Source organism: Oryza glaberrima, chromosome 10 (genome assembly GCF_000147395.1).
Source record: "Oryza glaberrima chromosome 10, OglaRS2, whole genome shotgun sequence".
Lineage (NCBI taxonomy): Eukaryota > Viridiplantae > Streptophyta > Magnoliopsida > Poales > Poaceae > Oryza > Oryza glaberrima.
Window position 1 is genome coordinate 4,049,650 of NC_068335.1, and position 65,116 is coordinate 4,114,765.

Genomic DNA, 65,116 nt, shown 5'->3' on the forward strand with positions numbered 1-65,116 from the left:
GCCAACAGTGTTCCTTTGTTTTTTTTTTCCTTTTTAGAAATTCATTTGCTTTGTTACCAATGGCTATCGATGTCATGATAAAAAAATGGCTATAGAGTGCTGTGTGACTAAAGAATTAATTAGGAAAGGAAAAAGTGCATTTTGTACCTCGAACTTAACTTTTATGTTTGTTTGAAATACACCCCTGAACTATAAATCCGGGTTTAATACATCCTAACTTTTGATACTGGACATTTTATCCCCTGTAACCTGTTTTACTGTGGTTTTTTTACATGTCGGATGCCATGTCAACCCTTTGCCACTTTTGATGAAAGAGTACTATAGCACGAGCCAGGCTTCTTCTCTCTACCACACATTTCCCCATCCTCATCGAGTTCTTAGAGCCCAACTTATATATTTCAAATTCAGAATCCATAAGCCACCACACATATGAAAGCCGCAAACTCGCTTCCACGAGACTGGACAGTTTCTTCCATAGGCCTTTACCTGAACCGACCAAAGAGAACTAGTGAATTTTTGACGATTTGACCCTTCTAAAAAACCTTGATTACCCACTTGGTAAATCAAGCGTGATCATAGAATATTTAGGAATGGCGGATAAGAAGGCTTGCATTGATATTAGAGCACCGGTTTTTATTGGGTTCTTGCGGCTAATAATTCGAATATGAGATGAAGGCTTTATTGCAAAGTTAGTTCTTTGACATCTCAAAGCTTAATTTTGGACAACATTAACAGCTCGACGATCACACGTTAAATGATAAAATGTGCTACATGATTAGATTGATCACGAGTTATACATCATGACTACTCTGCAGGCCACGAGATGATCCATATTCGTTGGATTATGCCAGTACAATCACTATGCGGAAAAATAATATCTTGGTATTAATTTCTAAACTAGTGTATCCTATAATTTAGATGATAGTATCTAATTAGAATATTTAGAGAGTCCAGTCCGGGATATTTTGCCGTTATTTAATATGGCCCAGGTTGCGGCTCCTAATAATATATGACTACTTTGCACGATTTTGGAGCGCCTAATGACGATGTGGATGGGCAGACCTCACGATCTAAATTCTAGAATAAACAAAAAAAAAACATTTCACTGAGCTCTTTAATTATATATTTAGAGTATGGAAGGTATGTCAGTTACGATTAATTCATGCATACTGATGTATTTATTTTTCAATAACTCCAGTGAGAAATAAATTATTCAAGCGCTTTTATCATATTTTCAAGCTAGGCTGTGCAAATATTCAGTCTTATGTTTTATTTTTTTCCCTACATGATCTAAGGAGTAGTAACTACTACCTAATAGAGATGTGTGTTTGTCCTTTTCCATATCAGGTCAAAAATCTGGTATAGAGAGCATCCACCTTAATGAGCAGCTCATCTATACCCACCCACAGATCATCGATAAATATCTTCCCTCCCTTGAAGCTCATGTCACCTATGTCACCTATGACGGGCCATAGTTCATTTGTAACATACTACAACTATGATCCGTGACAGGACCTCCCCAGTAGCCATATCTTAAATGAGATATTTTTTGGCCTATCAGAGATGACCCATCACATATAGTCGAATATGTAGTAGCTAGTATCGGTGGAGTTCGCCGCACGGAAGGCTATTGCCGAGTGGGGCCATTCGGCCACTGACATCACCCACCTAATCTTTAGCACCTACTTTGGTTGCCGAGCCCTGAGCATGGACCTCCAGCTGGTGACGCTCCTCGGCCTCCACCCTTCCGACTCCCGCATCATCCTCAGCACCCACGGCTGCTCCGGCAGCAGTAGGGCACTCCAGCTCGCCAAGGAGATCACCGAGAACATATATACATATCGTCAACCTTCCATAAAAGCTTTGCTAGATTTTTCTTGAACATCTCAAGAGTGAAGAATCCACCAACAAAGAAACTGAAAAAGCAAAAAGTTATATTGTTGATGAGATGAGTACTGGTTGAGCAAAAAAATTTTCAGATGAGTTGCCTCTTCCCTCCACCTCTCTACGAGATGATTGAGCATAAGAAAGGAAAAGGAACTACAAAGGATCATAGAAAGAAACTATACACTTTTTGTTAATTATTTCTATTCATCCCAATACAATTTGTTTTTTATTATCAAGTATGAAGTCTTAGACATTCCGGCTGCATTGTCTAAAAATGACATACTTCCTAATAGATCAAACATAGGTATCATAAATGCATGCTCCCTTATAGCATGATATCTGGTACCTAACCGATCACATAGTATTCATTCTTCTCATTTGGGTAGATCTCCATTACTTACGGAGGACCCCTTACCGGCATGACTTGTAAACCTAACTGTAACCAGCTGGACAAATGCTCATTTTTCACACATGTTTATCTCCGTCAATATCATTGATATATGTCATGAACATGTTGTTGATGTTGCTGGTTATATGAACAGCCGCTTGCTGTTGCTAGTGGTGCCATGCCGCCAACACGAGGACGGTACAGAATGCTGCAGTTGATTTGCAGCAACTCGTGCGCGATAGCATGTGTGTCCATCGTGCCATGGCCACTAGGTGCACACATTGACCAGCTAGTCAACCTGTCGAAAAGTTGGCCCTAGTTTACCCGCAAGAACACCGTGAGGAAGTAGCGACCAAGGAGTCATTGACGACAATATTCAGCACCGAGTTCTCACTATCCATATCTCATTGCGTGAAGCCATGTACCACTATGAACAGAGACCCAACAGCCTTTTACTTGCTCCTAAACCAATAGGCTAAGTTGAAAGAATATGGGTTTAGCACAAACTACACCAAGAGGGAAACACCAAGAGGGAAAAGTTTGTGTGAGCTAACAGGTGAAGTGGCTGGCCGTGGTGGGCCTACAGATGATGGCGCCTCTTTTATGAACCTTAGAGTCGCAGAAGAAGCCCATGGTGCCAAGCAGCTGCATAATGTGCTGTAGGTCAGCGATTATGACGGTGTCAGCCATTATAGCGATGCGGAGGGCAACGCCTTAACAGCGGCATTGGCGATGCCGAAATCGATGGCACACCTTATGGCCTGTGACTTGATGTAGCCCCTAAGATGCATGATCTTCACTACCTCATAAGAAAAAGTTTCTATAGTTTAGTTGTGAGGGCACAACGATCATGTGTCGATATCCTATTCCTACATTTAATCTTCAAAGATCCTAAACATCTGCAGGCTTAACATTGTAATTGGCATGAGTTAATCAATATTATTTTTATATTGGGCCCTTGATTCTTGTGGCCAATAATTCGATTATCAGATGCAGGGTTTATTGCACTGTCAAGTGTCAATTATTTCTCATCTCAATCTTGATTTTGGACTACATTAACTGCTCCACGACCACAAGCTAAATATGAAAATGTGTTATAAGATTAGATTGATCTCGAGTTATACATTACGATTTGTAATCTCCAGAGCACGACTTGATCCATATATATATTTATTTTGGGCCTACTTCTCCTGTGACTAATTTGATACGGAAGATTAAGTTTAATGCTGGGGCAAGTACGATGATGATGCACAAAAAATAATTTAACTATCCCAAGGCTATGTTCGGACTGCATTGACAGCATGATGATCACAAGCTGCTTATAAAAATCGACTTAAGGGGGAACTATCCAGGTAGTATCAAATTCTGTACTAGACTCTACTAGTGTGTCCTAGAAATAGCTGATAGTATTCAATTAGATACTCCAGTCTAAACACTATGGGTGCAAATCTGATGTTGTTCAACTGTACAGGATATTTTGCCATTATCTAAAAATAATAAATAATTACTTACGTACAACGTGCAGATTCAATGGAAATTAAAGATCATGCCAGGTTGCAGCTCCTAATAATATATTTAGATTTTCGAAGGCATGTTCGTCACAATCAATTAATGCATACTGATAGTGATATAGTAGAACCAATAATGTTTTTCTTTTCCTAAACATGATACCTCGGAATCCATACTGTCAATACTAATTTGGAATTTTCCATCAATGACGTTACACAAACTCTGTCATTCCAACTGGAAAGGGATCGAGGACAGTTTTGAATTATAAAATTAGTTACTGAACTGAAATAAATATTTATGCAAAAACAAATTAGGAGATATAGAAGTTACATAAATTTTATCCGGTGTGAAATTAACTTATATTAATATTTCTCTTGTGTGATCTCATTCAGATTTTAGTATTATATTTTGCTCCTGTAGGTTATATTATATATGTTGTCTATAGAAAAACATTATTGGTTTTAAATACTCGATGTAACATGTGAGGGTACTCTAGAGCGAAATTGTAGATATCTTTTGCTAATTCAGAAATATTTAGTGGCTAGCTAGACCAGGTTGTCGATGAACTTGTATAAAACCACACGGCCAGCAGGTAGAGTTTCCACTCATAGACGCATCACATAGCCATCTCTCTCTCTCTCTCTCTCTCTGAAGGAAACGCATTGCATCCGCACACGTTCTTCCTTTACCATCGGCCACGCCTGGAGCAGCTACCGCCGCTGTTGTTGACAGCCGCCGGTGCACACGGCATGCGGAAGGCCCTGCCACGGTCCTCGCTATTGGCACTGCAAACCCGGCAAACATATGTCCTCAGGATGAGTTTACCGACTATTACTTCGGTCTGACCAAGAGCGAGCACCTTACTGAGCTTAAGGACAAGATGAAGAGAATATGTAAGCACATCAATTATTCCACTTGTCATCATCATTATATGTTAATTTTCATTAACTCCAGTGAGAAAAATTGTCCAAACGGTTAATGTCAAAATTTTAAGATAGGACGTGTTTTCATATTTTAAGATAGGGTGTGTTTTCATATTGTGAGGAGGATATATGTTATATTTTTTTCTACCTAAGCTCTGGAGTAGTATGTACTAACTAATACAGATATGTGTTATTCCTTTTGCATATCAGGTCAAAAATCCGGCATAGAGAAGCGCTACATCCACCTTGATGAGGAGCTCATACGTGCCCACCTAGAGATCATCGACAAAAACCTGCCCTCCCTTGAAGCTCGTGTAGACATTGCCTCTATCGAGGTCCCAAAGCTCGCTGAGTCCGCTGCACGGAAGGCCATTACCGAGTGGGGCCATCCGGCCACTGACATCACCCACCTCATCTCAGCACCTACTCCGGCTGGCGCGCCCCTAGCGCCGACCTTCAGCTAGCGACGCTCCTCGGCCTCCGCCCTATCGTCTCCCGTACCATCCTCAGCCTCCACGGCTGCTCTGGCGGCAGTCGGGCACTCCAGCTCGCCAAGGAGATCACCGAGAACAACCACGGCGCACGAGTCCTCGTAGCCCTCTCTGAGCTGACACTGGTATGCTTCTCAACCCCTGACGAAAGCAAAATCGTAGGCCATGGACTGTTCGGAGATGGCGCTGGTGCGATCATTGTTGGCGCTGACCCCTTGACCGATGGCGAGCGCCCGCTGTTTGAGATGGTGGCCGCTTCACAGACCATGATACCAGGAACCAAGCACGCACTGGGCTTGCAGGCCACCGACAAAGGCATAGATTTCCATCTCTCCATCCAAGTGCCAACAGTGATAAAGGACAACATCCATCAGTGCTTGCTCGATGCGTTCCAGTCAGTCGGAAACACGGATCCTAACTGGAATGACCTCTTCTGGGCGGTGCACCCTAGTGGCCGTGCGATCCTTGACAATATAGAGGGCAAGCTCCAGCTAGAGCCAGGGAAGCTTGCGGCGAGCCGCCACGTGCTGAGCGAGTACGGGAATATGAGTGGTGCGATGATCGCGTTCGTTCTTGATGAGCTGCGCCGCCGTCGGGAGAAGGAAGAAGGCGTGCAACAACAGCCTGAGTGGGGAGTGATGCTGGCCTTTGGACCCAGAATCACAGTAGAAGCAATGGTGCTATGTAACCCATTCTTAACTGGTATAAATTAAATACAAAAGTAATCATCTACGCTATGGAATCAATAGTTCATGCTTAAGTGGGTTTATGATCACCGTTATCCATGTCTGTATTGTCAACTCTAGTATGAGCTATAAAGAAAGATCCATGTGTTATAAATTATATTTCTGCATATGTAACAACAAATTGGAATGTCATGTCACGGCATATGTGTGTGTATATGTATATATATATATATATATGTGTGTGTGTGTGTATATATATATATATATATGTAAATGAAACACTATATTCACTATGATTTGCTTCAATTTGAGTTTTTGTAGATGGAGATGGATTTAGAAAAAAATGACAAGATGAAATTAGCATTGTAATCGAGTGGTATTTTCTTTGTGAAAAAATGATCAAAAACAAAAGAGAAAAAGGGACTCTTAGTATCAGATTAGCATAAATAGATTATTCATGATTTTAGTCAAAATTAGAAAGTTCAATTGGTCAAATTGGAGTAGCCAAGATATGACAATTTGATGATAATTGGTTTTGATATTTGGTGATTTTTGATGAAATGGTGGTGTTGCTGATTGTTTAGTGCTGTTAGACCAGATGGGCATGGCCGATCATACCGGCGTGTGTTGCGCGGTTAGACCGGCTAGCCCGATGGTTTGACCGGCTAATTCTAAGTCAGTTTCGGGTTGTTTATTTGGATACTTGTGATTACATGTTTATGACTTCTAGATGATTTCTATACGTATGTAATACAGTTGTCTACTAATGTTGAGTCAAGCTGGGAAAGAACTTGTACTCGGATATGGTTTCCTATTTGGTTCATGTTTAGCTGTGTCTTGATGCCTCGGGAGTATTGCCGGTGATACATCGAGAGTCATCTTGGGAGAAGATGTTGTCCGGATGATCAAGATAATCATGCAAGATGCTTAGGCTAAAGAAAAATGCACGTGGTTGTTGAAGATTCCATGCGGCACACGGTCGGGAGAATGTGTGCGTATAGAATGAGGAGTCGAATTTGGTACTATTGGAGTTTGTAAAGAGGTTATACTCGCCAAGAGGTCAACACGAGTAACACAAGCTAGTCAAATTATCACCCAAGGTTTGATAAATAATAGATATAAAGTAAACGAGGCTCAAGTGAGCAAATAGTAAACCCTATTCCCATGTATCTAGCAAAACATACAATTTATTTGCAAACAGTAAACCATTTCATAAATTGGGTTCAACATGCTCAAGGGGAATGTGTGACTTGCGTTGCTTCTTCAAAAGATCTTCCGAAAACTTTTCCTCGTGAACTCGATCTTCCGAGGCGACGGAATCTATGTGCTGGCACACAGATAAGGAAAAACTCTATAAAAACCAGATAAACAAAACTTGAAAAGTACACAGACATGTAGAGCTCAATTCTAAGTGAATTCTGCAGGTTGAATGGCTTAATTTGGCGTTTGTATGAATTTTATAAATTCTAAAAGAATTTCTAGAATTAAACCGAATTATTGTGCAATTATTATATGTTTTCTTGAGGGAAAACAAGAGTTATTGCGTCAGCGTGGGGCGGATGCCGACCAAGTCCACCAAAGGCGGGCCACACGCGTCTACAAGAGGAGAGGCGTCGGCTCAGCGTGGACCGAGACCATGGATGTGGTCCACGGGAGCGGGTGGACCAGATTGGCCTGCGAGCCGATCGAATAGCTGGGAGCAACCGGGTGACGCGGCTAGGCGGGTGCGCACGGCAGTGGCTGGACGGCTGGCGGCGGCGGCAACGCCTGGGGCTGGGATGAAGAGGGAATGGCCGATGGAGGAGAAGGAGGCTTTGGGCCGGAAGCAGCCCAAAGTGAACGGAGTGTTTTTAATTTGTTTATAAATTTATTTAATTGATTAAATATACTTTGTATTATTATAATTACTTCTTGAGCTCCGAAGATTCACCGGAAATTTCGGAGAGTATTTTAGGGCGTGGAGAATATTACTAAAGTATTTCTGGTCATGATGTTTAAGGAAATTTTATTTCCCACATTTCATTTCACTTGGGAACTTGCTTTAACTTTTATTATAATTTTTAGAAATGCATTGTTTAGTGATTTTTAATACGGAAAGAAAATCTGCGCGTGACAATACGCGTACACAAAAGTTTTGGAGCTACTGATATAAGAATGTTTATCACCACAAAAGTTTTGCATGATTTTGCAAAATCACTATAACAATGTTATTTTTTTATATACAGACAGTAAAAAACACATTACTGCTCATAGCAACAACCAAACAAATAAAATCCTGAAAATATTTTTTTTTTCAGAATGCTATACAAATCTGCAATTTCTGAATATATATATATATATATATATATATATATATATATATATATATATATATATATATATATATATATATATATATATATATAAAACAAGCAATAAAATACATAAAATGGAACGCATCAACAAATCACAAAAGTCAAATAGCTAAGAGAATGAAGCATCTTACCGCATGTACGCATAAAGGGAGATAGATAAACATGATGTTCCTAGGATCTTGCGCAGTAGTACAAAAAGGTTGTTGATAAATCATCTAATTGAACACCTTCTCTGTCACGAAGAAGAGCACCATCCCTTGCAGCAAATCAGAGCAAGAAAAAATCCTAGGATTTATTGGGCTGCTCTCTCGGCACGGTGGGCTGGCCTGGCACGGCACAGCACGATCAAAGAAAAAGAATTAAGGGACCATAGATAGACTTACCTCAGCCATTTGAGGCACGGCCCAAAGAGCACTGGGATGTAAAATAGACTTATTCTGGCCATATAAGATATAGGAATAAGTTCATCCGAGGTCCCTTAACTTGTCAAGGAATCCGATTTTCGTCCTTAAACCCCAAAACCAGATACAACGGGTCCCTCAACTATCAAAACCGGTGCAAATAAGGTCTCTCGGCGGTCTAGAGAGCGGTTTTGGCCGGCATTGCGCCGGCGGGGCCATGCTCGGCGGAGGGCGACGGCGCCGCGCGCGGCGGCGGGCAGCGGCGGGCAGCGGGGCCGCGCCCGGCGGTCGTGGTGACCGGCGGCAGCAGCGGCATTCTTTTTTTTTAATTTGTGATGATTCACTGAGATGTATTTGACTGAGAAGTTATAAATTTGTGATTCATTGTTTGGATCTGTGATGTATTTGAGTAATTTCTTAGGATATTGTGATGTATTTGATTTGTGTGTATAAGTAACTTTATGATTTGTGATGTGGATTTGGTGATGTGAATTTGGGATGTTAGTTTGATTTGGGGATTTGCCTAGTTGATTCGGGAGAAAATAAAAAGGAAAAAAGAAAAAGAAAAAGGGACCATCTGGTACTGCCACTCCTCTCTTTAGTCCCGGTTGGTATCATCAACCGGGACTAAAGTTCCCCTCTTTTTAGTCCCGGTTGGTGATACTAACCGGGACTAAGATGTATCTTTAGTCCCGGATCCTTACTCCTGGTTGAAAAACCGAGACTAAGGGGGGTTTCTAATCAGGAGTAAAGATGGTTTCTTCACCTGTGTAAGACGTGTCAACAACAATCAGCATATTCCATTACGACGACGTAGAAATTTTGTATTCTAATGCCTAATTAACAATCGTAGTTATGAATCATGATAAATAAAGACTTGATCACATGTATATTAGCAAGCTGTTGGCATATAATGCTTCCATGATTCTTACTCCCTAAACAATAGGATACCTAAATAACTCCAGTGTGCAGTCTGGGAAAACAACATCTGTATATAATAGCATGTGAGCATGCGTGTACTCCATCCAATCTAATTAGCTAGGACCCCCTGTTTCTATCTTGTAAGCTACCTGCAGAAGCAGAGCAGGTATAGAAAAAATACGGAGAAACACACTACGCAAGCAATAATTGAGTTTTGTTTGTAAGTTTCAAACTATGAGTTTGCATACAACCAAATCAACACATCGAAAGGTTAGAAAAAAATTTCATTGTACTCCCCGAACTATTTTGCTGGAACACATGATTGCTTAAACATTGTACACCTCCTCCAATTATTAAAAACGGTTCACCATACTGCCAGCATATTTCTCTTGATTTATTCTCTCTAAATAGTATTTTGCACCAAAATTTGGTAGGATAGATAGATGCATTACAACATACCTCTTAATGTTTATTAGAATTTTTCAATCACTATTTACATAAGTCGGAAAGCACTATGACTAATTTAAATACTGACGTTTATAATTTCTAGCAAATAGTCATAAAAAATTTTAAAAATATCTTATAAAATTGATAATGGTTTCAGTAATATTATTAAAAAATCAAGTTAAATACAAGCATATATAAAGAGAAACAAAGAATAAATGACTAAAATGAACTATTTTAATAGTTTACAGGTTAAAATGAGCTAGAGAATAGTTTAAAGGATTAAGCGATCCAATAAAATAGTTTGGGTGTGGAAAATAGACTTTTGTCCAACAGTTTCTAGAGACTTCTAAAATGTATTTGCATGGGCACTTTGGGTGACTGGATCTAACAAAAGGAAGATGTATTTCTATGGATGGGAATGTGCCGCCTGTCGAAACATAATTCGATTGCTCGTGGAAATCGTTAGCACATGCGACTGACTTGACTTAACACAAGAACCTTCCAAAATATATTTTCTAGGCAGTTGACTTATGCTTCTCAGCTTCCAAAATATTTTTGGATGCAGTCACCCGAGATGATGAAAGTAGGGCTATTTTCACATGCAAACGGTGACACGGCACCTGGCGTACTGCATATGTGGGTTCCTCATAAACCGTGTATAGTTTTAATAGAGTGTCTGAGAGAAGGGAAAACAAGAAGATTGATCAGAAGCTACGCAAAACGAGTTGAGACATTAGCTCATGATTAGTTGAGTATTAATTATTTCAAATGTAAAAGGTGGATAATATATATGATTTTTAAAACATATTCCATATAGAAAATTTTTACAAACAACGTATCGTTTAGTAGTTCGGGAAGCTTGTACGCTAAAAACGAGATAAATCTACTCCCAATCAACTGCGATCGAAAATCATTTTTTGTGGTGAATTTTCCACTCTATTTGCGATACCCTGAGGACATGGCGCATGCATGAACTTTAGTAATGGATGAGTCCTATGAAAACCATCATAATGCTTGTTTTGTACAAATGGGTCACATGGTAGAAAAACAGGAAGTTTATCCTGTCCATGTACACATTAACAGGCTACCCATAAAATTTGCGGCAAACATGAAGGACTTCACCTAAGTAGTCCAAATTAACTAATGGACTCCCACTTGGTTTAGGTTTGCCTCTCTTGCAGTCAATTAAACTGCAGTTTTGTGAATGTTTGCTGCAAGTCAAATCAAATATTTTAATAAAAACACATTATAGGAGCTGCAGTCGTCCATGGTTGCTGCAAGTCAAGTATTATAAACAAAAACGCATTTCCATTCCTTTATCACTTCTCATTGAGGGGCTTCAAGAATACCATCTGGGTACTCTAATTGCAGTCTAAAGTCATGCTATGAACATCACAAATGACTGGGAGAAAGATCTGAAAAATACTCCACAAGGTGTGTCGGCTGTTGCAAAGTGCAATCTTCAAACAAAGAGATCTTGTCCTTATCCTAACACACTGACCATTTTAATTAAGAATGTTTCTCCGAGTCGAATATACTCCTTGTGGAGGCTATAAGGAAATCTTGTCCTTATCTTTTGACCTGTTATAGATGGGCTTTATAATAATCATATGTGTGTATTTTAATTAAATGCATTGTAATTTTTTCACTTCACTTTAATCTCCATAAAAAAAACTAAAGATGCTTATATTTTGGACGGATGGGAACTGGTGCAGATATTAGTTTGCAGATGTATATTCTGCTAAAGAAAACCACAACATCAAAGCCTCAAACAATGAGGATACTGACAAAATAATAAATCATTAAAATTACAACCATTGAATTATTCACCATGGAAATAATCAGCAAGAAAGTTGTGCATATAGAGAAGCATGCAACAAGAGATCTTCCTTCTTCCGGACAGTAACTCCAAAGTTTTCTGTCATGTCCAATTCACTGGGTAGAACTCCGTCGGGAAGACTCCAGTCAAAATAAAATAAAAGGTTTGCAAGAGCCAGCTCAATATTGGCGAGCCCAAACAACATACCAGGGCACATCCTTCTCCCAGCACCAAATGGAATGAATTCAAAGTCATTTCCTTTGAAATCTCTTGCATCATTCTCAAATCTCTCAGGTTTGAATGTTTCTGGATCATCCCAATATTTCGGATCTCTTGAGATCGACCACAGATTTAGTAGAAATTTTGTACCCTTTGGCACGTCATAGCCCATCACTTGACATTGCTCCTGGCACTCCCTCATGAAAAGTGGCCCCGGGGTATGTAACCGTACAGTCTCCTTAATAACAAACTGCAGGTAAGTGAGTTTATTTATATCATCATTACTTACCATCTTTTTCCACTTGAAAACCTCCCTAACTTCGTCTTGCGCCTTGGACATCACTGTTGGATTCCTCATTAGTTCTGTCATAGCCCACTGTAATACTGTTGTCACTGTCTCACTTCCCCCAGCCAAAATATCCTAAAATTGAATTTGGAAAAAAAACATTAGGTTAGAAAAATGAGGAGAAAACTCATGTAGTTTTGCTGTAGCTAATGGCAAAAATCTTACAAAAATTAAGAACTTGATTGTTTCCATGCTAACTGGGGACTCAAGAGAGCCTTCCTGCTGGATCCTTAGGAGTACATCTATCAAGTCTTCCTTATGATACATATCTTGTGCTCTCCTCTCCTGGTGTTCATCAATAATCCCACCTATGAATGCAAACATCCCCTCCCGATATATCTCTGCTTTGCGAGCAGTTCGGCTCAGAGTGTTTCCAAGCTGGAGAGATGGGCATAGGTTGGCTGTGCAGAAGCTTGCCGCAAGATGAACACCCTCATCTTGGTAGTACTGGAATTTGTCGCGAACCTCTTGATTCTCAAACCTAGTACCAGTGATGATGCGAATAGCTGCATCGGTAGCATAGTCGGCAAGCTTCTTACTGAGGTTCACTAGATGTGCTTGATCACTTGATATGGACTTCACAAGGCATGCAGCCTCCTCTTCCCGGATGGCGCAGAAGGACTGGACACGCTTGGCACACAAGAGCTCACGGATGCAGATCTTACGGAGCTGCCTCCATTGATCATCATAGGGCGCGAACACAAGCCCCTGTCCTCTCTTTGTAATGATCTTCATTATCTCGCTTTGCGGTCTCGTCGCAAATATGCTGTCATGAGTCTTCATGATATCCTTGGCAGCCTCCGGGGAAGAAACAATAATGAATGGTACCTGTCCAAACTTGAGTAACATGACAGGCCCATACCGTCGTGATAGATCACGTAAGGAGCGGTGTGGGAGATCACCGATCAAATGGTGTATACTACCCATGATAGGGAGCTGCCATGGGCACGGTGGAAGCCGTCCGGCTTGCTTGCGGGAGCTGAACATAGCTTTGTAGAAATTAATCAGGAGTAGGAAAGGAAGAATGATGAGCAATGAGTAGTATATGAGATTTGCCATGAGCAAGGAAGGGATCGGAAATGCTGCATATATATGAAATCAGTAGTGAGTTCCGCACTTATTAATTGGGACTCCAACAAGTTGCTTCAAGTTGTTTATTTAATTATGTGTGCACATTAGTGACGTAGTGCAGAGAACAGAAAATTATGTTAAGTCGTTTCTGGGTTCTCATTGTCTGTTATAGTTTGGTGGTTGTAAAAAATGAGAACATCAATGGCAAGTACTTTTCATATTGACAGGTCTTAAAGAATGTTTTTTGTCCAGAAGACGGTGGTCGAGGGAAGGTAGAGGCCATTGCATTGGCGGAGCCTGTGGACGACAGCGAGGAGGGAAACATGGATGTACTCCGGCGGCAGGGACGGGAGGGGCCGACCTCGGCGGCGGCGGCGGATGGGGCCGAGGTCAGATCCGGCCACGACGGTAGGGAAGAAGCCGGATCTGGCGGCGGCAGCAGAAGATGTCGGCGTGGGCAGCGGCTCCGGCGAGGATGCGGCGGCAGTACGCGCGGGGAGGAGCTCCGGCGACGGCGAGGATGCGGCGGCGCTACATGCAGGGAGGAGGAGGAGCGAGCAAGGAGGAGAAGCGAAGTCCACGCGTGGAGGAGGAGGAGCGAAGTCTTCGCGTGTGGAGAAGGAGGAGCGAAGTTTGCGTGTGGAATCGTGCGGTGGTGAATTCGTGCGCACGGATGGACGGTAGGGATTAATCCGAGTGATTTGGCTAGTAGGATTGGAGGGGTACAACTCCTCCTTTTTATATTAGTATATGCGGTGGTGAATTCGTGTACGCGGATGGACGGTAGGGATTAATCCGAGTGATTTGGCTAGTAGGATTGGAGGGGTACAACTTCTTTTTTTTATATTAGTATAGATGTTCAAATCTCCTAACAGGTTTTGCAAAAGTTGTGCATGAGCTTCCACTAGCAGAGGGTATCGGAAAAACTGTGTTAAGTCAGCTGAAATGGCTGCTTATCTCTGAGTTATTCCTATTTTATGTCTGGTTATTGCTATTGGTTCTGACACGAGAATTTTGTAGAGATACGAGTCTTTTGTTTGATATATCTAGTGCTGACCTTTGGTGAAATCTATATTGTACAGATTGGGCTGATGTATGGAAGATATATTAAGCAAAAAATACCCGTATTTCTTACAAAATAAAATCTTCCACGTCAGTAGATTAGATGCTCATCATTGTACCTCTATATCAAAAAAAAAAAATTAAATGTCGAAACAAATAGGTGATGACGAGGTAGCAAGATATCTGAGCTTATTGTTCATGAGAGGATAAATGCATTTGACTAAACAATACAAGAAAAAAGTCAGATATGTTATCCCTTCATAATATTATTTCGTGTGCAATGTATCTGTTGGGGATATGTTAGCAGTCCATAGCTAGGAACATTTGAGATTCCTTCTCCAATATCTTTGTCTTGTGTGAGTGCGTCCTTTTCTAACGTAGACCAGCTAATATGTAGTGGCGGGCCCAGCTTTTTAAACTTGTGTATTCAAAATGGGAAGAGGTAAAAAAAATGTTCATATGCCTAAAAGCCTAAAAAATAGCTTGTGTAGTATAACACACTAATAATTATAATATATAGCGTATATAACATAAAATTGATCATAAGTTATGAAAATTAAACAAATATGGTAATATGGTATAAACTATGAACTATTGTGCAGTGTCCACTAGACCACTACTCAGATACTTAACTAGGCAACTACAATTCTACAAACTAAGCAAGCAAGCAAGTATACTAAATCAATGAATTGTACTCCCTCCGTTGCACAATGTAAGGCATTCTAGCATTTTCCACATTCATATTGATGTTAATGAATCTAGTCTAGATTCATTAACATCAATATGAATGTGGAAAATGCTAGAATGACTTACATTGTGGAACGGAGGAAGTAGTTCCCAATCCTAAAATCTTCATTGCAAGTATGGAAGATAAGAATGCAATTCACAGGTGACCGTGACAGTGATGCCAAGAGGTCTAAACCGAAGATTTATTATTTTAGCCAGTGTCAATCGGCCACTAATTTCCCCCTGACAATTTGTTTTCCTTCCCAGTCATAGATCCATTTCACCGAACAACAAGTTTCCTCTGTTTAGCTCTACCGAGAGATCCTTATGTCCAATTGGCAATTGGCAAGAGAGAAAGGAAGAGAGGAGGTGGGAAAGCTGGGGAAGGAGGACGAACCGGAGCTCCTCGCGGTCATTGATGCTGAAGGAGTGGTCGGTGGACTAGCGCGCCCACCGGTCCTGCTCCTACCTCTGGTCGTGATCGGGGTCAGTGTCTGATCTCGGCGGCAGGTCGGCAACTGCACGCCGCAGCCGCCGACGCGCCGCCTCCAGCCGCCGACGCGCACGCCGCAGCTGCCGCCGATGTGCCGCCTCCTGCCGCATTGACGCCAAGCCACGCCCGCGCCGACGAGCCGCGCCGCAGTCGCCACCGCCACACGCCGTGTGAAAGCCACGAATCGCCGGCCACCGCCGCCCGTCTCCACGCTCCAACCCCTCTCCCCCTCATTCCTCTAGGGTGTGTTTGGATAATGGGAAATGAGGGGCGGGATTGGGATTGGGAAATGAATGAAGGGTTAGGATTAAATGGATGAGGGAGAATGAATGGTTAAGATTTAAAGAGGGGTGGGAAATCATTTATCTTAGACATTTGCCAAACACTGCCCTAGGTCTAGGGTTGGCCGGTTTGGGGATTTGGGTTAGCCAGGGAGGAAAAATGGGCTGAGTTGCGGCCCAAACTGAGTACGGGCTGAGATGAAAGGGGGAGGGGAGTGGGAAATTTGGACCTAATAGAGAATAAAGGAATAAGTTCACCGGAGGTCCCTCAACTTAACAGCGAGATTTTTTAAGGTCCCTTAACCACAAAACCAGAAATATTTACCCCTAAACTCACTCAAACCGTTCAACGGAGGTCTCTCGGCAGTATTTTTGCCCGGTTTTGCTGACGTGGCATCCTAGTCAGCAAAAAAAAATTAAAAAAATACGTGGGACTCACATGTCAGCTGCACATCTTTTTTTCTTCTCTTTTCTTCTCCTTCTCTCATCTTCTCTTTTCTTTTCTCTCTCCTCTCCTCCTTCAGGCTGCGGGCGGAGCAGCCGCGCGCCGTGGCCGCTGTCGTCGTCGCCGTGAGCAAGGCTACACGGCGCGGCCATCCGGCGGCGGAGCGGAGGCAGCGGAGCACGGCGGCGGAGCGGAGGCTGCGGGCGGAGCAGCCGCGCGCCGTGGCCGCCCTCGTCGTCGGCTCTCCACCGTCGTCGTCGCCGTGGGCGAGGCTACGCGGCGCGGCCGTCCGGCGGCGGAGCGGAGGCAGCGGAGCGCGGCGGCGGAGCGAAGGCTGCGGGCGGAGCAGCCGCGCGCCGTGGCCACCCTCGTCGTCGGCTCTCCACCGTCGTCGTCGCCGTGGGCGAGGCTACGTGGCGGGGCCGTCCGGCGGCGGAGCGGAGGCAGCGGAGCGCGGCGGCGGAGCGAAGGCTGCGGGCGGAGCAGCCGCGCGCCGTGGCCACCCTCGTCGTCGGCTCTCCACCGTCGTCGTCGCCGTGGGCGAGGCTACGTGGCGGGGCCGTCCGGCGGCGGAGCGGAGGCAGCGGAGCGCGGCGGCGGAGCGAAGGCTGCGGGCGGAGCAGCCGCGCGCCATGGCCACCCTCGTCGTCGGCTCTCCAGCGTCGTCGTCGCCGTGGGCGAGGCGACGCGGCGCGGCTGTCCGGCGGCGGAGCGGAGGCAGCGGAGCAGAGGCTGCGGGCGGAGCAGCCGCGTGCCGTGGCCGCCGTCGTCATCGGCTCTCCCCCGTCGTCGTCGCCGTGGGCGAGGCCTAGAGTATGCATTCATTCATGAATATATACATATATATTCGATCGATCGATCTTGTCACTTTCAACCCGTGTAGCCTGCAAATCAATCACAAGCTGCTTTTGCTTTGGTCTTTTTCTCTCTACTGCATGCATGTATCCCTCACTTGAGAACCCATAGCTAGCATGCATGCGTTCACAGGCTTTTGGCCTTTCTTCTCTCGTGCGCGGAGGGACGCCATTGCCGCCGACAAGCTCGTGAGTGAAGCTCGGCCGGCTCTCTCTCCTCTCCGGCAAGAAGCCAAGAAGGGCGCCAAGGCCGCCCTGCCCGACGACGACGATTACGAGCCCCCCGTGCCGCCGCTCCCACCCGGGGACGGCGACGACGACGAGGAGCCTATCAACCTCGTCTTCAAGGGCGGAGATGAGGCCGGCAGGAGAAGGGGTGGCGCGCCGCATCAGCGAAGAGGTCGCCGTTGACCACTTGCCGCCGCTCCGCCGCCACACTTGCCCCCCCCCCCCCCCCGCGCTCGCCGACCAGGCCCCCCGCTCCATCGTAATCGCCCGCCGCCCTCCGCCCACCGCTGCTCCGCCTACCGCACTCGTGGAGGTCAACCAACACGACGACGACGCCGGTGGTGAAGAGCTGGAGCATGACGAGCGCCGCCGCTCCGCTGCCACTCTCGCCCGCTGCCCTGCCCGCCGCTCCCGCCGTCCCAGCCGCCTCTCTCCCCCTCTCCCGCCACCGCTGGCGCGCTCGCTCCATGCCGCCCGCCGCCGCGCCTGCCTCCTCTCCCCTCTCCCGCTTCTTCCCCGCACGCCGCTGTGCCCGCACCGCCGCCTGTCGCCACGCCCTCATCTGCCCGGCCGTCTCACTGAAGAAGAGAGCTGACATGTGGGTCCCACGTACTTTTTAAATTTTTTTTGTTGACTAGGATGCCACGTCAGCAAAACTGGGCAAAAATACTGCCGAGGGACCTCCGGTGAACGGTTTGAGGGAGTTTAGGGGTACACATTTCTGGTTTTGTGGTTAAGGGACCTCAAAAAATCAAATCTCGTTGTTAAGTTGGGGACCTCTGGTGAACTTATTCCAAGAATAAATGGTGAAACAAGGCCCAAGAAGAAGAGTAGTTTAAAGCTTCTTTAATTTTTTGAATACATATATGAAGTATAGAGTACATATACGTATTTTTTGTCCAAAAATCTTGGGTATACATCTGAATATCCTTGAATCACTAGTGGGCCCACCCTGCTAATATGTAGAATGAGATCTGTTTTATTCAAATAGCAATGTTTCATAGAAAATCGGTTTAACGATTTCGTAAGCTTTTGAAATGATTTATTTTTGGATGGTACGCTTTAAGCACAGTTTCTGCAATCCAGTCCTCAAGAAAAACTTTAGACTGTAACTAAAATTGAATCTCATCACAGCTTACTTTGGAAGGGATTTGTTTTTGAAGAACTTTGAAAACAAAACTTGAAAGAAATCTTTTAGTTTGTAATCTGTATAACGAAATTCCAGTAAAACTATTTGAGGTGGGTTTTGTTATAGTCTCTAAAGCTCACTTTTGAAAATAGTTCTCTTTTTACAAGCTGCAAAAAGATATAAACCCTTTTTTGGAGGGATATTCCGAAGAAACACCTGAATCATTTTTCACACTTTGGTTTTGGTAGGTTAATTTGGAATAGCATTTGAAATCATTTTCTCATGAGAAAGCACACGTTTCTCCTATAATTAGACTTACTACTCCCAGATATGTTCATGGAAATCATTCAAGAGCAAGTCTTTAGATTTACAAATAGACTTTGAAGTCTGATCTTAGTTATTCAGACAACCAAGAAATTTGTTTGCATTGTTTCCTTGTATTGCAAAATCATAAATTAAAAAAAATAAAGAGAGGATGAACACCTGCATTAGCGAAAGGTGGTGCAATCAGCTTGATCAGTGCTAGTGGTGGCATTTCCAGTGGGACTGCAGCACAAGAACCACACCGCATGCACAATGTTGGTCCCACCGGGGGCGGACAGGCCTTTTCCACCTATGATTCACCAATAATGCAACACATGGGCATCGAAACATTAATATAGAACCAAGAATGAAGGAGAAAAACACTCTTACTGCACGATAATATACGATGCAATATTATCTCAACAAGTTTACATTGAACATGGCAAAAGCACTAATCACAAGTTCACGATTCATCATTCATTTGTAAACATGTGTAGATAGAAGAGTAGGTACTACAAAATACCCCAACTTCTCAAGATTCATGCTTTCAACAATACATCACATATAGGAACTAGTGAGGATAGATAGATATACATGTGGAATCTACAAAACAAATAGTAAAGATTGATTAGTATACTATATTTAAGGTTGATAAGATATAGTAGAGCTACTAAAGATATATGTGGAATTTGCTGATCGAGTGATGGATGCTTGGCTAGTTGGGTTGCTTGCTGTTGCTGCTTGGTGCCACTACTAGAAAATCGATTTTTCATGGTGTTTGGAAAATATTTTTCATGGCGGCCACGTGGAAAAACTGCCAGCGCAGAAAATCGTGGGGGTGGGGGGTCAAGGGCCGTAGCAGAAACACATCTTCGCTAGCGGTCTACTTAAGAAGGCCGCCAGCGAAGATAGGATATCTTCTCTGGCGGCTCTCTTAAGCTCACGCCAGTGAAGGTATTGTCTCTTCGCTGGCGGTAAGAGGATGCGGCTCGCCAGCGAAGATGTAGGTGCCTTCGCTGGCGGCCCTCTTAGCGGTGTGATGACGTGGACCGCTAGCGTAGATACCTGCATCTTCTCTGGCGAACCCTCCGCCATCTCAAATAATTTTCAATGGCGGTTCAAACGAACCGAGATATGATGATCGCTAGGGAAAATACGCTGAACTATATGAACCAGCTACAATAACCTCGAGCACCATTAGGAGCACAATTTTCTCTCTCTTAAGAATACATACATAGGGGGGTAGGTTTTGATCTCGAATCTTTTGAAAAATTTATTGTACCAGAGGTTAGTTGTACTTTGTCCTACTCTTTTTGTCAACTTTTTTTTATTTTATTGGTTGTATGTTGAGATTTTTCATCACAAAAAATACTTGACATGGAGGAAGAAAAACATTTTTTATTTGTTATTTGGAGCTCAAAATGGCAAACTTTGCAAGAAATATTGTGCATGATCGATGTTCCATATATATATCTAGTTTTCGATAGGTTTATTTTTAGCAGATTTATATATTAGTTAACTGCAAAAAAATGAGCTAGCTAGGAAGAGAAGAAGAGAAAGAAGGGTAGTTTGGTAATTCGTCCGAGGGATGTATGTTTTATATATGCTGATTTTTGGCTAGCTTTAATTATCTTGTTCAAAATATTTGAACTAACTATAGTTGTATTATTTTTTCCGCGATTAATTAATTAATGCATAGATGGCGGATAGGGCATGGATGAATAAAGAGAGATATCGTGCGTCATACATTGAAGGAGTTGACATATTCATGAAAGCAGCTAAGAAGAATGCTGCATCTAAGAAGACCAAAGATATTAGATGTCCATGCGTGCACTGCAAAAATCAGAAAAGTTGGAACGATCCATCTGTAATCGAGCAACACTTGGTGACGCATGGATTTGTTGAGGGATACACAAACTGGTCACATCATGGAGAGATCCCAATCAGGCAAGTTCCGAACTAGGCTACAATACGCAACGAAGTGTTGAGCTGGGACGAGGATGCCATTGTAGTAGCTGAAGAAGAAGAAGAAGAAGAAGTGCAGTAGAACCCGTTGATGATGATGATGTTGTTGGTGGCAATGGTCAGCATAGTACAGTTGATAATGCCGATGATGGTAATGTCAGCGTAGATGATGGTAATTTTGCAGATTTGGAAGAGATGTTGCGTCATGCTGAGCCTGAGGTTGTTGCTGGGTCCGCTCGTGGGTTGGATAACTTTGATGCATTGAAAAAGGCAGCGAATGATCTTTTGTACGATGGGGCAAAGGGCTGTGAGAAGGATTTCACATTGTTGCGGACGGTGCTTGAGCTTATGAGATTGAAGACCAGAAATGGTTGGTCCGACAGTAGTTTTAACGACTTGTTGGTTTTGTTGAAGAAACTTTTTCCGCAACCCAACTCCCTGCCAACAAGCACCTATGAAGCAAAGAAACTTATATGCCCTTTGTCACTGGGTGTGCGAAAGATACACGCGTGTGTTAACCACTGTATCCTATTCCGTAAAGAGTACAAGGATTTGGACAGATGTCCAACATGCAAGAGTAGTCGATACAAAACAAGCCGTAGCCAGTCCGAGGGTCTGGATGTTGCCCTTGACGATGTAGAAGAGTCCGATCCATGCAAAGACAGTAACAAAAAGAAGATTCCCCAGCTTGTCATGTGGTACCTTTCGGTGAAAAATCATTTGAAGCGTTTGTTCTCAAACCCGAGGAATGCCGAATTGATGCGCTGGCATCATGAAAAGTGAAAAAAGGATGGGATGATTCGACATACTGCAGATGCAAGACAGTGGAAGGAATTTGACAGAAAGTATCATAAGTTTACAGAGGACCCAAGAAACGTAAGGTTTGCATTGAGCACCGATGGAATGAATCCATTCGGTGACTTGAGTAGCTCACACAGCACGTGGCCAGTACTCCTAACCATGTACAACCTCCCAACGTGGCTGTGTCAGAAAAGGAAGTATATCTTGTTGACCATCCTTGTACAGGGACCACGACAACCTGGCAATGACATGGATGTGTTTCTGGAGCCTTTGCTGGAGGATATGCGCGATTTGTGGGAACACGGGATCCGAGTTTGGGACGAATTCCTGCGGGAGTACTTTACGCTACATGCAATTATCTTTGTCACCGTCAATGACTTGCCCGCACTGTTTTCCCTATTGGGACAGATCAAGGGAAAGACGGGTTGCGTTATTTGTGTGGATGGTACCGTGTACAGGTATCTTAAGGGATCGAAGAAGCTAGTGTACATGCGGCACCGGCGTTTCTTAAGAAAGAATCACTCGTACCGCTCCCAAGCAGAATATTTCGATGTTACTGTTGAGAAAGGTGTAGCACCAGAACCTTGGAAGGGTGATAAAGTGTTCAGAATGACCAAAAACCTGAAGGTTGTTTTTGGGAAGGTAAAAAAGAAGGAAACAAATAAGCAGAAGAGAAATGATGCCAAAGTGCCAGCAAGCCCTAGCGTGCCATTCAAGAAGCATTCCATTTTCTTTAAGTACCTTCCGTACTAGAAAGATTTAGACATACGCCATTCTATCGATGTCATGCACCTAGAGAAAAATGTCTTCGATAGCACCATTGGGACTATACTGGACATACCAACTAAGACCAAGGATGGGCTAAAATCACGTAAGGACCTCGTGGATATGCAAATAAGGAAAGAGCTTCATCCTGTGGATGAAGGTAATAATGGAAAAGTGTACCTACCGCCTGCTTGCTACACCTTGACAAGAGAGAAGAAAATGGCATTGTGCAAATCCCTACATGGGGTGAGGGTGCCTACTGGCTTCTTCTCAAACATTAAGCGACTAGTGTCGATGAAGGATCTGTCGCTTTCAGGCTACAATTCCCAATCATATTAACTGCGAACCAAGGAAAAAAATACACAAACAAAAAAATAACAGGCCAGCCTAGCCCAACATTGTTGCGGAGGGTGGCCGACAAAGGAATTTATATGATCAATGCTTGGTTGCAGTAATCGTAAGTGACAATTCTAAAACGATCATACACGTGTGAAACATTTGTCTTCTTTTTTTCTTTGTTTTCTATATATATATGGTATATAAGGGTAGAATGATCATTTCATTCATACTGCTACATGCGAGGATAACTTGGTATGCTCACATGGCACATTTTGTGGATCCAAGGACTATATTAATCCAAATAATTAATTTGGAGGACTTGTTTGGACGATTTGAAACCCTAAGGACTTAACTAAGCCCGAAGCGAAACTTTAGGGACCATATTAGCTATTCACCCAAAAATCTACCAAACTTATTCTTGTTGGAGCATCCGCTATATGTTGGCTATATGGTTGTGTAGAAATGATATGGTTTTTGATAAATCACCATCTATGTCCTATATGCAGGTTCTTTTCAGCACAACATACTAGCTCCGGTCCTAGGCTCAACTACTAAAGTGTGATGATGAAATCAAAGTGAAAGCTGCATATTGTAATCTTGAGTCAATGGTTATGCAACTGTTCGCTAACTTTGGATGGACATTTATAAATATAATTCAATTATTTTTGTGATCTTGTTATGCTCTGTAAGTTTTTATTAGTTTGTCTGTGTTTTTGTTTATTCAGGTGTGAGTTTTTCTTGAATTGGTGTAATAATTGGCTGTAGCTCTTTGAGCAAAGGCCAGGATTATATTCAATTATCTAAAAAAATCACGAGGAGGGGGATGGACCCACCACCGCCACCGGTGACCGCACTCGTCGCCATCGCGTCCGCTGCCGTAGCGCCCGCTCCAACCACCGACTGCTCCTGCGCCCAACACCGGAAGACGGGGATGGAGGAGGAAGCCGTTGCCACCGCTGCCGGTGGTGGGGGAGGGCGCCGTCGCCGGCCGAACTCCAAGGCGGCGGAGTTCGTGATCTCCAAGGTTGACGACCTGATGTACTGGGCACGTCGGGGCTCTATCTGGCCCATGACGTTCGGGCTCGCCTGCTGCACCGCGGAGATGATGCACACGGGCGCCTCCTGCTAGGGTGCCGCTGCCGCAAGTGCGGGATGGGGGGGGGAGGGCACCGCTGCCACCGCTCATGGGGGGAGGGCTCTGCCGCCGCTGCTCGGTGGAAGGTCGTCGCCGCCGCCATCACTATGAGAGAGAAAGAGGGGATCAGGGCCGCGGAAAATTAGGGGGTAAAGTTTTGGCTCCCGAGTATATATTTAGGTTGGGATCAATTCGATTGGACGGCTCCGGCTTCTCCCGCTTCTTGCCACCGCACTATTGGGCCGCGCGTAAAAGAAGGCCGCAAGTTTGGGCTGGACTCTAAACTCTTCTTATTTTTTTTATTTCAGATTTCAACTCTTTTTCTAAATTGTATTACTATATGCACTCTAGCCTCTTTTGGAGAATATTCTAGACTCCCCATCGAATATTATTTATTTTATAATTTATGTTATTTATAAATTTTATTTCTATATATACTCTAAACTCATATTTCAATATTCTTTATTTTATTAATTCCTAAATTTGTTTCTTTTTCTAGATTGTATTCAACAAAAAGTTTAAAAAATAGGAATACTTTGTATTAAGTTGTATTATTTATATAGACAGATTAATCTATCATGTTTAGGTAATTTTTTCCTTGTAAAAGATTTGTTTTATGCAGGTGTCTGATCGTGATCTTTTTTTAAGAAAAAAAAATGAAAGAGTCCTTATCTACAATGAGTATTTCTAGATCATAAGTGGATCATTATCATAACATTACTTTTCCCGTTGCAAATGTTATCAAAATGCCATCTCATCTTATTGTGGACCTTTTCCTTTTAAACTTAATGTTTAATTCGGAGATTGTTGTTTTAATTTGTCAATATTTTTCTGACCAGTGTTGAAATTATTTGTTATTGTTTATCACATCATCCCGTGTGTACATATATAGTATGAATTTTCCATCCCATTGCAATGTAAATCTAAGATTAACGCCTAAATCCTATGCTAATTCATCAAATTGGATTTGGTTCTACTGACTTGGTAATATATCAAATTAGACTTGATTTTTACCGATTTAAGATTCTCGAGGTGTCACACTATCAAACGGCAGTTTTTTCCGTTGCAACGCACCGGTACTGTTGCTAGTTTATATATACAATATAACAAAAATAAGCTGGCTCCTTTAATTCCATCAACACCTTATCGCGATATCCGTAGCCTAGCCGTACGTATCTGCAGCTAATTCAGACCACATCATGGCGCGCCAGTTAGCAGCGAAGGCTATTCGCCGTCTTCTCCTGGTGTCAATCCATGTTCTTGGCGCCGTTGCCTTCGCCGGCGCCGGCGCCGGCCGTCGTTCCGCCGTCCGGCCGAGCGAGATTACACAGCAGGTGCCGGCGGTGTTCGTGTTCGGCGGCTCGACGATGGACGTCGGCAACAACAACTATTTGTCCGGGGAAAACGTCCCGAGAGCTAACAAGCCCTACTATGGCGTTGATTACCCAACCTCCAGGCCAACCGGGCGATTCAGCAACGGCTACAACGTCGCCGACTTCATAGGTAGGTAGGTGGTCCTATTTGGTTCATTGCCAAAATTAAAAAAAAACTTTATTATTTGTTGGTAATGCCAAAAAAAACTTTATTATTTGTTGGTAATGCCAAAGATTATTAATGTCAAGTTTTTGACAAGGTCAAGGAGGGTGAAACCGTGTAGTTTGGTTTTGTTTTCTTACAAAAGCATAGAATTATCAAATTTTGAAATTTGATAAGGTCTGTTTTGGCAAGAAACATGCCGTTGTGGACCGCAATAATAATTTTTGTTCCTAATGTTTTCTAGTTAAACATTTGAAGAGACCCAATAAAAATATAATGGAGTGATTGTATTTTTTAAGCATACTTATACGCGTATCATAATGAAACTTCATACCTCCAAAGTTTGAGTTGAAACAAAGGTTTTCGTGATAACAGGGACTGTATACCTGCTTGCGTATATCTCAAGGTTATTTCTTAATTAATATTCAACCTTGATTTCTAAATTTGAAATGAATTTGTGCAGCAAAGGCTCTGGGATTCAATGAGAGCCCTCCTGCTTACCTGTCGCTTGCACCTGCACGTAGCAACTCTCTGGTAGTGGCCGCTGTCAGTAGAGGAGTGAGCTACGCTTCTGCTGGAGCTGGCATCCTGGACTCCACCGTAAGCACACTATTTGTCTAATTAATCATCAAAAAAATTATAATTAGTCCAAACACATTTATAAGCTACGTACTGAACATCTTATTGGTCGAGCTATGGCTTACAAAATATAATTTTATATTAAAACATTTATACTTTCTCAGCGATCGAAAATCAAGGTAGAAAAAAGAAAAATGATGAGAAAACCAGTGAATTAATTCTATTTTCTGTAGCAATAAACCGGAAAACTGCCAATGAAAAACTAATTAATTCCTCCTGAATGCCCATAGCACTATTGCACTAATGCACTTGCACTAAGTATGTACAGTATGCGGGAGAAAATATTCCATTATCGAAGCAGGTGCGGTATTTCGAGAGCACCATGGCTCACGTTGAGGCTAGGCATGGGAGTCGAGCAACCAGCAAGTTTCTGTCCAGGTCCCTGTTCCTCTTCGGCATCGGCAGCAACGACCTGTTCGCGTACGCAGAGGCCAGTCTGGGATCAACGATGTGGCCACGCTCTACGCCAGCCTCATCTCCAATTACTCGGCTGCCATCACGGTGCCACACTAACTACATGCTACTTTCTCTGTTTCACAATGCGAGACTTTCTAACATTATTCACATTTATTTAGATATTGATGAATCTAGACATATATATGTGTTTAGATTTATTAACATTTATATGTATGTGGACGATGCTAAAAAGTCTTACATTGTGTAACAGAGGGAGTATTTATTATTTTTAACAAAAAAAAAAGAAAAAAACTGTTCACCATCGATCTCTACGGGTGTGGTTGGTTATTCTTTACCTGGGATTAGTTATTGCATAGTTAAAATTGCAAAGGTGTACTTGAAGCAATTTCGGCGATAATATGTTCGAATCATCTCTCTAAAATTAGGACCATATTTGCAACTCTGCTCACACAATTGGTTCTATGCACATTAGGATCTGTACAAGGGTGGTGCTAGGAAGTTTGCAATAATCAATGTGGGGCCACTAGGATGCGTGCCGGTGGTGCGACTGCTGAGTGGCACCGGCGGTTGCGACGACGATCTGAACCAGCTGGCCATAGGCCTCGATGATGCCATCAAGCCGATGCTGACCGGACTCACCTCCAGGCTGCATGGCCTAGTGTACTCCCTTGGCAACTTTTACGACCAAGCAATGGATAACTTCGCACATCCAAAGGCATTCGGTAAATCCTTCATTTTACAACATATTGTGGTGATTTAGTTAATTTAGGGCGCTGTTATATAACGGTATACCATCTTGATAGGATGACACTGGATAGTATCGAATTTTGATACCTATTGGTACAACTAATACTTTTCTATATCAGATATGGTACCCGCCATTATCGGCTGATACCCATCCAAGATACCCGTGGTACCAGATCAATATCCCATCGATAACAAGCTGATTCCCTGCGGAAACCAAAATCATCATCTTCAGCAAGCTCCGAAAGCACCGGTCGTTGAGCAAGTACTCCAGGTGAAGGAGGTGCTTTGAGGTCACGTCACACTGGTGTCGCCTATCCGAAGTTGCACTGCCTGCCTGAGTCTATGCCAACGCCCGTGCGTAAGGTCCAACAAAGTGATACCGGAGATGACACCTTGCTGCTGCTACCGACATCCTCCTCGCCACCAAAGCCACCCCTTAGTGCCACCGACTTCCGGCGCATACACAACAAGACCTTGCCACCGGTGGACTTGCAAGCATGATAACAGACTTGTGAAGGCTGGTAATCTGCTTGGTATAGGCGGTGATGACTTGGCTCGATTTGGGAGAAAACAAATCAAGGAGGAAGGCGGGGAGCTCTCGCAGCGGACGGTGGTGCCAGCACAGGCTCGCGCATGTGTTTGATGGTATTTTGGCGATTATATGTGTACACAAGACTTACTCATGATGGACAAAGCAAACAAGCAGTTTGTAAGTTGGCTAGTTTATCATTTCTACACAATGCTCGGCCATGTATATACACGCAAATACATGCATGCACAGGCAGCTGGGAATATATATACTTGGATTAGTATATGTGCATGTATAATTAACCAATAACTAGCCGTGTGAAGATTGGCTGGTGAGGCAATCACGTGCATGCATGCATGTACTACAGTAGACGGTCGTATGTGTGTGCATGCCTGAGTGATTAAGCAACCTATGCATATCCGAGTGATTAATCATGGGCTCGGCCTATGGCCAAAGACGGTAGCTGCCTACGCGCCAAGATTTCAGAAGTTAATACGCGGAAGAGATAAAACTAGATGAATTAAGAGATAACCAACAAACCAATTGATTTTATCTCTATAACAAACTTGATCTAGTTAGTTACTTCGCGCGAGCGCTGGTGAGGCGCTTATCACCGGACTGTGGCCCAGCAGCAGAGAAACAAAGCGAATTACAAATCAGATATTTGACGCCAGGAGAAGCTAAGAGATAAAATCAAAGAAGGATATGAACAAATAACAAACTGATCGATCAAGCCTTATCTGCAACGAACTTGACGCGGAGGAAACGGCGCGCGGACGCGGCGAGCACCGACCTCAGACCCCTATATAAGGCGTCGACCCCTTGGCAGCCAGGGGCATTCACGAACTCATCCACACATTCATTCACCAACGCATCTAGCATCCACAAGCCACCCATCATCAACGCATCTACCCATCCAGCATCAACACATCCATCCATCAACTCTCATCGGCGATCCATCCATCGACGACACGCACCGGCGGCGGCGAGCGACTTCGGCCGGAGTCCCGGCGTCTGGCAGGAGAGGGCGCGCGCGGTGATCCGATCATCAGCAAGCGCAAGAGAGGAGCTTGATGGCTAGTCCAGGTAAATGCTAGCAAGATTGTTTCGTTTTCTTTCATCTACATCACGCACACATCCATGCATAGGGATCCATCTGCACGCATCGTCGTCGCCGGGGAAGTCGCGGTGGCCGATTCATCTACGCGTCACAGAAGTCTCATCGATGCCAGTGTCTGTTCAAGCCGACGCAGTGCTACTTGTCCCTGGACTCGACGCTGCTAATTCAAGCCGCTGGTGATGCATCTACCCGAAGCTGCGACCTCGCCGAGATACCAGACATCCTTGATTTGCAAGCTTCACCGCACTGGAGCGGGCTAACCATGGAGGAGGTCGTCGGGAAGCCGCACTGCCGGAGCGCGCCGAGGATCGCCGGAGCTGCCGCCGACTGCCAAGACTTCTATCAGTTCTCGTGCCGGAGGTCAAGCATCACGCATGGCGTCAAAACCAGCGGATGACGATGGAGGCAAGTATGGCTGTAGTACAGAGGAAGGATGACGGGAGGACAGCGAGCCAGTGTTGTTGGATGGCAACAAGCTAGCTAATGCATGTTGATTAAGTTAATTATTGTGGCAACGTGGCCAACCAATCGGAGGACGACATGTCATCGCTGCTACAGTGCCATGCACAAACCAATGCGTGGGCTGAAGAAGTCCTGTTGGTTTTTCTTATTTGTCCCAAATGAGATGCCGAGCTTTGATTAAATCCGGCCGCCGTCTACATCAACCATCTTCAATAATTCCTCCCTGGTTCTTCTCTAATCTAATCTCGACGCAACTGGTGTGACGTCAAGTCGTTCAAGCTACGCAACTCCATGCATGTCTTCACCAACAATCTATGTCGACACGTTGTTCAAGACCGACGAGGCTAGACGACGGAGGGTGGGCGACCAACACCGGCGCACGGACCGACGAGGCCATGGATCGCTGCCGGCGCTCACACACACACATACACATCTACATCATCATCACAACCATGCATAGAGAACGCGAAGCGAAGACGACGAGACGACTACAAGCAGCTTAATCGGAGGTTCTCTTGCAGACCTAGACCTGCGGAGGTAATTAACTGGGAGCTTCCTGAGGCCCCAGGAATCAAGAGACCACATCGCACAAGTCAGATATGTCCAATGACAGATTATGGAGCGTGCATACATATATATTACATTGGGAATTTGTATTTATGATCTTTTAAGATTAATAAAGAGCATGTTCCCTATGTTTTGTTTACATTGTGTATTTAGGTACACTGGCACGCCCGCACATATATGTATCTCTAAACAAATGAGATCTCAGATGTTATTTTCCACCCTAAACAAATTGGCACGCCCAGTGGGACCTGGTTCTCCTCCCATCTTCGCTATGCTGTGGTCGTCAAGCTCGTCTTCGCCGTTCATCCAACCAACACCAACATGCTACATGATGATCTTCAACGTGGAGTGTACCTGACCAAGGCTCCTTCTTGCAGGGGGACTTTCCATCATCGAGAACACCCCGACGCCCTTTGTGATTCAGTTTGGATCACTACCACCGGTGACATTCTTCGAGTATGGCTCCAAGGTCTACATGCAACAAGCTCAAGATGTGACCCAATTCCAGGAGGCCCAGTCTAAGAAGCAACGCAAGCGTGCTTCTGCCAAGGCGAAGAAGGAGCGGCGAACCCTCATGCTTGAAGCCCGGACCCTCTTGAAGGAGTCCGTTGTAGCTGAGATTAAGGGAGACATCCAAGCTGCACAGAAGTTGCGTGTCAAAGCTTCCAATAGGCGCTCAAGTACTGCATCCCTGCGTGCCCCTGATCTAGCCGCTACTCCAAAGCTGCCTACCCCAGCTGTGCAACACACAGAGGTGGAGCTGCTTGAGGCTCTAGAAGCTGTCTCCGACAATCTTCGTCGACACATTTCGCATGCTCGACGGGCAAACAGTCCTCATCCCCTGCGCAACTACAGGAGGAAGTATCGCAAGGTGCAGCGTCTACACCAACTCGTTAGCTCACGCATCGCCCAGAGCTCCGTCCCAGAGGAAGACTGGTCTCTTGACACATCTGTCCTCAACCAATGAGCTTTCCACCCCGTCGCCCACAAATGAAGTTGTCACCGCATACTCACCCAACTTCAAGAAGATGGCTAGACCCAAGTCGGCGACGTCCTCCACCTCAATTTGTCCCCTTCTCGGAGGGAGACGAGTCTTTTCCCCGCCGGGGTCGTGAGCTACCTACTTTGGCGCAATTTCTGCCCAAGGGTTGGGAGCAATCCTCAATAAGCACAAGGGAGGCTAAGGAGGTGGACAATTCTACCCCGACTCCAAACATTGCTCCATGCAATGTCATCCTCACCTACAATGACTCCACGAGTACCGGTTCCGATGAAACGTTTACGGGAAGGGAGCGAGAAATATTCCATGCTGATTTGGATCCAGAGAAGACGAAGGTAGAAGAGTTCAACATAAGCCTGCGAGGGGGGAAGACCTTGCCGGATCCACACAAGTCCAAAGTTCCAAATGTAGACAAGCCTGCCAAGGAGGCCTCTCCTCCTGGAGAAGCTCCAGAAGCTCCAGAAACAAAAACTAGAAGCAAAGAGAAGCCTGCTGTCGACTACAACGTTCTTGCGCATCTCAAACGGATCCCAGCACTATTGAGTGTCTATGATGCTCTTATGATGGTGCCTGATCTGCGCGAAGCTCTTATAAAGGCGTTGCAGGCTTGGAAGTTTACGAAGTTGATATGGCTAAGCATCGACTCTACGACAACCCCTTGTTTGTGAATGAGATTACCTTCGCTGATGAAGATAACATCATCGAAGGGGGCGATCATAATCGTCCCCTCTACATTGAAGGAAACATTGGTTCTGCTCATCTTCGATGGATTCTCATTGACCCAGGATATGCTGTGAACATTCTACCCGTTCGAAGTCTAACTCGAGCAGGTTTCACAACAAAAGACTTGGAGCCAACAGACGTGGTGATCTGTGGCTTTGACAACCAGGGCAAGCCAACATTAGGCGCCATTACTATCAAGATCCAAATGTCTACATTCAGCTTCAAGGTGCGGTTCTTTGTTATTGAAGCCAACACATCATACTCTGCTCTCTTGGGACGACCGTGGATTCACAAGTACCGTGTCGTGCCGTCTACTCTCCATCAATGCCTAAAATTCCTTAACGGCAATGGAGTGCAACAGCGCATCATTGGCAACTTCTCACCATACACTATTCAAGAATCATACCATGCCAACGCCAAGTATTACTTCCCTGTTGAAGAAAACAAGCAACAACTTGGGCGGACAGCACCGGCAGCAGACATCATTATTGAACCCGGCACCGAGACAACCCCTGAGGTGAGACGCCTCATTATGCCATGCTCCCCAATCATTAGCGAATCTTCGTCAAGGAATCGCAAGAATAGTAGGCGGGGAAATTCTTCTTTAGCAACCAACCTCAGCACCAAGCTTCCATCTCCCGCTGAAACCAGCACGTCTGCCCCATCTACTACACCAATATTGCTCAAAGCAAGACGCTCTACCTCAACACCGATCACCTTGGGGGCAACCTCTTGAGGAAGCGAGAAACCGCCCAAAAGCAACGGCGATGTGCCAACTACCATCACCTTACAGGCAAGACGGAGTCCAAGCAAGGAAGCCGCGCTTGCACAACAGGGAGTGGTCAAGAAGAGAGTTGCAGAGATAGAGGAGGTAAAAGCGGGTGCTCAGTGCATGCAGCCCCCAGCCCTCTACACTTCAGTTTCTACCCCGTTAGAGGTATGGGCAATTCCAGATCCATCTTCTTCTACATCCCGGACCATTCTCTACAAGATCCCACAGGTACAAGAGTGTGATTCTGTAATCGAATTCCCTAAGCCTCATTCTGATACAGAAGAAGCGTGCACGACCATGAAGGCTGAGCCTAGAATGGCTCGCCTATTAGAGAAGGCGGGCATCAACCTACAGCGAAACAACAGGTTGCCACCACCTCCAGCAGTATGCGAGGACTGGTGGGCACAAGCGGAAGAGTTTATCAAGAGGAGATGTAAAGAACAACCAAAGTACGGTCTCGGCTATATCAACGTAGATGAACCCGATGATGAAGATGAAGTATTTGAAGATGATATATTTCATTGCTGCACCATAAGTACCACTACAATAGGTGATGCTTTACTCCAACAACACCCCTTTGAGGTTGCAGCTGTTGGGGTAGAAGAGGAGCTCGATGTTGCAGGGGCCAACCAACCATTGACGAGTTGGTGGAGATGAATTTAGGAACTAAGGATGATCCACGCCCTATTTTCGTTAGTGGCATGCTAACGAAAGAAGAGCGAGAAGACTATCGAAGCTTCTTGATGGAATCCCGAGATTGCTTCGCTTGGACATACAAGGAGATGCCAGGACGTGACCCTCGTGTCGCCACCCATAAGCTGGCGATTGATCCCCAATTTCGGCCAGTAAAGCAACCACCAAGGCGCTTAAGGCCAGAGTTCCAAGACCAAGTCATCGCCGAAGTCGATCGACTCATCAACGTGGGTTTTATCAAGGAGATACAATATCCTCGGTGGTTAGCCAACATCGTCCCTGTGGAAAAGAAGAATGGACAAGTTCGAGTCTGCGTAGACTTTCGCGACTTGAATCGTGCTTGTCCTAAAGACGACTTTCCCCTACCAATCACGGAGATGGTGGTTGATTCAACAACGGGTTATGGCGCACTGTCCTTCATGGACGGCTCATCAGGTTATAACCAGATCAAGATGGATCCCCTTGATGCCTTCGACACGGCGTTTAGAACCCTAAAGGGAACTTCTACTACACTGTCATGCCATTCGGGTTGAAGAACGCCGGTGCCACATACCAGCATGCCATGCAGTTCGTCCTCGACGATTTAATCCATCATTTAGTGGAATGTTATGTCGATGACATGGTAGTCAAGACCAAAGATCGCGAACATCATCAAAAAGACCTTCGCATTGTCTTTGAGTGACTACGTCGACACCAACTTAAGATGAACTCTCTCAAGTGCGCCTTTGCCGTCCAATCCGGTGTCTTCCTCGGCTTCGTCGTCCGTCATCGAGAGATCGAGATCGAGCCAAAGAAGGTCAAGGCGATACTTAACATGCCGCCCCCTCGAGAACTCAAGGATTTGAGGAAACTACAAGGGAAGCTGGCGTACATCCGATGCTTCATTTCCAACCTCTCGGGCCGGATCCAACCCTTCTCAAAGCTCATGAAGAAGGGCACACCCTTTGTGTGGGATGAAGAATGCCAAAATGGCTTCGATAATATCAAGAGGTACTTGCTTAATCCTCCAGTACTGGCAGCTCCTGTTAAAGGGCGCCCCCTTATTCTCTACATTGCAACGCAGCCTGCCTCGATAGGCGCTCTCCTCGCTCAACATAATGATGAAGGGAAGGAGGTGGCTTGCTACTATTTAAGTCGCACCATGGTCGGTGCTGAACAAAACTACTCCCCAATTGAGAAGTTATGTTTAGCCCTCATATTTGCATTGAAGAAACTAAGGCACTACATGTTGGCGCACCAGATCCAGCTCATTGCAAGGGCGGACCCTATAAGGTATGTGCTAAGTCAGCCTGTGCTCACTGGGCGACTAAGTAAATGGGCCCTGTTCATGATGGAATATGATATCACTTTTGTGCCGCAGAAAGCAATTAAGGGCCAAGCCTTGGCAGAATTTCTTGCTGCACATCCAGTGCCAGATGACTCCCCACTCATCACCAATCTACCGGATGAAGAGATTTTCACCGCAGAGCTTCAGGAACAGTGGGAGCTTTACTTCGACGGAGCCTCACGTAAGGACGTCAACCCCGACGGCACCCCTCGACGGAGAGCCGGGGCGGGATTGGTGTTCAAAACTCCACAAAGAGGTGTGATCTACCACTCGTTCTCTCTTCTCAAGGAGGAGTGTTCTAACAACGAGGCGGAATATGAGGCTCTCATCTTTGGTCTTCTCTTGGCGCTCTCTATGGAGGTACGTTCCTTAAGAGCCCATGGGGATTCTCAGCTCATTATTAGACAAATCAACAGTATTTATGAGGTTCGTAAACCAGAACTGGTGCCATATTACACAGTGGCCCGGAGGCTTATGGACAAGTTTGAACACATCGAGGTCATCCATGTGCCACGAAGCAAAAATGCGCCAGCTGACGCTCTGGCAAAACTGGCTACAGCGTTGGTCTTTCAAGGAGACAATCCTGCGCAAGTTGTTGTTGAAGAAAGGTGGCTCCTTCCCAGCTGTCCTAGAGCTCATCCCCAAAGAAGTCAACATCATCACGACTAATTCTGCTAAAGAGGAAGACTGGCGTCAACCCTTCCTCGATTACTTCAAGCACCGCTCTCTACCTGAAGATCCTGTCGAGAGACGCCAACTACAGTGACGACTTCCCTCATACATCTACAAGGCCGGTGTCCTCTACAAGCGGTCTTATGGGCAAGAGGTCTTACTTCGGTGCGTTGATCGTAGTGAAGCCAATCAAGTTCTTCAAGAAGTCCACCATGGAGTATGTGGTGGGCATCAAAGCGGACCAAAAATGTACCATAGCATCCGACTAGCAGGGTACTATTGGCCAGGCATTATGGCAGATTGCCTGAAGACAGCGAAAACCTGTCATGGCTGCCAGATCCATGACAATTTCAAGCACCAACCGCCGGCTCCGCTTCACCCGACGGTTCCTTCTTGGCCGTTCGATGCCTAGGGAATTGACGTCATCGGCCTCATCGATCCACCTTCTTCAAGGGGGCATCGCTTCATCCTCGCTGCAACAGACTACTTCTCCAAGTGGGCGGAAGCTGTGCCTCTGCGTGAAGTGAAGAGCAGTGAAGTCATCAACTTCCTCGAACGACACATCATCTACCGCTTCGGGGTACCACATCACATTACCTCCGACAACGCCAAAGCCTTTAAGTCCCAGAAGATCTATAGGTTCATGGAGAAATACAAGATCAAATGGAACTACTCCACCGGTTATTACCCTCAAGCCAATGGGATGGCCGAAGCCTTCAACAAGACCCTCGGCAAGATCTTAAAGAAGACGGTAGACAAGCATCGAAGGGATTGGCATGATCGTCTTTATGAAGCACTATGGGCGTACCGAGTCACAGTTCGTACCCCGACACAAGCCACCCCATACTCTCTCGTCTATGGGAGTGAAGCTGTGTTGCCATTGGAGATTCAGCTACCATCTCTACGAGTAGCAATCCACGATGAACTTACTAAAGACGAACATATTCGCCTCCGATTTCAGGAGCTTGATGCCGTGGAGGAAGAGCGCCTAGGCGCCCTTCAAAATTTAGAGTTGTATCGCCAAAACATGGTGAGAGCCTATGATAAGCTCGTCAAGCAACGAGTCTTCAGGAAGGGCGATCTCGTACTCGTTCTACGACGTCCCATCGTCGTTACACACAAGACAAAGGGAAAGTTCGAACCAAAATGGGAGGGGCCATACGTCATCGAGCAAGCATATGACGGAGGTGCTTACCAGCTGATTGATCATCAAGGATCACGACCAATGCCGCCAATCAACGGGAGGTTCTTAAAAAAATATTTTCTATAAAACCCTGCGCCTCTTGTTTTCTTGTTTTCTTTAAAAAAAACTGTGAGCTTGCCAACGTGCATTGACCATTGCATTGTCTAGTGCTCCACGTTTTGTTTTACAAAATGGACGCCACATCCCACAAAAAAAAATCAAAATGGCTTTCCACATATCACACTGAGCTGGTAGAAGAAGACAAGGCAACCTTAGAACACCTCTACAGGATTCAATGGATGACCATGACAGACTGTGCTTACAACTAAACATCCTTCACGCCAACACACAAGTACTACGGGTGCATATTTCCGAGGAATAGCAAAAAGACTTGATTGGGTTACTTCCTAGTAACAAGGTCCCTACGCCTTCGTGTCCTTCGGTGTGCTTCAGACCTATGGAGATACCAAGCCCTAGGGAAGACTATAGGAGAAGAGTAAGAAAGGGCTACCTACCTCAACACAAGTTGTGGTTCAGTGTGCAGCCACTTGCCATCCCTGTGAGGCATGTCAACAAGGGACTTTACAAAAGAAATGGGCCTGCGAGGATTACATAGCCCACAAAGGGGAATGGTTGTCCTCCAAGTTCTAAGGATGCCAAGATCCCAGATCAATCTCAACAAAGTCGTGATGATCTCAACTCAAGAAAACAATCCAATATCAATCTCAATGAAGGCGTGGTGTCATGAAGCCGCGAAGCAAAAAAAAAAAAGAAGAAACAAAAAGATCCAAGCAATCAGTGATCTCCACTACATTCTGTCAGAAGTAGGAGGATAGCCATTCACCATCCTCGGCAAAAGGAAAAGGCCACTCTCACAGCCGTTCCCCTATAACCCTATCTTAATTCAGCCATACCTAATTCTCCCGGTTCGATGAAGCACAATACCGGGGGCATGGGACTCGTGGTGGTACCTAGTGAACTGAAAGGCTAGAGCATGGATTTTCGCTGCCTTCTGAAAGTATCACCATGTATGCTACTCCTATACACAAGCACACCAGGAAGTTAGGTTGACAGGGAGAAATCGTCATGGTCATTCGGCGATTCCCGCGACACGTTCTTCGGCAATCTTATCTAACGCTACCACATAGCCAGTGTTCAGTGGGAAAGCCAACATTTTAAAAGAAAAATCAACAAAATCATTTTCTTGCTGGGTTTCTTTCTATCAACTCACCTGGTTTGCTCGACTCTAGCAACCATACTCTAGTTTTTTTTTCTCTTTTCCTCTCTCGTTTTCCTTTTCGTGATGCAGGGTTTTCGCTTCACGTCATTTGGAGGCAACATAACACTCTGAAGTCGCCATTGGGCTATACACCTTTCAACCTGACGGGTCGGCATCACAACAGTCAAGTGGTCGCGTCCGGATTGATAAGATGTTTCTTTCTTGGGAGCGGGGCGGCGCACCAACGCGGTCAGCACCAAGCCGTGAAACCCTTCATGCTGATGAGGCAGGCACCGCGATATATCAACGGTCTCAATCGGTCTGATAAAATGTCTTCAATTGTGGCATGGGTCTTTGTCGCTGCGAGTAGGAGAAAATTTCAAGTTATTTTGTTGGCTGGCACCTATACTTGGTCCCGACAAAATTCCTTTAATTATTATTTGAAGGCATGGATCTTCGCCTCGAGACCTCAGGAGGACAGCTTATACCTGAAGTCATTTTTATTCTTCACCTATTCTCAAAGCGCCAGACTTTCTGAACGGTGCTACTACCCCACATGGGTTGATCTATTATATAAAGCAACTTGTACAGAAGGCAAACCAGGAATTGATGGAAGAGATCATGCATGCAGCTGCGTGAGTACAGAATTTGTGCATGACACTGTAGCATGGTGATGATGTGTCGTCCTCTGATTGCTCGGCCACATTGCCACAAGATGGGTTTGTTAAAAAGGAATTAACTTAACAATGCAAACTGCTGGCTGGCCTTGGCTCAATATGTTGCCGCCGTGATAATCAACAGAAGTTCATATGTATTCATGCACTTATAAATTACAGCCATATATTCCCATATATCGGGTTCTATATGCGACGGTGGCCGCATGCGCGCAGTGCCGAGTATTCGGATACAGAAGGGATAATACATATTAGCAAGTTGAAAAAAAAACGAAGAGGACAAAACACAAGCACTCCATATATATCGATGAAGACAATATGATAGACTCAAATAATAAAACAAGTACTCCTAATTAATGGGTGCATGATAATGCCCCAACTTTATTCAAAGATTAAAAACTAGCTAGCTGATTATCTAAATTAAGAGCGCTTCTAATGTGCTTTACATGACTCGAAAAAAAAATCCTAATTAAGGTAAACCAAGGAGAAGCATATGGAGGCTATTCTAATTCTTTGACGTACTACCCCAAGGCGCCGATTCTCTACGATATGATAGAATGGCGGCCACCTCTGGCGGCGCGGCCACTGCAAGGCGTTTCCTCTCTTCAGCAAGATGCCCCAAATAGACCTTCGCCTCGTCACGACGCTTTATCAGCTGCATGACGCCGTCGATGGTACTATCATAAACTTGCAGGTTCTTGGCGGCTGCCTCCTCTGATTCCAAACACTGGTGCTCCTTCTCCCTCGCATCTTTGGCTTTCAGCTCGTGTTCCTCCGCCTCTTTCTTCCAGGTAGCCCCTGCTTGCTTGGACTTCAGAAGATCCGCGGCCATGTCTTCATGGCCACTCTTGAGGAGGTCAAGGTCTGGTAGCACGTCTGAACACACACTCTCTAGCTTTGCTAAGGAAGAGCGTGCCTCGCCTTCATGAGCAGCTAAAGTTCTCCCTTCAAAGGTTACCGGGAGCTCTCCCTTAAGACGTTGCACAAGTGCCCCCAAGTAAGACATCAACTTCTCCAAGTCTGCGGGGCGTCCAAGCTCGTAACTATTTTCCCATGCAGCGGTGGCAGCACCAATGTACTCTATGGTGCCCTCCTTGTTCAGGGGTTTCTCCATCAAACAATCTTGGGTGCTAAATAGATCCTCCTCCACCATGCGGGCGTTGCGACGTTCAGTGGGCGTGGACTTTGGAAGCTCCAGCATCGGCAATTCGTCAGTCGCCGAACTCATAGAGTTAAGTTGGAGATAGCGACCGCCCGTCCCGAACTTAGCAAGGTAACGGGACGTCTTCTCCATTAACTCGTTCATTTGGCAAGCTGTGTCGGATGGATTGCCTGAAGTTTCTACAATGGGTATAGTACACTTTTCTTAGAAAAAGCAAAGAAAGAAGAAAATACATCAAGAGAAAGCAAAGGAGAATATGACCTCTATTAGGAGTCTAATCATCCTTACCTTCCTGATGCTTTTGAGTCGAGGGTCCCGGAGAAGAGCGGACAGGAGCATTAGCAGCCGGCACAACTGAAGGTACATCGTCAATAGGTACCGGAGCAACATCGGAAGAGGCAATAGCTTTAAGTCCACCCAAAGCAGTTGCCTGCTCTATAGTATCCTGAGTTGCAAGTATGTTCTAAGAGACAGGTTATCAAACCACTATGACATAGAATTTTAAGAGAAAAAAAAAAGAATTAGGGAAACACGAATACCTTGCCAGTGCCATCAGAAGAAGAAGAAGAGGAGGAGGAGTCGCTCAACTGGACAGCATCAAGCTCCGTGTCGGGAACCACAGAGCAGCGGCGGCGGCGACGATCATCGCTTAAAGACTCCGTGGATGACACCCTCTCGTAAACTACGGGGTTTTTTCCTCGCTTCTCACGCATGGTGCGGTCCAGCTCGGGGTGTGGAGAATCTTCAATACGCAGACCCTTTTTAGAAGATTTCGGCAATGGAAGTCTGTCAAGACGAGCAGTTCTCTCCTTCTTATGACGCTAGTCACGCAGGAATTCGATTGACTCGCCGTGGCGTTTGTATCCTCCTCGATCATCTCTACGGACCAGGATCTTCGCGATATGCTGGGAAGGGTCGTCACCCTTGGTCTCCTTCTGTTGCTTGCCACCGGATCCTCCCGGGCGCTTATCTTTGACAATGTGTCTATCTCCTGCCGAGCGCCTGTCCCATGTTACTCGCCTGTCCCCCGTTCTCCGCCCGTCTCGCGGGACACGCTCTCCGCCGCCCCGGTCGCTGGCGCCACGCTTGCCTGCACCCCTGGATGCTCCGTCTTCCCTGGCCATCTCAAGATGGTTGCCTGATGAAAAAGTACAGGATGATCAAGAAGCGTCCTAATTCCGGCGGCTAAAGAATCGACAATGGATATATACCTGCAATGGAGTTAAACACCTGAGGCGCCATATTGCATAATCGATGCACAGGCATGACCAGCAATATATAGGCTTCATCCAAATTACTCGTAACTGCCAAGGATTTGGAGTCCTGGCCGATGACGGTCTAGCTTTGTTTTTCTTTCGCCACACGGCCGGAGATAAGCTTCAGCGTGGGAGTCCTTTCGTCGCATGACTAAACTCTACCGGACATGTATCGCATGAGCCAACACGACACCAAGTTAATTTCGCTCGCTCCACGATCAAAATTTACTTGGTGAGGGGCATCTGTTTGATGGTATTTTGGCGATTATATGTGTACATAAGACTTACTCATGATGGACAAAGCAAACAAGCAGCTTGTAAGTTGGCTAGCTTATCATTTCTACGCAATGCTCAGCCATGTATATACACGCAAATACATGCATGCACAGGCAGCTGGGAATATATATACTTGGATTAGTATATGTGCATGTATAACTAACCAATAACTAGCCGTGTGAAGATTGGCTGGTGAGGCAATCACGTGCATGCATGCATGTACTACAGTAGACGGTCGTATGTGTGTGCATGCCTGGGTGATTAAGCAACCTATGCATATCCGAGTGATTAATCCTGGGCTTGGCCCATGGCCGAAGACGGTAGCTGCCTACGTGCCAAGATTTCAGAAGTTAATATGCGGAAGAGATAAAACCAGATGAATTAAGAGATAACCAACAAACCAATTGATTTTATCTCTATAACAAACTTGATCTAGTTAGTTACTTCGCGCGAGCGCTGGCGAGGCGCTTATCACCGGACTGTGGCCCAGCAGCAGAGAAACAAAGCGAATTACAAATCAGATATTTGATGCCAGGAGAAGCTAAGAGATAAAATCAAAGAAGGATATGAACAAATAACAAACTGATCGATCAGGCCTTATCTGCAACGAACTTGACGCGGAGGAAACGGCGCGCGGACGCGGCGAGCACCGACCTCAGACCCCTATATAAGGCGTCGACCCCTCGGCAGCCAGGGGCATTCACGAACTCATCCACACATTCATTCACCAACGCATCTAGCATCCACAAGCCACCCATCATCAACGCATCTACCCATCCAGCATCAACACATCCATCCATCAACTCTCATCGGCGATCCATCCATCGACGACACGCACCGGCGGCGGCGAGCAACTTCGGCCCTAGTCCCGGCGTCCGGCAGGAGAGGGCGAGCGTGGTGATCCGATCATCAGCAAGCGCAGGAGAGGAGCTTGATGGCTAGTCCAGGTAAAAGCTAGCAAGATTGTTTCGTTTTCTTTCATCTACAGCACGCACACATCCATGCATAGGGATCCATCTGCACGTATCATCATCGCCGGGGAAGTCGCGGTGGCCGATTCATCTACGCGTCACAGAAGCCTCATCGATGCCGGTGTCTGTTCAAGCCGACGCAGTGCTACTTGTCCCTGGACTCGACGCTGCTAATTCAAGCCGCTAGTGATGCATCTACCCGAAGCTGCGACCTCGCCGAGATACCAGACATCCTTGATTTGCAAGCTTCACCGCACTGGAGCGGGCTAACCATGGAGGAGGTCGTCGGGAAGCCGCCCTGCCGAAGCGCGCCGAGGATCGCCGGAGCTACCGCCAACTGCCAAGACTTCTATCAGTTCTCATGCCGGAGGTCAAGCATCACGCATGGCGTCGAAACCAGCGGATGACGATGGAGGCAAGTATGGCTGCAGTACAGAGGAAGGACGACTGGAGGACGGCGAGCCAGTGCTGTCGGATGGCAACAAGCTAGCTAATGCATGTTGATTAAGTTAATTATTGTGGCAACGTGGCCAACCAATCGGAGGACGACATGGCATCGCTGCTACAGTGCCATGCACAAACCAATGCGTGGGCTGAAGAAGTCCTGTTTGTTTTTCTTATTTGTCCCAAATGAGATGCCGAGCTTTGATTAAATCCGGCCGCCGTCTACATCAACCATCTTCAATAATTCCTCCCTAATTCTTCTCTAATCTAATCTCGACGCAACTGCTGTGACGTCAAGTCGTTCAAGCTACGCAACTCCATGCATGTCTTCACCAACAATCTACGTCGACACGTTGTTCAAGACCGACGAGGCTAGACGACGGAGGGTGGGCTTCCAACACTGGCGCACGGACCGACGAGGCCATGGATCGCTGTCGGCGCTCACACACACACACACACACACACACACACACACACATCTACATCATCATCACAACCATGCATGGAGAACGCGAAGCGAAGATGACGAGACGACCACAAGCAGCTTAATCGGAGGTTCTCTTGCAGGCCTAGACCTGCGGAGGTAATTAACTGGGAGCTTCTCGAGGCCCCAGGAATCAGGAGACCACATCGCACAAGTCAGATCTGTCCAATGACAGATTATGGAGCGCGCATACATATATATTACATTGGGAATTTGTATTTATGATCTTTTAAGATTAATAAAGAGCATGTTCCCTATGTTTTGTTTACATTGTGTATTTAGGTACACTGGCACGCCCGCACATATATGTATCTCTAAACAAACGAGATCTCAGATGTTATTTTCCACCCTAAACAGCATGGTGATGGGGACTTTGGGAGTTGCGGCAGATAGTGGCACCGGTGGTGGGGACTTGGGAGCTATATGCCACCTGTTAATATTGTGGGGATGGGATTCCGTCAAATAACATTCGCTTATAATTTATTGGAAACAAGAAGTGATATATCTCCAACCCTCTACCTTCTAAGCAAGTAAAATGACAAACAATTTGTTGAGTTATATAATCACACAAAGGCAGGGGCCAATACACCATAAGCTATGCTGATTTCGTTAAGAACCAATATGTAGCCACTATACAATGTAGTAAGCTTTGCTCTGTTGGCTAGTCAATGTGTTCTTTTTTCATCATAATATTACTTAAGTTGTTCTACCAAACATTGTGTTATCCTGTGTTACATCCTATGGTTATTGAGTTGTTTGAGTTGTATATTAGTACATACCCTGTTTTGTCAGACAATATTTTTATGGCTCCACTATGTCATCCAAGATCTATATGCATAGAGTTTACCTTGTGTCTGTTTTGCTACAGGGTTCACGAACACCGATAGCGCATGCTGTGGGAGCGGAATAATGGGCGCCGAGGATGATTGTTTGCCAAACTCCACACTCTGCACGGACCATGAAGGTTTTCTCTTCTGGGACCGTGTGCATCCCTCCCAGAGGTCCGCACAGCTCACCGCCGCCACCTTCTACGATGGCATGTCCCACTTCACCACTCCGTTCAACTTCAAGCAGCTGGTTGCCAAGAAGATGACAGATTGAAAATCAATATGTAAACTAATCGATAAATTTAGTATGACTACGCGCTACACTTAACGTGGTAAGCACAATTTGGTGCTGAAAGGACCTTGATATTGTCTAGAGAGGGGTTAATAGGCGTTTCAAACTTTACGGAAAAGCATAAGCTGAATTTGTCGAATATTTCCTAATATTTTCAGATATTTACGAAAATCTCAGATTTACAAGCAAATTAACAAGTCGAGCAAAAAAGTGACAGTAACACATTTAGGGAAAGGATTACACAAACAACAACTAAACTACTAGTGGTACCAAGCAGCAGAGCTAGATGAGTGAGAGAGATATCACCGGAGTTCTTGTAAGATGATGCGTTCCCGAAATTCAACTCCTTGAGGGGATTCTACTATATGTTAACAAGCTCACAATGAGCTCGGTTTTTTCCAACCCTATCCCCATAAGGTTCCTCAAATGCACTCCTCCTTCCACTGAGGGTATCTCTTCCCTTCGAAGGTGAGATCCGACCTTCACAAACTCCCTTGGCACACCACAAACAAATTAGGGAAAGGATTGCACAAACAGCATATAACTACTAGCAATACCAAAAAGAAAAGTTAGATGAGTGAGACGATGTGTTCCTTGAGGGGATTCTTCTCTCTGCTGACAGGCTCACAATGAGTCGGATCTTTTCCAACCCTATCTGATGAACCCTGAGCTCCACTTGAGATGCTCATGGCTAGGATTGGCCCAATCTTTCGGTGAGTTGATGATAATTACGATTTGGGAGAAACGTTAACGACCCAACTACAATGGTACAAGACGTTGTTATGTTGCGCCTTAACTCCGTGGGTTGTTAATCTTGTGGGTGCAGATCAACCTTATTCCTATAAGCAAATCGAAGAAACAAGCAAGAATAAGATAAAAGCAATCTAAATTGCAGATAGCAATTGAATACAAATGATAAGTTAGGGTTCTGTAACGAACAACCCGGCGATCTAACCGATCACGGGATTATACGGCCAAGTAACGAAGCTAAACTTTAATCTGAAAAAACCCGAGAAACCCTGAAGGGGCACCTAGCTATTTAAAGAGGTGGGAGGATGACCTAGGAGTCCCTAGGGTCATGCTCCACCTGTTAGGGGTGCACCCCACGTGGGCCCTACTTGGGCCTGGGTCCCAAATGAAGTTACAAGTAGGGGTGGGCGTTCGGTCTGACCAAAATTCGGTCTCGGTCTTCGGTCTTTCGGTCATTTCGGTCTTTGAAAAGTGAGGACCGAATTTCTTCCCAAAAAACTTAGGACCGACAAATTCGGTTTCGGTCTCGGTCTAACCGAATTTTGATAGAGAAGAGACCGGATCGAACGCGACCGCATCAAATCCCCCACCGCAGTCTGGCTGGAGACGGAGGCGACGCGGTGGCAGCATTGAGGCAGAGACGGGCTCGCAGAGGGTGGACCGGCGGAGGCGGCGTGATGTAGGTGAAGGGCAGAGGCGGCGTCGGCGCGACGGAGGTCGAGGACGGACCGGCGGATGCAACGCCGGGGCGATAGAGGTCGAGGACGACGGGCCGGGGAGGCGGCGCAATGGAGGCGGACTGGCGGAGCACGGAGGGTGGAGGGTGGAGGGCGGAGAACGGAGGCGGCGCCGGCGCCAATGCGGTGGAGGGCTAGAGGCGGAAGGCGGAGCCGCGGAGGTGGAGGCGGCGCCGGCGCGGTGGAGGCCGAGGCGGCACTGTGGAGGCGGAAGGCGGAGGCGGTGTCGGCGCCGTGGAACCGGAGGCGGCGCGGTGGAGGCGCCGTGACCGAGCCGAGCGCGAGTGCGCGACGCGATGGGGAATTGGGGAGAGGCGGCGCTGCATGAGGCTGGTGGGACCGTGGGAGGAGGGAGTGGTTGTGTGGTTGCCTCTAGGGTTTAGTAGTTTACTGGGCTTATTGGGACACAATTCGGTTTTCTCGGTTAATTCGGTTAACTGAGAGCAATGACCGAATTACCCGAATAAATATCGGTCTTTCAATGGCCAAGACCGGACTACTAACCGAATTTCTCGGTCTTGGTGTCGGTCTTTTCGGTTCGGTTCTTCGGTTCGGTCTTATTTTGCCCACCCTTAGTTACAAGCCCATAGACCCATTGTAGGTAATGTAACACCTTGTTTCTGTGATTGCGCCAAACAAGATGGAATGCGCCAAACAAGCCCATAGGCTCATTGTAGGTGATGCAACACCTTGTTTCTGTGTAGTATTTTCTTTTTAAAAAAATTGTGGGACCCATCTGTCATACATCTCCTTCCCCTCTCTCTCCACTATCTCCCTCACAGGGCGCGCATGGGTGGGAGGTGGGCGGTGGCGGGGGCGGCTGTGTGGCGAGCGGCAACGGCGACGCCACCTCCTCACCGCAACCGCTCTGAAACAACCGACATATTCCACAAGAAGAGTAGAATATAAGTCTATAGCATATATCTTCATAAACATCGTTTACTCAGAGATATGCACATCAGAGTAGCATAGCAGAAACATCGCATTGGTTCCGGTTATTACAATACCATAGATACAGCTCAAGACAAGCCTCGAGCGATAACAACATAATAATATACAAACCCTAAAACCTCAGCAAATATACAGTACACTAGAAATTCACAAGTACTGCTACAGATATTGCTACTAACCATATTAACGTTACTGCTACTGCTACAAATACTACTACTGCCGCTGCTACTACCATAACCACTACAGGCACTATATGAACCATGCATATCATAATCATATCATATCATATCATATTAAATCCTTTGTTTTTGCAACCCACCACCAGCAGTACTCGAGTTAATATCAGCCTTCCTAGAGCTGCTACAGTGCAACAGTTCTTGCCACCACATGGACCGTTCGATCTATATATCGATGGATTTAATCCATCCGTCATCTCCAGCGCACGGACATTGCAGGCAGCAGCATCGCTGGTGGCTGGCCCAATCCCCTCTCTCTCTCCAGCAGCCTGAAGCCTTCAATCCCTCAGCATCCTCGCCACGCCTCGCCCTCCCAAATTCCCCACCGCTTCCTCCTCCCAAATTCCCCGCTGCTTCCTCGCAGATCTAATTGGCGCTGCTGCCTCCCCACGGAGCTCCATCTCACGAAGCTACTCGGCACCGCCGCCGCGGTGTTCCGCCCCGTCGAGCTCGCGGGGCTGGCCGGCGCCATTGCCACCTTGCTGTCCAGCTCGCAGAGCTGCTCGGCGCTGCAGCGGCGTTCCATCCCGTCGACCTCGCGGAACCAGCCGGCGCCATCGCCGCCTTGCTGTCCGGCTGCTCAGCGGCGCCGCCCCCGCGGTATTCCACCCCGTCGAGCTCGCGCAGCTGACCGGCGCCATTGCCACCTTGCCGTCCAGCTCGCAGAACTGCTCGGCACTGCAGCGGCGTTCCATCCCGTCGAGCTCGCGGAACCAGCCGGCGCCATCGCCACCTTGCTGTCCGGCTGCTCAGCTTTCCTGTCCTCTTCAGTGCTGCTTGGAGATTAGGATCACAGATGTTTGAGCAAGCAGTAAATCGACAGAAGGTAACCACCTGTTGTAGAGCTTTTCCTTTCATTAGATCCTCATGCCTGCTGTAGTAGGGTGGCTGGGTGGGGAACCAAACCCTTGTCAGAAACAAAATTAGAATTATATTTATCTGCATGAATTGATGCATTTGCACTATTAACATGCTCAAATATCATGTGGATGCATGGGTGGGTCAATGTCAAGATCCTCATATTATATATGGTTGTTCGATAATTTTTACTTGTGAGTCATACATGACCATAATGGCATCATCAATTCCTGGACTTGCAGGTGCTCACTTTCTGGACTTAATTTGTTTTTGTTAGAGATCATAAACACACTCACTGAGAGATATAAATACGAGGATTCGTATGTAAGTTGTATCTTACCAACTATTTACCAGTTTGTCAAGTGGGTGCTAATCTGTGGTTAAAAGAAAATAATATGATTTGACTTTGTCAGTTTTCACGCACTATGTCTTACTGTGTGCCATGATTTTCCACTCCTTTTTACCTGAACTACTCCTTTGGTCTGGTCATTTTATACTTATTTTAGGCACTAAACGTCGGTGTACCTGTTACTAAACATTTATTCTGCTCCTTTGGTGTGGTCATTTATACTTATTTTAGGCACTACACGTCGGTGTACCTGTTGCTAAACATTTATTTAATTTTACTGTTCTTTGGTTCCTTTGCCAGAGTGCGTTGAACACTGTCTAATTAATCGATTTACCAGCCGGCTGTTGCATATATATTCCCTTTGCTTTATTGATATTGCACCTTGATTTTTACAGTCCAAAAAGGTATATTGAATTGAATGATTGTTGTTCTAGGGAGTAGCAGCACGCTGCTATCCACCTTTTACACAATGTCAACCTCTTCTGGGCCATCGACGCACATAGCACAACATAAACGAAAAGAACCTTTGCAAGATTTTGCAACTCCAGGTTAGTGTTTTGGATGTCGCTGTACATACTTTTCGTATTTGCTTTTCATGAGCGAAATGTTGCTTCCTGTTTTGATGTCATTGTTTTACCGAAAAATTGTTATTTTTCCATATCTATATTTCGACTGAATATTGCTGCTAATGATGCTAATGTGCTGCCCACAGATCACTTCCCCGTTGCTTTTCATCTACCTTCAAGACGCTCTGTACGTCGGTGCATGCGTACTCAGCCTACTGGTACACTTTCACTGCTCTTGTGGTTTGCTCATGTACATTTTTGGTCTATCATTATGTTGTTCGTATTTGATTGTCATGTATATCTACAAATTATTTTATTTTGTGCTATATATTTTGCAGATGGTGTTACCACTAATGAGGTCAATATGAGGATTGATGAACCTTTTTCTTGCGATGCCAGCTCCCTTGGAAGTTCTCATGTGCCATCAGGACGGTTCACACGTCATCGTCGCCTTCTAGGTCAATCTGCTGCTACAGCTTTCCTTACCACTTTGTCACTCCTAAAGTCTATACTTCAATTTTATGAACCATTGCTTATCTATGCAATATTTTGGTACTATAGTTTGCGTGTTGGACTAAATATTTTCTCCCTTTGTTTTGTATCATTTTTCAAGTTTGTCCACTCATTTGTTACGTTTTTCTACATCAGAATTCCCACACCCAGATCCTATGACCGCTACTCAATCACGAAGGAAACGTAAAATTGCTATGTTAGCAAAATTGCAGAAAGGTAAGTTGTGGTTTTTTTATGCGCCCTCCAACTTTTAGTGCGCTCATGTTTTCTATAAAGATTTATCCTAACCCTGGTCTCAATATCTATAATACATCATTCAGCGCACTCAACAAACCAAGAGATACATCGAAATGTCCGCCCACGAATTGGTCCTTCAGATTCATGCGCGCCTGTTTTTCCCTCAATGTGTGACCATCCCAACATGCAACCTATCGCACTTGCTGATGGAGGTATGTGATACTCTAATAGGATCCCTCTGCTGTACAATACCCTTAAGTTCCTCCATATAATCTTACCAACCTTTGCAGCCTCATCGTCAAACCCTTCAGCCATCCCACCTCCATGTAGCAACCATCATCGTAAGTTCATCCATGTCATCAAAGCTCTTTGTTAATTCCTTAGTTAAATTGGTTCTATCTTAAATGATAGTTATGATGTTCATTGTGTACAGATTATATGCAAATCATCACATAAATGAAATTTCTCATGCGATGTGATACACGACCATCAATGCTGTTCGACATGCTGTTCGACTTGCTGATAAGACTTGCTGATCGACTTGCTGATCGACTTGCCCATGTGATTCTCAAACTCTGGTAGCTATTTATGTGCCTATGGTACATTCAGAAGCATGCTTCTGTTTTTGGTAAATTCATGGATTGACATATTTCTGTTCACTACTAGGAACTATTTTCTCTCCTCTAAGACTTGGACCACCACGTGAGCGATGCCAATATTGTGGTGCATTCTTCTGGTATGAAGAGCGTGTTCGTCGGGATCGACAAACACCATCACCAACATACAACACATGCTATAAAGAAGGAAGTGTTATCCTACCTCCGTATAGGCCACCTCCACAACCTTTGCATGATCTGTTAACAGGAGTTGATAGGCCTCTTTCAACTCATTTCTTTGAAAATATAAGGTACTACAATTCCATGTTTGCCTTCACATCCATGGGTGTAAAAGTTATTAATTCTATCAATGATGGGCATGGACCATATGTCTTCAAGATAAGTGGCCAGTTATGCCATCGCATTGGATCTCTCATGCCGAGAGAAGGACGTCGACCAGAATATGCTCAGTTATATATCTTTGATACTGACAATGAAATTAGAAACAGAATGCATGTTGGGACCTATGCAAATAGGAGTTTCCAACCTAATCCAGATATTATTGCTGCACTTATAGAGATGTTCAACACTCATAATCCAATTGTGCAACTATTTAGGACAGCTCGTGATAGATTGGTTGATAATAGTGATGATCGATACATTATAAGATTGTTTGGGGATCCTGACAAGCACGGTGATATATTTAGCGCACCTGTGGCATCAGAGGTTGTTGGATTAGTTGTTGGTGATGTAGGTATAAGTGATGTAGATCGTGACTTGGTAGTGCAAGACCATGCTGGTCATCTTCAGAAGGTTGAAGAAAAGCATTGTAAATTCATGGCAATGCAGTATCCAATTCTATTCCCGTATGGAGAGGATGGCTACCATGAAAACATAACATACCGGCGTTGTCCTCGATCAGAGGGTATCAAGCGAAACAAGGTTACAATGCTTGAATATTTTGCATATAGGCTTCATGATAGAGCTGATGACTTCAACACTCCAATGCGTTGCAAGAGAGGGACCCAATCCTATGTGATTGATGGATATTGTTGTATGGAGGAATCTCGGCTGAACCACTATAGATCCAAATCTTTTCAAGAAAAGTACAGAACAGCTTCATTCAAAGAAGTCTGTGATATTGTTAGTACAGGCATTAGTCAGGCAGCACAGGCTGGGCAGAGAGTAATATTGCCTTCATCTTTCGTTGGCGGGCCAAGGTATCTTTACCAGAATTATTTGGATTCAGTAGCACTATGTCGAAAATATGGCTGCCCTGATTTATTTATCACTTTCACATCGAACCCCTTATGGTCAGAGATAACAGATGCTTTGGCTTTCATTCCTGGACAGCACTCATCGGATAGGCCTGACATTGTTAACCGTGTATTCCATATTAAGTTGCAAATGTTCATGTACGATATTATAAAAAAGGAATTTTTCGGACCTATCACAGCAGGTAATAGGCTATCTATACCCTACCATGTTGCGTACTTCAGCCATTAAATATGCATCGTGTCAATTCTTATACACTTTGTTTTTTGCAGTTGTGTACACGGTTGAATTTCAGAAACGTGGGCTTCCACATGTTCACATCATATTGTGGTTAGCTAAGGATGGACCGCTAACATCTAGAGATGTCGACAAGCTTATATCAGCACAACTTCATCACAAAATTTATGATCCATGGACCTTGTGGAGATGCAAATCCTTCATGTCCATGTATGGTTGATGGTCAATGCTCAAAGAATTATCCCAAGGAATATTGTGAGGAAACAACGATCCTACAAAATGGACATGTCAGGTATGCTAGGCCAAACAATAAAATAACTACCACAAAGAATGATGTTACTCTTGACAATTGATATGTTGTACCCCACAATGTTGATTTGTTAGTCAAATATGACGCACACATCAACGTAGAGAGAGTTAACCGTGATGGGATGGAAAAATACCTATTCAAGTATGTTGCTAAGGGTTTCGATTGTTCTAGGATTGGCCTCCAGCGCAAACGAACGTCCGCTGAGTCTTCTACACAACAACCTAATGAGATTGACACCTACTTGGAATGTAGATGTGTAGCACCAAATGAGGCAGCATGGCGTTTGCTTCGGTTTGTTGTTCATTATACTGATCCTTCAGTTGAAAGGCTACATGTCCATATGCCATTTGATAATAATATTATGTTCACAGAGGATGATAATCTAGAGCAGGTCTTGGAAAACCCAATGAATCACATTACAAAGCTAACTGCATGGTTTGTAGCAAATAGAGAGTATGCTGAGGCTGCTCCATATACATATGTTGAATTCCCTGAATACTTTACTTGGCATGCTGATGGAAAATACTGGGCCCCAAGGAAAAATCACCGCAAAAAAATTGGAAGAATAGCACATGTTGGTCCAGCCCAAGGAGATGTCTATTACCTTCGAATGTTGCTACACATTATCAGAGGTGCAAAATCATATGCCAATGTTCGAACAATTGAAGGCTGCATATATCCCACATTTCAGGCTGCTTGTCAGGCGCTAGGTCTTCTTGGTGATGATCGTGAGTGGTCCTTTGCCATGGCTGATGCAGCTCATTGGGCTCTTCCCTACCAGCTTCGTGAGTTATTTGTTACATTACTTCTTTTCTGTGATGTTGCAAATCCTTTGGCTTTATTTGAAGAATATATGGCTTCCATGGGTGAAGATGCTACCTACCACATTACACATAATGCACTTGGAATAAATTCTTCTGCACCTTCCATCACACAATATGTCAGATCTTATGTTCTTAGTGAACTTGATACCTTGCTCAAAAATACTGGCTATAATTTGGAACAGTTCCATTTGCCCCAGCCTACCGCTCGAATCACATCTATATTTGCTAATAGACTTCTAATGGATGAACAAGGATATGATTTTGATAAGATATTGGTTGAAGCTGTTGAACAATTAGGTAGATTAAATTTGAACCAGAGAGATATATATGATGCCATTGTTCATTCGGTAAACAACAATGTTGGACAAACATTCTTTGTTTATGGCTATGGAGGTACTGGAAAAACATTCCTATGGAATACCTTGCTAAACAATGTAAGGGCCCAAGGGAAAATTGCTTTAGCTGTTGCCTCTTCTGGTATAGCTGCGCTTTTGCTGCCCGGTGGTCGCACACCACATTCTCGATTCAGAATACCATTGGATATACATGAGCATTCAGTTTGTTCTATTAAAAAAAACACTCACCTGGCTCAATTGATATGCCAGGCATCATTGGTTATATGGGATGAGGCTCCTGTCAATCATAAACACTGCTTTGAGGCTCTTGATCGATGATTGAGAGATATCCTAGCAACCAATGATCCATCATTTGCCAACAAGCAATTCGGAGGCATCACAGTTGTTCTTGGAGGAGATTTTAGGCAAACACTTCCAGTCCTGCCTCATGCAAAAAAGCAAAAAATCTTATCCTCATCTATCACACGCTCTCATTTATGGCAGCACTGCACTGTTATGCACCTTACAGAAAATATGAGACTTCAGTCACCTTTATTATGTGATACACAACGCCGACGCCTCGAGGAATTTGCAGAATGGCTGCTACAAATTGGAGAGGGAACAGTCCCTGATTCTTCTCCTACTAATCGAGCCGATGCTTCTTGGATAAAGATACCGGAGTATTTGTTGTTGCCAGCTGGGACAAGAAACCTTTCAAGCCTGATCTCTTTTGTATATGAGACCTCAAGTACCTCTCACACAGGTTCTTACCTATGTGAGCGAGCAATTCTAGCACCAACAAATGAAATAGCAGCAACGATTAATGCACAGATTATTGCACAGTTGACAACACAAGAAATGTCATACTACAGCTCAGACACAATTGATGATAGCACAAGCAATCGTGCCACCCTAGATGCCCTCTACCCAACTGAATTCCTTAACACAATACAGATCAGTGGCATGCCAGACCACCACCTTCAATTAAAAATAGGAGTTCCAATTATGTTGTTACGCAATATTAGCCCATCAAAAGGCCTCTGCAATGGTACAAGGCTTATAGTAACTCAGCTGACTCGTCGTGTAATTGAGGGGGAAATAATAACAGGAAAGGCAAAAGGATCTAAAGCATACATTCCAAGGATAGTGACCACTTCAATTGATAAGAGGTGGCCTTTTAAATTAAGGAGGCGCCAATTTCCTGTCCGGGTGTCATATGCAATGACTATAAATAAGAGCCAAGGGCAAACACTCAGCAGAGTGGGTGTCCATATTCCTAGCCCAGTCTTTTCACATGGGCAACTCTATGTTGCGTTCTCACGTGTGACTTCGCCTGATGGTCTACGGGTTTTGATTGAGAATAACCCGCCTGAGTATATAGACAGCACCCATAATGTTGTTTATAGAGAAATTTTTGATGATTTAGGCCAGCAGGCAGCACATGAATGATCCACCACAACTCCAACAGTATAATCATCTTTGTTGGTTACAATCCTTTCCCTAAGGTATGGCCTTCCACTTTATAGTTTATTGCTGGTGCTAAATTTAAGTTCATTGTATTCTTTTTACCCCTCATGTGCTTACTACAATATTGACTTTACTTCAGTACTTTGCATGCATGTTAATGTCGTGTTTCCTCGCATCTTTACATTATTCTAGATGATGCAGAAACATATAGCTTTTAAGTGGACGCATTTTAGTGAAATAATCTATATAGCCTTCCCCCCTTGTGATATTTTAGCTTTTTATTCACCAGGTGGCCAAAATTGGTTACGATGCATTCTCTTAAATATCACCTTCATTCTACATTTTTATTAGTGATGCTAAATTGAACACCATTCTGTTTCTTTGTCTCTCATGTACTTACTAAAATAAATTTACTTTTCTTCATGACTTTGCAGGGCTGTTAATCTGGTGCTTCATTATATCTTTTTGCAGTGTTCTAGATCATGTAGGAGCATGCAGCTTTTAAGTGCAAACATTTTGCATTATATCATACTGTTAAGGTAAAGATATAACTATTTATCCCTCATTTCTTCTGCTATGGTGATACATACTCCACGTAGATCTTATTTCTCTAATTTATTTTACTCGTATGCCTGATCAGCGCTGAACACTAGATTCAATATGTTCTATATTAATACATGCTCGTGAAAAGAGACACTTATTGCACATGATCACCAAAATGCACATATGGATGTTTCTTTGAATAGTTTTTCATATGTTTCTTTGTTGCGGTTCCTGTCTGCTCACTATGGACAATACGGATACTATAGTTCATTTTCCATCTACATGTTCTCTTCTAATCTTCCTGAAAATACAATGGTGATCAACTCTGCTTTAGTAGTTCAGACATTGTACTGGGCAAACTCTTCCTCTCTAACAAAAAAGTGGACCCTCTAGGAACACGAAGTGTCTGTATAGCTTAAACCATAAAATTTCTTTTGAAATATATTGTACTGTTGTGACAAATTCTATCCATGTTCAGTTTTGACCTTTTCACTCAAATATACATGCATCCTTGCAATATCAATAGCCATTCTATCTAGATCTACACGTTAGTTATAGTTTTTTCAATTAATGTTTATTGCAGTGATCAGCATCTCAAGGCACACGCATTTTTCATCTAGACACTCTATACATTGAAGATTACTTGCTCAATCTGCTGGTATAATTTATATTCTTCTTACTGTCTGCCCTGTTATTTTCCTCATGTATGAAATTTCTTCCCATTTATTCTGCACAATCATCATTACTGGCTCAACCTATTGCCATCTGTTCAAACCACGTTTACAGACTAATTCTTATCTTGTCCCAGTTCATTTATTCACCGGAAATTGTTGCTTCAATTCTAAATCAGCATTCCCCCACCCAGATCATATAGCAGCTCCTCAATCACGTTCAATTATTTGTTATCCATGTTATGTGATCTTAACACTCAGCTTTCCTCTAATACCTTCTGGTAGCTACGGTTGCTTCATAGCTTTTATTTATGTTCGGTTTTTATATTTTGTGTACTAACTGGTAAACAAGTTCAATGTAAAAATAATTTTACTGCATTTTACAAGTTACCTATAGAAATGTTGTATTTGGAGATTCTTGCATTCGTGCAGTAGTACAAAAAGTTCCGCATCTAATTTAGATTCTCTCAAGACTAATGCTTTTAATACTATCTCATATTTGATCATGCACATCTCCTATTAATTTAATCTTGCTACAGGTTCATGGCATGCTATTCATTAGGTCTTCCATCCACATGCTTCATAACACACTTACGTACCTTACAGTCTCACTTGCCATCTCATCAACTGTCACATAATATTCTTTTCTCTTATTCAATATGATCAACCACTTCAACAACTGTACATACATGGATATTTCCCATATATACATATTTTCCTTAAAAGTTATCTGCTATCCATCATGCTTAAGCCTTAATGTTGGTAATCGTACTAATGCAAGTTGTTATAATGAATAAGCAGGACAAGGCAAAAAGCTATCTAAAGTGATCATCATGTAGTTCATGTTTCCATTAGCCAGGTGCCCAGGTGTTTTGCCAGAGGACATATCAGGACATATCAGGAGTTGTGCTACAAGATAAATCGTTTGTCTCATCTGTATGCCTTCGATGCCTATTATGTGAGTCTTAACTATTTGAATTACCAACTGACCACCCTCGTCGATTCTCTTGTCTAATAAAATAGCGTATTTTACATATATTATATGGCTTAGTGAACTTTCGGTATAATTTTTGTTGTCATCAAAAATATTGAAACATATATATTCATATTCATACTAATGAGACTACATTTTGTAATCATACATATCAGCTTGGACATTGCATTTATATTTTGAAATCTACATAAGTACCTTTTATTTTAATGTTTCACTAAACACTGCCTAATAATCAGTATTCGTTTATTATGTCCCGCGGCAACGCGCGGGGTCCACCCTAGTAAACTTATTGTTTTTGCCGTCGCTACGTGGCCGCATTCCTCTTGCTACAGTGCAACAGTGATCCCTCCGTTCGTAGCCGCACGATCTGATACGTTTCTTCGATCTAGTTATATAAAAATTATTATAGTCAATCTCAGCATCATCATATAGTCCTTTCTAGTTGTCATCCATGACTTGAGTTCCTTCACTTCCAACCAAAATTTTCATTAGAAATTAGGGCCGTGTACAGTTCTTTGGGCCAAAATTTTTTTAATTATACGTACACACCTTTTAAGTATTAGATGTAGATTAATAATAATACAAATTACAGATTCCGCGTGTAAATTGCGAGACGAATTTATGAAGCCTAATTAATCCGTCATTAGCAAATGTTTACTGTAGCATCACATTGTCAAATCATGGCGCAATTAGGCTCAAAAGATTCGTCTCGCAATTTACATGTAAACTTACAATTAATTTTTTTCGTCCATTTTTAATGCTCTATACATATGTCCAAATATTTGATTTGATATTTTTGGCCAAAAATTTTTAGGATCTAAACACACCTAGGTTGGGAACATAGAGTATGTTACGACCGAAATGGCAAACAATAAACAGTCTTCATCAGCAAGCAATGCAGCAGTATATACACACAAGGACAGGTGAGGTGAGTTGCACGTTTTGCTACGACCATGGCGTTCTTCCTCCCTCTCGCGTTCTCCCTCTTCCTCGCCGTCATCTCCGCCTACGTCCTCCAGCTCCTCGCCGACGCTCGCCGCCGGCTGCCGCCAGGCCCGTGGCCGCTGCCGCTGATCGGCAACCTCCACCAGCTCGACCACCTGCCGCACCGCTCCCTCGCGCGCCTCGCCGCGCGCCACGGGCCGCTCATGTCGCTCCGCCTCGGCACCGTGCGCGCCGTCGTCGCGTCGTCGCCGGAGATGGCGCGGGAGGTCCTGCAGCGGCACAACGCCGACATCGCCGCCAGGTCCTTCGGCGACTCCATGCGCGCCGGCGGCCACTGCGAGAACTCCGTGGTTTGCCTGCCCCCGCGCCGCAGGTGGCGCGCCCTGCGGCGGCTCAGCACCGTCGGGCTCTTCTCGCCGCGCCGGCTCGACGCCATGAGGGCTCTCCGGGAGGAGAAGGTGGCCGAGCTCGTCCGCCGCGTGTCCGGCCACGCCGCGCGCGGCGAGGCCGTGGACGTGGGCCACGCCGCGCACGTCGCCGCGCTGGGCGTCCTGTCGCGCACCATGTTCTCCGTCGACCTCGACCCCGAGGCGGCGCGCGAGGTGAGCGACATCGTGGACGAGGCGTCGGTGCTGGGCACCGGGCCGAACGTCTCCGACTTCTTCCCGGCGATCGCGCCGGCCGACCTCCAGGGAGTTCGCCGGAGGATGGCGAGGCTGGTGAAGAGGATGTACGCCATCATTGACGAGCAGATCGAGCGGAGGATGCATGGCCGCACCGCCGGCGAGCCACGCAAGAACGACCTGCTCGACGTGATGCTGGACAAGGAGGGGGAGAGTAAAGAAGATAGCAACGAAATTAACCGTGATGCCATCCGTGGACTTTTTACAGTGAGTACTTGTACAACTTGCGGACGGATATTAATTTGTGAATAAAACAAACTTTTATATACGTGTTCTTAGCGATCTAAAACCAAAGGCAGCTGAAAAATAAACTTCGATTAAAAACCCTAAAATCAGATCCAAATTTAAGGTTGAAATTCAAAATTTAACTGATAAATATAAGCATAAGCGAAAAGATAAGACCCTTGTTATCATGCATGACTAATTTATTTAATTTAGCTAAAATTATTGAACCAGCTTTCTAATTTAAATTTGGATTACAATTTTTCGTTTTGATTAAATTTTGTAATTTAACCAAGTAAATTTAATTGATAATTCTAAACTCAAGTTTCATTTGCTGTAGGATTTGTTCACTGGTGGAGAGACGACTTCTCACACAATGGAGTGTGCAATGGCAGAACTATTGCAGTGTCCAAACTCGATGAGAAGGGTGCAAGAAGAACTCAAGAGTGTGATAGGCACCAAACAACAAATGGATGAACATGATATTACCAAACTGCCCTACCTTCAAGCTGTCATCAAAGAAACCCTCCGGCTTCATCCTCCGGTGCCTCTGCCACCATACGAGGCCGAAGCCACGGTAGAAATACAAGGTTACACCATTCCTAAGGGAGCGAAAGTGCTTATAAACTTGTGGGCGATCAATCGATGCGCCAACGCATGGACCGAGCCAGATAAGTTCATGCCAGAGAGGTTCTACGATAGTGACATTACTTTCATGGGGAGGGATTTTCAACTAATTCCTTTTGGAGCTGGAAGGCGCATTTGCCTTGGATTGCCACTAGCTCACAGAATGGTCCATTTGATGCTTGGCTCGTTGCTACACCGATTCACATGGACATTGCCAGCTGAGGTTGGGAAAAATGGAGTGGATATGAGGGAGAGGTTTGGGTTAACACTATCATTTGTTGTTCCCCTCTATGTAATAGCTCAAGAAATACAATAAGAAACATGTGACTTTTTTATGATGAAGAATAGAAGAACATTACAAATGTAATGCGATGATAGCTGCTCTAAATATGTAATCACCCAAGATATTTTCTGATACACGAAGTATTGTAAAACAAAAATAGGATGTGAAGTGAGTGTAATTCAACTGGCAATGTTTCTTGTGATGAAACCTACCTATCCGGTTCAAGTTGTAATTCAACTTGAGATGAGTGCTCGTATTTACGGCTAATTATTCTTTCAATGTTACACGACATATCTGTTGACAGCGAGACACCTATAATGACTTTATGAATCTCAAGATATGCTAACCTAGTTTTCAGAGGCAATTACAGAGGTATGGTGTGTTTATAGGGAGGAATGTGTGTGCGTTTATATAAGCACCTGTGACTTTGCCGTGTTTCATGAAAAAAAGGGGATGCCATATATATGGTGATTTCCGTTGCTTTTGCAAACCAATACTCTGTATCACTTCATAGTATGGAGTAATACCATACGGGCTCATGATCTTATTCTCCTCGTTGCTGTGCATACTTGACGACTCTTGAAATGAACAACTACGTACGCTTGATTTCTACAAATTGTAAATCAGGGCCGTGTCCTTATTTATATCAGAAAAAGAAAAACATCAATAAGCTACAGAACGACAAGTAAAGAGAGATGAATAATAAGAAATGAAGCAACAAGTAGTACCTAAGGTAACTTCAAGAACTCATTTCACCTGTTTAATGTTTATCCGTTATATACAGCTTATTCTCCCATCCAAGCAAACATATATTATTGTACTTCCTAACGATGATTGCTCGACAGAAGGAAAATTTTTGCTAATTGGGTTCATTGTGCACACTTATAATATTCACTAGTGGATACCCCACATATTGCCGTGGGAATTTTAGAAATAATTATAAAATAGTTCAAAGAAAACAATTTAGAAAATATGTAGTCATAATGCTTAAAGGATAATATTTAAACTTCTATAACAGTTTAGGCATGACACATGATCGGATACGATGAAGCATGAGAGAAATGCAGTGGGTATTATTTTTCTAAGGTGGCATAACTCAATTAATGTTGAGCTTTACGATAATAACTATGCTAAGTGGATTGTCAATGAATATGATATATGAATGGTTGTGATCAAAGTATTAATAGGAAAAAAACTATTATTTTCTAGATGATGTGGTTCAATGCATGATGAGTGTTTGGTTCCAACAATATATGGTATATAGATCGAGTAATAGCACTTCTTAAAAATCAGAAATAATCACACCAATAATTATGTCTATAAATTACACATCCACTGTCTCATACCTTCTCATATATAAACTAGTTGATACCCCACGCTTTGTTGCAAATATATGGATGAGTGATGCATGTATACATCTATCTATCTATTATATACTAAAGTCCATTAATCTTCCTATAAATGTTCCTAAGCCGCCATTTGGCATCCCTACAAATGCTCCTAAATCGCCACATGGTAACTGTTATATTAGATCTATTTTTGCTTCCTCTCAGTATAACATGCATATCAGAAACTAGCGCACGTACTAACGATGGAAACAAAGAAACGTACATAAGTACGACAAGAAAAACTATTAAAAAACCTTTAGATATTGTTTTATGCACGAGTAAAAAAACTATAACACCCTTAAAATATGTATGTACATCAGTAGAAAAAATTATATCGTCTTTTTAAATTAAGATTTTCTACTATAAAAACACGCAATATGTTAGACTACTAGATTAGCCCGCTTCTCTTAATAAATATTACAAAATTTGATAACCCGGAATATATTATTGAATTATTGCGTCAAGGACCATAATTTAATAATTTAATAATATTAGAGAATTTAATAATTTTGTTTTATATTAATTGTTGAATACTAAAAATCTATTAAACTTTCTTAAAATGCTCTCACGCTGCCACGTGCCAATCCTCAAAACGCTCTCAAACTGTCATGTGACGCTAATAAAATTCATCTTTCAATTTTTACTTAAATCAGTGGTTCAAATATTTTTAGCTGTCAAACTTAATTAAGATTAAAATAACCTAGCACCGCCGGAACCGCGGCTCAGCGCCGTCATCGTAGTCATCCTGCTCCTGCTCGTATGTCCCACCATGGCTGATGATTAATATTCACTTTTGGCTCTTTAATTTTGTTATTCACACACACATCACACATGTACCTGTGGTTTCTTAGTGAATACACTGGTTGATTTGCTTGCTGGTTAGTAAATACACTCCATCTCCTATTTTCTCTCTTTATTTTTACGTACAGCAGTATCGGATAAAATTTTATCATAATAAATTTTAAACAGTCATAACTTGAAAATTATAGTAGAATATAACATCTTTTAGCTATGAATCTGGATTTGTATATATCTAGGTCCGTAGCTAAAAGTTGGTATATTCTGAGATGGAGGAAGTACATCACATTTTTTTATATACTCAACATTATATTTACAACTAAACTGATAATTTAAAACCCATATTGACTTGTACTTTAACTTAAAATTGATATTATTATACTGTAAGAATTTGCTACATAATTTTAAATTAGTAGACTAAGCCACCGCATAAACATTAATAACCTTGTAAAAAAATATGGTTTTTTAGTCACATGATTTCATATCCGTGGAGAATTCCTGCACCGCCATGTGACGCTTTAAGAAATTATGAGAGATTTCTACGAATTCTATGAAAAAAATAAAACATCTAGCTATTAATTTTTATTTAATGTGATAAACCCATTAGTTTCAACCAATATCCCAAACACCACCCTGGCCTATATGTGGATGCGGACATGCTTACTCCCATCATCCGCCCCTCCCCTGTTATTCCCCAGTTATTCACTCGCTCTCTCTAAATCATGTACCTATCCCATTTTTTTTTTGCTATACTTTGGAAAGCAAATTTTGTGATAAAAAATTAAGAAAACTCTAAAACAAAAATATACAACTATTTTTATCCACTTATTTGTCATATTATTTATTACTAAATTTATAGTTAAAGGCTTATTTTCCATATATGTTAACATTCGAAAGAAAGAAATATGTTACTTTTGGTTATGTTTGTTGAGTTGCGCTGCCACTCAACCAATTGTGAAAAAAAAATGAAAAAACAATGATATAGATTTTTATCGTCCTATGCAAGTTCACAACAATTAAATTAGGTCTATGATAATAATGAAAGTAAAATGGACCTAACTGTAAGTGATTGTTCCAAAAAAAATACTTCCCTCATTATGAAATTATTGTAAGTCAAAATAACATTATTAGGTTAGTCATAAACTACTATAATTCAGGGTTTTAGTATCTACTACTAATATACTATAGGAAACAATGAGTAAACAATGATAGATCTTATTAATTAATAAAACTATCATTCTATTTTCAGCTAATAAAGTAATAGTAACTGAAACAAATCAAATTTGTAACTGGCAAAAATATATATTTATAATAGTTTTTCTACCAAAATCCATTTAATGCAGTGGACCTATTATTTTGTATCATTAGATCTTAATAACCCAGGTTCCAACAAACCAAATCTAGGGAAAATTTGAACCATGCCACAAAATTTGTGATATGCCACCCTGACCCACATGTCATTGACTCATGTGGGTTCTACATGTCATTGAGATACGGGTGGCATATCTCAAATTTTGTAAAATTAGGGTGGCATGGTTCCAACAAACCCTTGAATCTATCCCAAAAAAAATCCCCGCCCCTCATATCCCATCTGGTCGTCCTTCTCCCAGTGCCTTATATTCTCTCTTTTCGTAGTTATATGCACACATACTCTCCCCTCCTCTCCTCTCTTCTCTCATTCAATTCCTTCCTCCCCTCTTATTTTAACTATTATATTAATATAGAAACAATCACAACTGATCATAATTCTTACGTCATATCTACTTTTCTGTTGTTTGGACTGTTGTTTAATTTATTTATAAGTAGATAAATAGTTTAAAGCCCATACTACCAATGAGAGAATTTGTATGTTTCGTCAAGAAAATTAACTAGATTGAACCAATAATTGGATAAAAATATATATAATTAATTAAAATGCTTTGTATTTTTCACTTAAATTGGAAAAAAAATGCCTATTCTATTGCCATAACCAGCTTAAAGCGTTTACATACTAATATTGTAATTCAATCTATTATGTACAATATACCGTGACATTAGGAGTTTTTTCATATATTATTGCATATATAATCCGCACAGTGAAAGCAAGTAGTTGGTTTAAAAGTTATATTTGTTACTACAACATTTAAATTTTAGGACTTATGTTGAATACGTATTTAAATAAATACTATAGATCACACATATCATACGGAAACAAGATATGTAGATCTCTCCTCTTTATTCATTCGTATATATATGCAAATTGCGTGAGCATGCATGAACCAATTGGAAGGAGGGGTAACTTGATGGTACAAATAAAACATATTTATCAGTAATAATAATTTTGTAGGAGTTGTTTGAAAATAGAGCACCTAAAAAATTCAACTTAAGCACCTTATTTTTAATATACACTTAATTTGTTTGGCATTTGTTTTAAACTAATTATGTCAACCTCCTTTCAAGATAATAAAAAATATTATAATTAATTTTGTACCGGTATGAATTAAATATTTTATAGTTTAAAGCTAACACATAGGTTGAAACAATTATCCAAATTTATAGAGAAATAGTATTTTTAAAGTGTGGTAGGTGTCATCCAGTTGATATATATTCTATCACTATAAGTTTTTTTTAAAAAATACAAATCCACATGAATGCCCGTGCAATACATGTCCGCGCGAATGCGCGGGCTACCTTCCTAGTTATAGAAATGATACATGTATATGCTTAAATAATGTGAAAATAATAAGATAATGATTCAACATTGCTTGCATATTGAGTTCTTAAAAATACAATAAAATTATAAATGATATGTCATATTTGTATGGTATTTAAAATATTCAAGATAATCATTGGTAGTGGATGATCATGTGGCAGACTTGTATGTGATTTAAAATAATTATAATAATTGCCAGTGGGTGATGATGTAACTCACTTATATGTTGAGTTTTGGTAGTTAGTGGGCATCAACTTTATATAGTAAGACACTATACTATTTAATGTGTCCATGGAATCCACGTCACTAAAAGGAAATTAAACCACAGTTTGAGTCTGTCGACAATTATATTGGAGGTTTGACAAGCAATTTGAATATAAGAAATTAAGGAAGAAATGCAATTTGGCTAGCAAAACTTGCTGCTACCTATAAATTTAGAGATTAATTGTATATAAGAGGAATTTGAGAATTATAAACTCACAATAGACCAAAAATCCATCGGGTTATATAGTCCATTGGATGAGAACGATCTTATGAATCTCAGATCAAACTATATATGCTTTCTTTGGTGAATCTAGTAAAAAAACCCTAATTCTTGTATAATACTCCCTTTGTCCCAAAATAGGTGTGGTTTTATACTGTTCATGTCCAACGTTGACCGTTCGTTTTATTTGAAATTTTTTTATGATTAGTATGTTTATTGTTACTGGATGATAAAACATGAATAGTACTTTATTTGTGACTAATTTTTTTAATGTTTTCTTAATTTTTTCAAATAAGACGGACGATCGAATGTTGCATACGGATTTTCACGGCTACACTTATTTTGGGATGGAGGTAGTAAAATATATTATGTAATCAAATTTATGTGCTTCTGGGTTTGTCGTTAAGAGCTTTGTACAACACATGTGTCTACAAGTTTTACATTTTCAAATAGAAGCTACTTCCTCCGTACTATTTTAATATTTTAAGTACAGCTATGGTTTCGATGCCCAACGTTTGATCATCCATCTTATTTGAATTTTGTTTACAATTAGTATTTTTATTGT

General features: G+C 43.5%; 3 protein-coding genes and 2 pseudogenes across 10 annotated transcripts; 4 read left to right on the top strand and 1 right to left on the bottom strand.

The window, feature by feature from the left end:
* The first annotated feature begins 1,707 nt into the window (after positions 1–1,707).
* LOC127752676 (bisdemethoxycurcumin synthase-like) lies at positions 1,708–5,911 on the top strand (annotated as a pseudogene).
* Positions 5,912–11,703: 5,792 nt separating this feature from the next.
* On the bottom strand, positions 11,704–13,450 carry LOC127753213 (premnaspirodiene oxygenase-like). The gene is made up of 2 exons (XM_052278685.1): positions 12,557–13,450; positions 11,704–12,466 (listed from the first exon to the last, which is right to left on the bottom strand). The coding sequence occupies exons 1-2, from the start codon at positions 13,448–13,450 to the stop codon at positions 11,849–11,851; spliced, it is 1,512 nt and encodes a 503-aa protein (XP_052134645.1). The 3' UTR covers positions 11,704–11,848.
* Positions 13,451–25,134: 11,684 nt separating this feature from the next.
* LOC127785702 (GDSL esterase/lipase At4g28780-like) lies at positions 25,135–44,086 on the top strand (annotated as a pseudogene).
* A 2,781-nt stretch (positions 44,087–46,867) lies between these two features.
* Positions 46,868–56,630, top strand: LOC127786097 (uncharacterized). Of its 8 annotated transcripts, XM_052313422.1 has the most exons (16): positions 46,868–47,480; positions 47,755–47,836; positions 48,296–48,409; positions 48,574–48,645; positions 48,766–48,885; positions 49,076–49,156; positions 49,261–49,389; positions 49,468–49,518; positions 49,611–49,755; positions 49,844–50,993; positions 51,127–51,232; positions 51,321–51,577; positions 51,767–54,259; positions 54,656–54,760; positions 55,348–55,422; positions 56,237–56,630. In XM_052313422.1, the coding sequence occupies exons 12-13, from the start codon at positions 51,411–51,413 to the stop codon at positions 53,091–53,093; spliced, it is 1,494 nt and encodes a 497-aa protein (XP_052169382.1). In that variant the 5' UTR covers positions 46,868–47,480; positions 47,755–47,836; positions 48,296–48,409; positions 48,574–48,645; positions 48,766–48,885; positions 49,076–49,156; positions 49,261–49,389; positions 49,468–49,518; positions 49,611–49,755; positions 49,844–50,993; positions 51,127–51,232; positions 51,321–51,410; the 3' UTR covers positions 53,094–54,259; positions 54,656–54,760; positions 55,348–55,422; positions 56,237–56,630. The 8 variants fall into 8 exon arrangements, with proteins under 8 accessions (XP_052169382.1, XP_052169381.1, XP_052169379.1 ...); XM_052313421.1 differs by having other exon boundaries at positions 48,257–48,409; positions 49,844–51,232; XM_052313419.1 differs by having other exon boundaries at positions 49,844–51,232.
* A 420-nt stretch (positions 56,631–57,050) lies between these two features.
* LOC127786098 (geraniol 8-hydroxylase-like) lies at positions 57,051–59,402 on the top strand. The gene is made up of 2 exons (XM_052313427.1): positions 57,051–58,264; positions 58,620–59,402. The coding sequence occupies exons 1-2, from the start codon at positions 57,383–57,385 to the stop codon at positions 59,220–59,222; spliced, it is 1,485 nt and encodes a 494-aa protein (XP_052169387.1). The 5' UTR covers positions 57,051–57,382; the 3' UTR covers positions 59,223–59,402.
* Positions 59,403–65,116: the final 5,714 nt, after the last annotated feature.

What these genes read in the sequence shown, in the direction of transcription:
- LOC127753213 (XM_052278685.1), bottom strand. Translation starts at nt 13,450, where the DNA reads ATGGCAAATCTCATATACTACTCATTGCTCATCATTCTTCCTTTCCTA. An exon ending in CAATCAAGTTCTTAATTTTT is followed by an intron (nt 12,467 to 12,556) that starts GTAAGATTTTTG and finishes ATTCAATTTTAG; the next exon opens with GATATTTTGGCTGGGGGAAG.
- LOC127786097 (XM_052313421.1), top strand. Translation starts at nt 51,411, where the DNA reads ATGTCGACAAGCTTATATCAGCACAACTTCATCACAAAATTTATGATC. An exon ending in CTACAAAATGGACATGTCAG is followed by an intron (nt 51,578 to 51,766) that starts GTATGCTAGGCC and finishes CGATTGTTCTAG; the next exon opens with GATTGGCCTCCAGCGCAAAC.
- LOC127786098 (XM_052313427.1), top strand. Translation starts at nt 57,383, where the DNA reads ATGGCGTTCTTCCTCCCTCTCGCGTTCTCCCTCTTCCTCGCCGTCATC. An exon ending in CCATCCGTGGACTTTTTACA is followed by an intron (nt 58,265 to 58,619) that starts GTGAGTACTTGT and finishes CATTTGCTGTAG; the next exon opens with GATTTGTTCACTGGTGGAGA.